Raw genomic sequence first — 55,007 nt, 5'->3', positions numbered from 1 at the left:
TCTGTTAAGTTTTTGGGTCACATCATTTCTCAGGAGGGTGTAGCCACTGACCCTGCTAAAGTTCAAACTATTTTGAACGTGACTGAGAGCGAGATGATGGAAGCTGATGGTGTCACTCTATCAACACTACATTGAGAATTGTTACATGGTTGCTAGGCCATTGTTTCAGCTAACTACAGGTTAGCTGAAACAGGAGGAGGAGGCCTGGAGGAGGAGGAGGCCTGGTCCCTCTCGCAGGCTCACTGCTGCAGACTGGACTGCCGAATGTCAACTCGCTTTTGAAGCTTTGAAATCAGCACTAGTTGACCAGGCACTGCTGGCTCATCCAGATTTTTCTCAGCCATTTTTACTTTCTGTGGATGCATCTACTAGTGGTTTGGGAGCTGTACTATCCCAAGTGCAAGATGGGACGGCAATAGCCAGGCCAATAGCTTTTGCTAGTAAATCTCTTAATCATGCACAATCCAAGTATCCTGCTCACCGGCTGGAATTTCTAGCCATGAAATGGGCCATTCATGATAAATTTAGCCATTGCCTGCGAGGGCATAAGTTTACTGTGTGGACCGACAACAATCCACTCAAATATATTCTTACAAAGCCGAGACTTGATGCATGTGACCAGAGATGGGTCGCAAAGCTGGCACCCTTTGACTTTGATATCCAGTACATACCGGGTCCCAAGAATGTCGTTGCTGATGCTTTGAGCAGAGAGCCATTTGTCCGCTCCACAGTTCTGCACCGACTGACAAGAATTCCATATGATGTCCTGCTGGAGGAAGCCAGAGGTCTTCGAGTGGATGATGTTCAAGACATGTTCCGCCTCTCCTGTGAACAGCCCGAGGCTGGCTGTGGAACGTCTATGGCTCCTGGGAGTGAGTTAAGTAGAGCTGGAGACGATGTCAGTGGGTTGGTTTCCTGTGAAGAGGTGTCTGCTGTCCTCCATGCTCACCGCCGATGGGATGATGGTGCCACGGTGAGGGCCATTTCACATGCGCAGCACCTTGAGAAGTTGATGTCCATGGGTCAGAGCCCTTTACCTGTCTTTACACACAAGGAGCTGTATGATAACCAGTCACTGGATCCTGTCATCAGCAGAGTCATGTTCTTTGTAGATAGAGGCCGGCGCCCATCTAGGAGAGAGCGAGTCCTTGAAGCTAATGAAACAGTTTATACTCTAAGACAGTGGGGAAAACTCACCACGCGGTTAGGGATTCTGTATCGTGTCTCAAAACACCCAGTGAGTAAGAAGAAAATATTCCAGTATGTTGTACCTGTGTCTTTGAGAGGCCTTGTGTTGAAGGGAGTTCATGATGACGCTGGTCATCAGGGTCAGCAGCGCACATTGTGGCTTACGAGACAGCGGTTTTACTGGGACTCTATGGAAAAGGATGTCAAGGAATACGTGGCCCACTGTAAGAGATGCGTGTTGAGTAAAGCACCTGAGCCTGAAGCAAGAGCTCCACTTGTCTCCATTGTGACAACGGCACCTTTGGAACTTGTGTGTATTGATTTCTGGACTGCAGAAGATTCAAACAACAAGTCTATTGATGTGTTAGTAGTGACTGATCACTTTACTAAGCTGGCATGTGTGTATCCGTGTCCAAACCAGTCTGCTAAGACTGTGGCTCGTGTTCTCTGGAATAATTTCTTCTGCGTTTATGGGTTCGCTGATTGTATCCATTCTGACAGGGGTGCTAACTTTGAAAGTTCACTTATTGCAGAATTACTTCAGTTCTCTGGTGTTGGAAAGTCCCACACCACACCTTATCATCCCATGGGGAACGGTCAAGCAGAACGTCTAAATCGCACGCTGGGTGGGATGATTAGAGCTCTGCCAGCTAGGTCCAAGGCTAAATGGCCTCAGATGTTGAACACATTGACATTCTCCTATAACTGCACTGTTCACGAGACTACTGGGTTTCCGCCCTTCTTCTTGATGTTTGGACGCACCCCTAGGTTGCCAGTAGATGTTATGTTTGAAAGTGTGCTGTTGGATGGGGACACGGTCGATGTGGATAAGTATGTCCAGTCTTTGGGTGAGGATCTGAGAGAAGCCATGACATTGGCTCAGCAGCATGCTAGTAAGCAACAAAAGAGACAAGCTGAGGCCTACAACAGACGGTCGAAGGGTCATTCGGTAGAGAAGGGAGACAGAGTTCTACTTGCTAACAAGGGAGAGAGGTGCAAGAAGAAACTGGCTGATCGCTGGGACAGTGCGGTGTACATAGTTGTTGCGAAGAACAGCTCACTGAACACATATCGTATACAGCACCCTACCACTGGACGCATCAAGACGGTGCATAGGAACCTGATTATGCCAGTCAACTTTCTGCCTTTGCCTTCTTGGGAGGAACCTGAGAGTCACGGATATCTATCGGGTGGTGACGTGTTCTCTGGGATGTCTGCAACGTCCAGCAAAATGGATGGGAGTGACGCAAGGACTGTTCACTGGGTAGCCTTCCTGAGTCTTCTGGGAGGATATTCCAAGAGGATGGTGAAGTCCCAGTTGATGGAAGTGAAGTGGAAAGGCCATATGACGTCCCCTTCAGTGAGGTGTGCTCAGTAGAAGTGGACCAGAGAGAGATCCCCAAAGCCTACAAGAGTTCTGATGGCGAAACTCCATTCAGTGGGGATGGTGCTGTGACAGATGTTGTTAACTTAGTTGAAGATGCTTTGTCAGTGTGGTCTGTGGCAATCTACCAGGATTCTGATCAGTCGTCTGACACTACTAGTGTTGAGTCTGTAACTGAAAGTGTGCTAGCTCCGGATAGGCCGAGTTGTAGTATTCCCCAACCTGAGGTTAGACCTCTGAGCACGGTTAGTGCTGTCCGTGACATTCCTGCTAGGTTTTTGGGTGAGGGTGTTCGGACTAGACTAGGTAGATTTATTAAGCCAGTGAATAGGTTAATCCAAACTATGTCTACACAGGAAATGAAACCGTTCTTGGTTTCTCAGTGACGGTAGGATATTGCCTACCTTTTCATTTTTTGGGGTGTATATGGTAATCTAACTGGGTCTTAGAGTGATTTGTGGGTTGGTCTAAAAATTTTGACAATTCATGTAACTTTGTGTGTAGTTCATCAGCATAAAATGTATTTGGCATTTTTTGTATACGGTTGAATAAGGGATTAGCTACCTCTTATTTTTCCTAATCCTTCGCGGGATAGCTTTCCAGCTGATCGACCATTTGTGGGTCTAGATTTAAGGGACTACACTGGGTTACTCCGTCGCTCTGTGGGTGTGAATTTTTTTTTCTTTCTTTGCTTTGTTACCTTCGAGGTAATGTGTTTTGTTTTGTGCCTATAATCTAGTGTAAAACAATGGGGGTGAATGTAGTAGAGTGATGTTGTTCCCCTAGATTATGCACCAAGTTGCACGCAAGGACAGTTCAAGTAGGCCAGGTCAAGAGGGGATGTTAATAAGTTAATAACAATAATAATAATTCAATGTGTTTTCTTTATTTAATTACAGCAGCATAGTTAATGTTATTTTTCCGTGTACAAACATTTTTTGATATCTATATTGTAAATACACCTAATTGTAAAAGTTTGTATATTTTGGTTTGGTCCATCGCGGGTTATCCGTACTTACGTACCCTTTTATCGTTCTCTTTTGCCGGACCTTCAGCTAGCAAGGTGCCCGAGAGCTGTGACTGCACCGAGGGCTAACATATTGTGTGTTGTCTCTTCGTGTGCAGGACCAATAAACATGATTCAACCATCATAATTCCAGTTGTGGCAGTGTCCTGATTAAAAGTACACAACGCAGAACGAACCACGCTACAAACCGGTTTGTAGCGTGGTTCGTTCTGCGCTGTGTACTTTTATGATGGTGAGACAACCATGTCTATGTATTACTCATCTCATATGTATATACTGTATTCTACTGTATCACTCATATGTATATACTGTATTCGATACTATTCTACTGTATTACTCATCTCATATGTATATACTGTATTCTATACTATTCTACTGTATCTGTCTATGTATTACTCATCTCATATGTCTATACTGTATTCTATCCTATTCTACTGTATCTGTCTATGTATTACTCATCTCATATGTCTATACTGTATTCTACTGTATCTTAGTCTATGTATTACTCATCTCATATGTATATACTGTATTCTACTGTATCTTAGTCTATGTATTACTCATCTCATATGTATATACTGTATTCTATACTATTCTACTGTATCTTAGTCTATGTATTACTCATCTCATATGTCTATACTGTATTCTATACTATTCTACTGTATCTTAGTCTATGTATTACTCATCTCATATGTATATACTGTATTCTATACTATCTACTGTATCTGTCTATGCTGCTCTGACATCACTCGTCCATATATTTATATATTCTTATTCCATTACTTACATTTGTGTGTATTAGGTATTTGTTGTGAAGTTGTTAGATATTGCTGCACTGTTGGAGCTAGGAACACAAGCATTTCGCTACACCCGCAATAACATCTGCTGAACACCTGTATGTGACAAATAACATTTGATTTATTATGAAGGTAATTTGTGTAAAATGTACCTTTCCCCACTCATTCACCCCATCTCTTTACATTGATGATGCATATTCAGTGGCCTGACTGTATCCATACTATATCAAAAGCCCATCCTGGTAGATCTGAACCTAATGCAGCTTAGAGTGATCGGAAGACAGAAGTCGCATTTAGGTGCCAGGTGTAACTGAGGCCATAGATGCTCCATATCCATTACTTTGAGTGTTTTATATAATATGACTAAATGTGTTTCTGTGTTGCAGGGACAGTCAATAAATGGAACAGCAAGGCCACAGAACATGACATAAGCAGAGCTGTGGGAGACCACCTCAAGCCCCTGGTAGAGCCGGGGGTGGTGTTTACCGCTCCACCACGCCTTCAGCAGGCTGGAAAAGTGGGATTGATACAGTTTTTCATACTAAGGTGGACCAAGAGTCTGTTGATTGGTCGGTCATAGGGTTCATTAGTTTTGCAATATGTTCAAATCAAATCAAGCTTTATTTATACAGCACATGTCAGACATGGATGCAACACAATGGCTTCACAGGAAAAAACAAATAAAAGACAATGAAAATAAACAAATATTTAGTACACAACAAACAGAAGACGTAACAACTGAAAGACTAATGAGCATTCTAAGGAAATGCCATTGATTAAAATATTCCTTGGATGCAATATCCAACCCAAAATATAAGTGTGTTCTTTAGGAGGGTCTCTGATATGACATGATGCAACACAATGTCTTCACAGGAAAAAACAAATACTTAGTACACAAACATAAGAGGATGAAATGCCATTGATTAAAATATTAATTGGATGCAACATCCAACCCAAAATATAAGCTTGTTTTTTAGGAGGGGCTCTGAAAGACACTATGGGGGTGTCCACTGGAAGTTGACTAGTAACAACAACTGGGACCTAAAAGACACCCACCATGAGACCCACTAAATCTGCCCAAGAAGAGACAAACAAAAGAAAAACCCACACCAAACTTAAAGACAGGAAGTAAACCAAAAAGGTGGAGCAACTAAAGGTGTTGACTCTCCACATGTATCAAGACAACTGGAGCACTGGGCCAGACACTCTTAAATAGAACCTGGACCAGCTCAGGTGAAACACCTTCCCACTAACGAGATGGACAAGCCAGCACAGGTGTAACACATACTGACTAACGAGGTGACACCAATCAGTGCGTCCTACGTGCTAACGAGGTGACACCAATCAGTGCACCCAAGACACATTTCAGTTGTACAATCAATAAATCAAATGTATTTATAAAGCCCTTCTTACATCAGCTGATGTCACAAAGTGCTGTACAGAAACCCAGCCTAAAACCCCAAATAGCAAGCAATGCAATGCAGGTGTTGAAGCATGTCAGTTGGCTTTTCATTCAGAGTATCACTACAACTTCCATTTCACATAATCATCTACAATGCTTCACCTTCACCAATATAAACATGGTGTCTACTGGATGTCAACAATTAAAAACAAGAAAAAACACATATTTCTAAATAATAATTTACAATAGTATTATTTTTTCTCCTTTTTCTTTCCATAGAATCCTAAATCCCACTAGCTTCTAGAACTCTCGTCTTCCTAAATCTCACTAGCTTCTAGAACTCTCCTCTTCCTAAAACTCACTAGCTTCTAGAACTCTTGTCTTCCTAAACCTCACTAGCTTCTAGAACTCTTGTCTTCCTAAAACTCACTAGCTTCTAGAACTCTCCTCTTCCTAAATCCCACTAGCTTCTAGAACTCTCGTCTTCCTAAACCTCACTAGCTTCTAGAACTCTTGTCTTCCTAAAACTCACTAGCTTCTAGAACTCTCGTCTTCCTAAAACTCACTAGCTTCTAGAACTCTCGTCTTCCTAAAACTCACTAGCTTCTAGAACGAGCCCAAACAAAACTCAAATCAAATTGTAATAGTCACATGCGCCGGATACAACACTGGAAAGCTTACTTACGAGCCCCTAACCAACAGCGCACTTTCAATACGGAAAAGAATAAGAGATAAAACTCATCTCCAACACGGAAAAACGTGTCAAAATAAATTGTGATCCATGGCAACTCACTGGTTAAATGGCTAAACGCAAAACACATCTTTTTGACTGCCAACCCTTGAGATAATCAGCAACCAAGTTGTCCTTACCACCGACATGTCTGATTTCAAGAGGAAACTCCTGCAATATCCGTAGTAACTTTCCACCTCACTGCAGAGCTTCTCTCTCTTTTCAGGGTTCACTAGATAGGCATGTTGTTGGATCGGGGCCCAGTCCCCAATGTCATGCTCTAGTACATTTGGTTTGGCACATCTGAGAATGAACCCTGATATTCTAAAAGCAGGGCAACAATTCCAATATAATTGTACCAAAAATTGTCAGTTGGTTGCATGAATAACTATGATTACTAAATGTTACATAATTGTAAATATGAAATATCAAAACCAAATATACACCCCTTTGTTAATATGTATTGGCAATAATTAACTTAATGGTGAGACATGGAATGATAAAAAATGTATATTTTGTCAGGCTGGATGTTTGAAATATGAGGTGATTTGAGTCATTCTTCTTCAGTAGTGGAATAAAGACAATTAGCACTTGAATGTTGTAAATAAATACTGGAGTGATGTAAGATTGTTAATAAAATTGATTATAGGTGTATAGGCTGCAAGTATGTTGAAATTAAGTTGTTTTCAAGTCATTGAAAAAAACGACATCTTTTCAACTACAACCGAACATATATTGGACTTTTAGTCTTATTTTCAACGTCTTTTCAATTCCATTTTGCTAAATGAGAATAGTGCAATGTCAAAACACAGTTGCAACGTGTCCAAATCAATAACCAATATGCAGAAGAAGTTTGGGATATATTGAAAACCTAAACATTTTGAAGTGTTTCATTTTGATTCCAGTGGGTAACCAACATGGTAAGTGTAACACAACCCTTTTTGTGTTAATCACTTTTTGTTAAATCTCATAAATAGTACTCTTCCATTTCAGAGCCTGGATTTTCCCCCTGAGGCTAATATCCATATCATGTTGAAATCAATAGAACAGGGGACAAACGTTTAGTGTTCTACATTGACATCATTAAAATACTCCTACTACAATGTTAAAACATTCTATATTGTGACATTAATTCATTGATATCATGAAACAAATCCTTCATGTATGTATTTTCTGATGTTTGATCAGAGATATTTTACGACAGTATCTCTTCCCACATTGATCACAGCTATAGGGTTTCTCTCCTGTGTGTCTTCTCTGGTGCACTGTCAGATTGCTAGATTGACCAAAACTCTTCCCACATTGACCACAGCTATAAGGTTTCTCTCCTGTGTGTATTCTCTGGTGTAGAGTCAGTTGGCTAGACTGACCAAAACTCTTCCCACATTGGCCACAGCTATAAGGTTTCTCTCCTGTGTGTGTTCTCTGGTGTAATGTCAGCTGGCTAGACTGACCAAAACTCTTCCCACATTGACCACAGCTATAAGGTTTCTCTCCTGTGTGTATTCTCTGGTGTACAGTCAGAAATCTAGATGTAGTAAAACTCTTCCCACATTGATCACAGCTATAAGGTTTCTCTCCTGTGTGTATTCTCTGGTGCACTGTCAGCTCTCCAGATTGAACAAAACTCTTCCCACATTGACCACAGCTATAAGGTTTCTCTCCTGTGTGTGTTCGTTGGTGTATAGTCAGAGAGCCAGATGTAGTAAAACTCTTCCCACATTGATCACAGCTACAGGGTTTCTCTCCTGTGTGTATTCTCTGGTGTACTGTCAGATTGCTCGAGTGACCAAAACTCTTCCCACATTGATCACAGCTATAAGGTTTCTCTCCTGTGTGTATTCTCTGGTGTAAAGTCAGCTGGCTTGATGTAGTACAACTCTTCCCACATTTATCACAGCTATAAGATTTCTCTCCTTTGTGTGTTCTCTGGTGTATTTTAAGTTTTACTGAAGAGTTGAATCTTTTCCCACAGTCAGAGGAGCAGTGAGATTTCTTCCCTGTGGGTCTCTGCTGGTGTTTCTTGAGGAGTTCTGATCTGGAGAGACTCTTCTCTGCCTCGTCAGCATCATGAGGTTGTTGAGGCTCCCCAGAGGATCCACGATAGTCACTTCTCTCTCCTGTGTGAATGACAACGTCAGATGGTTAAATGCCCACAACAAAAATCCACTGTTTATTTGAGGTAAAGGGTGATGCCCAGAGCGTACCCATGAAGTTGTACAACAATTGACGTCTGTTAAATTTGAAAATAAACACAGTCAAGATAGCAACAATAGTCATATTTTGTCTTGTTTTCACATTAGTAGTAACATCGATGATTGTAGGCTATAAATAAGTTATTCATGTTGTTGAAACTCTAAGCAGTGTGCCAGACGACTTTTGGTCTCCAATTTGGGTCCCTTTCTGTGTTTGCGACAATTGCGGCACGAGGGCAAAGCACACACAATTTGGTTGCAGAAACTCCTCCCTGCTAATGAGGAAACCGATAGTTATGGATGTAGTATATCTGGTAATGAGGAAATGTAATGGACTGCTCGCTCCACTCCGGAGCGAGCAGTCGCACTTCGCTTCACAGGTAATACTACACTTCTTTACATTACAACGGTTTGGTTTGTTTGATCTGAGCAATTTTTCTTAGCTATCAAAGATAATTGTGTAGTTTAGAGTAATTATCGAGGTTAGCTAGCCAGCCGCGACGCGACGCCTTGTCCTGACTCCAGACTTAGTCAACACACCTAGTCATCAAACCCACTGCTAGCTAGTGGGTTTGCTAGCTAAACAACCGTTACCGATTAGCAGCGCTGTAGATACTAATACATTACAACGGAACGGTTTGACTAGTGCAGTGTTAGCTAGCTAGCTACATAGTTGTCTTTGTCATAGCTTGATAATTGTGTAGTTTAGTAATTATCGAGGTTAGCTAGCCAGCTATTTCCGTCCCCCGCGACGCCATTGTTCCATACCTAGCCAACTATTACCGACGAGCAGCATTGTAGAAACTAAATACATTACAAAGGAACGTCTTGATTAGTGTTATGTTAGCTAGCTACAAAGTTGCTTTTGTATAATAGCCAACCTCTACCGACTAGCAGCAATGTAGAAACTATCACATTACAACGGAACGACTTGATTAGTGTAGTGTTAGTGTTAGTTAGCTAGCATTTTCGTCATTTTAGTCAATAAGATTTTTGCAACGTAAGCTTAACTTTCTGAACATTCGAGACGTGTAGTCCACTTGTCATTCCAATCTCCTTTGCATTAGCGTAGCCTCTTCTGTAGCTTGTCAACTATGTGTCTGTCTATCCCTGTTCTCTCCCCTCTGCACAGGCCATACAAACGCTTCACACCGCGTGGCCGCTGCCACTCTAACCTGGTGGTCCCAGCGCGCACGACCCACGTGGAGTTCCAGGTCTCCGGCAGCCTCTGGAACTGCCGGTCTGCGGCCAACAAGGCTGAGTTCATCTCAGCCTATGCTACCCTCCAGTCCCTAGACTTCCTGGCGCTGACGGAAACATGGATTACCACAGATAACACTGCGACTCCTACTGCTCTCTCCTCGTCTGCCCACGTGTTCACGCATACCCCTAGAGCATCGAGCCAGCGGGGTGGTGGCACTGGAATCCTCATCTCTCCCAAGTGGACATTCTCTCTTTCTCCCCTGACCCATCTGTCTATCTCCTCATTTGAATTCCATGCTGTCACAGTTACCAGCCCTTTCAAGCTTAACATCCTTATCATTTATCGCCCTCCAGGTTCCCTTGGAGAGTTCATCAATGAGCTTGACGCCTTGATAAGTTCCTTTCCTGAGGATGGTTCACCTCTCACAGTTCTGGGTGACTTTAACCTCCCCACGTCTACCTTTGACTCATTCCTCTCTGCCTCCTTCTTTCCACTCCTCTCCTCTTTTGACCTCACCCTCTCACCTTCCCCCCCTACTCACAAGGCAGGCAATACGCTTGACCTCATCTTTACTAGATGCTGTTCTTCCACTAATCTCATTGCAACTCCCCTCCAAGTCTCCGACCACTACCTTGTATCCTTTTCCCTCTCGCTCTCATCCAACACTTCTCACTCTGCCCCTACTCGGATGGTATTGCGCCGTCCCAACCTTCGCTCTCCCTCTCCCGCTACTCTCTCCTCTTCCATCCTATCATCTCTTCCCTCTGCTCAAACCTTCTCCAACCTATCTCCTGATTCTGCCTCCTCAACCCTCCTCTCCTCCCTTTCTGCATCCTTTGATTTTCTCTGTCCCCTAATCCTCCAGGCCGGCTCGGTCCTCCCCTCCTGCTCCATGGCTCGACGACTCACTGCGAGCTCACAGAACAGGGCTCCGGGCAGCCGAGCGGAAATGGAGGAAAACTCGCCTCCCTGCGGACCTGGCATCCTTTCACTCCCTCCTCTCTACATTTTCCTCTTCTGTCTCTGCTGCTAAAGCCACTTTCTACCACTCTAAATTCCAAGCATCTGCCTCTAACCCTAGGAAGCTCTTTGCTACCTTCTCCTCCCTCCTGAATCCTCCCCCCCCCCCCCCACTCCCTCTCTGCGGATGACTTCGTCAACCATTTTGAAAAGAAGGTTGATGACATCCGATCCTCGTTTGCTAAGTCAAACGACACCGTTGGTCCTGCTCACACTGCCCTACCCTGTGCTTTGACCTCTTTCTCCCCTCTCTCTCCAGATGAAATCTCGCGTCTTGTGACGGCCGGCCGCCCAACAACCTGCCCACTTGACCCTATCCCCTCCTCTCTTCTCCAGACCATTTCCGGAGACCTTCTCCACTACCTCACCTCGCTCATCAACTCATCCTTGACCGCTGGCTACGTCCCTTCCGTCTTCAAGAGAGCGAGAGTTGCACCCCTTCTGAAAAAACCTACACTCGATCCCTCCGATGTCAACAACTACAGACCAGTATCCCTTCTTTCTTTTCTCTCCAAAACTCTTGAACGTGCCGTCCTTGGCCAGCTATCTCTCTCAGAATGACCTTCTTGATCCTAATCAGTCAGGTTTCAAGACTGGGCATTCAACTGAGACTGCTCTTCTCTGTGTCACGGAGGCTCTCCGCTCTGCTAAAGCTAACTCTCTCTCCTCTGCTCTCATCCTTCTAGACCTATCTGCTGCCTTTGATACTGTGAACCATCAGATCCTCCTCTCCACCCTCTCCGAGCTGGGCATCTCCGGCGCGGCCCACGCTTGGATTGCGTCCTACCTGACAGGTCGCTCCTACCAGGTGGCGTGGCGAGAATCTGTCTCCGCACCACGTGCTCTCACCACTGGTGTCCCCCAGGGCTCTGTTCTAGGCCCTCTCCTATTCTCACTATACACCAAGTCACTTGGCTCTGTCATATCCTCACATGGTCTCTCCTATCATTGCTATGCAGACGACACACAATTAATCTTCTCATTTCCCCCTTCTGATAACCAGGTGGCGAATCGCATCTCTGCATGTCTGGCAGACATATCAGTGTGGATGACGGATCACCACCTCAAGCTGAACCTCGGCAAGACGGAGCTGCTCTTCCTCCCGGGGAAGGACTGCCCGTTCCATGATCTCACCATCACGGTTGACAACTCCCTTGTGTCCTCCTCCCAGAGTGCTAAGAACCTTGGCATGACCCTGGACAACACCCTGTCGTTCTCCACTAACATCAAGGCGGTGACCCGATCCTGTAGGTTCATGCTCTACAACATTCGCAGAGTACGACCCTGCCTCACACAGGAAGCGGCACAGGTCCTAGTCCAGGCACTTGTCATCTCCCGTCTGGATTACTGCAACTCGCTGTTGGCTGGGCTCCCTGCCTGTGCCATTAAACCCCTACAACTCATCCAGAACGCCGCAGCCCGTCTGGTATTCAACCTTGCCAAGTTCTCTCACGTCACCCCGCTCCTCCGCTCTCTCCACTGGCTTCCAGTTGAAGCTCGCATCTGCTTGCCTACGGAGCTGTGAGGGGAACGGCACCTCCGTACCTTCAGGCTCTGATCAGGCCCTACACCCAAACAAGGGCACTGCGTTCATCCACCTCTGGCCTGCTCGCCTCCCTACCTCTGAGGAAGCACAGTTCCCGCTCAGCCCAGTCAAAACTGTTCGCTGCTCTGGCACCCCAATGGTGGAACAAGCTCCCTCACGACGCCAGGACAGTGGAGTCAATCACCACCTTCCGGAGACACCTGAAACCCCACCTCTTTAAGGAATACCTAGGATAGGATAAAGTAATCCTTCTAACCCCCCCCCCCTCCCCTAAAAGATTTAGATGCACTATTGTAAAGTGGTTGTTCCACTGGATATCATAAGGTGAATGCACCAATTTGTAAGTCGCTCTGGATAAGAGCGTCTGCTAAATGACTTAAATGTAAAATGTAAAATATGACTAAAAGTTTGACTAAATGATTTCACTCAGAAACCCTATAACCTGTTGAAATGTATTCGAATTAAGGCTATAATAATGGGTTAATACTGTGCAATACTGTGTGTGAGTAAGACACGGGTACCACTTCAAAAAATGAGCAGGGCAGAGTTGATAAGACGACCTTGGGAAGGAACAGGAGAAGAGGCCTCCTTAACCTCTTGGGGCTAGGTGGGACGCTAGCGTGCCACCTGTGGTGCACTCCATCAACAGCAGGTGCATTTCAAGAGCGGCAAATTTGAATCCAAATAAATGTCAAAATTCAAATTTTTCAAAAATACAACTATGTTACACCATTTGAAAGATAAACATCTCCTTAATCTAACCACGTTTTACGATTTCAAAAAGGTTTTACGGCGAAAGCATAAATTTAGAGTATGTTAGGACAGTACATTTACAAGAGTTGTGTGTAATGTTTTGTCAAGTCAAAGACAGGGTCACCAAAACCATAAAACCAGCTAAAATGATACACTAACCTTTTACAATCTCCATCAGATGACACTCCTAGGACATTATGTTAGACAATGCATGCATTTTTAGTTCTATCAAGTTCATATTTATATACAAAAACAGCGTTTTACTATGGCATTGATGTTGAGGAAATCGTTTCCCTCCAATAACCGGCAGTCAAGTCAGCGTCACAAATTAAATAATTAAAATTAGAAAACATTGGTAAAATATTATATTGTCATTTAAAGAATTATAGATTTACATCTTTTGAACGCAATCAACTTGCCAGATTTAAAAATAACCTTACTGGGAAATCACACTTTGCAATAATCTGAGCACTGTGCCCAGAAAAATACGCGTTGCGATACAGACTAGACGTCATGTTGGGGAGATCTAAAATCGAAAATACTATGTAAATAATCCATTACCTTTGATTCTCTTCATCAGATGTCACTTCCAGGTATCACAGGTCCATAACGAATGTAGTTTTGTTCAAAAAAGCTCATCATTTATGTCCAAAAATCTCCGTCTCGTTAGCACATGATGTAAGCCAGCCGGACTTCTCGTCATGAACGAGGGGAAAAAATATATTTCCGTTCGTTCAAACATGTCAAACGTTGTATAGCATAAATCATTAGGGCCTTTTTTAACCAGAACATGAATAATATTCAAGGTGGACGAATGCATAGCCTTTTATAACGTATTGGAACGAGGGTACCCAACATGAAGTAGCGCGCCAGGTGTCTAATGGGACATCACCGTTCCATGGCTCTTGTTCGGTCAGATCTCCCTCCAGAAGACTCAAAACACTTTGTAAAGGCTGGTGACATCTAGTGGAAGCAATAGGAAGTGCCAAAATATTCCTAAACCCCTGTGTTTTTCAATGGGATAGGTTTAAAATCAATACAACACATCAGGTATCCACTTCCTGTCAGAAAATGTCTCAGGGTTTTGCCTGCCAAATGAGTTCTGTTATACTCACAGACACCATTCAAACAGTTTTGGAAACTTTAGAGTGTTTTCTATCCATATATAATAAGTATATGCATATTCTAGTTACTGGGTAGGATTAGTAACCAGATTAAATCGGGTACATTTTTTTTATCCAGACGTGCAAATGCTGCCCCCTAGACCCAACAGGTTAAGTTAGGGAGAGAAACAACGGCCTGGGAACGGATAAGGAGACAGGTGGTCTGGGTACTGCTTGGTGGAGTTCTGTACTGGTGTGTGTGTGTGTGTGTGTGTTAATATAAAAGGCTTAGTACATTGTAAGGATTTTCAGAGCTCTCATAAATTAACGTTTAGACCCTTGTAGGCTGGCTATCCGTCTGCTTCATTCAACCAGAATCTAACACACTCTGGGGGGGGCAGACTGAGTAGTTTAATTGAAGTTCGGATTAAGAACATTGATAACTTAATTCACGTAACAGGAAACCACTAGTTATGGATGTAGTATATCTGGTAATGAGGAAACCACTAGTTATGGATGTAGTATATCTGGTAATGAGGAAACCACTAGTTATGGATGTAGTATATCTGGTAATGAGGAAACCAATAGTTATGGATGTAGTATATCTGGTAATGAGGAAACCACTAGTTATGGATGTAGTATATCTGGTAATGAGGAAACCACTAGTTATGTATGTAGTATATCTGGTAATGAGGAACCCACTAGTTAAGGATGTAGTATATCTGGTAATGAGGAAACCACTAGTTATGGATGTAGTATATCTGGTAATGAGGCAACCACTAGTTATGGATGTAGTATATCTGGTAATGAGGAACCCACTAGTTATGGATGTAGTATATCTGGTAATGAGGAAACCACTAGTTATGGATGTAGTATATCTGGTAATGAGGAACCCACTAGTTATGGATATAGTATATCTGGTAATGAGGAAACCACTAGTTATGGATGTAGTATATCTGGTAATGAGGAAACCACTAGTTATGGATGTAGTATATCTGCTAATGAGGAAACCACTAGTTATGGATGTAGTATATCTGGTAATGAGGAAACCACTAGTTATGGATGTAGTATATCTGGTAATGAGGAAACCACTAGTTATGGATATAGTATATCTGCTAATGAGGAAACCACTAGTTATGGATGTAGTATATCTGCCTGGAGCAAAAATGGTGAGCTAAGATTTTAGTTTTTCACAATGTATTCTGAATATTACAGCGCAAGATCAGGAGTGCTACTCAAGGAAACTCACATTAAGCTCTGTGTCTACTCACTAATTCACCACCGTGGGGGAAACTCAGGGGAGTTCTCATAGGCTGACAGCAAAAATAGCCTCCATTTACAGGTTGATGATGAGTACATTTCACATTACTTTTGGATTATAATTGTAAGGCTCGTTTGAATCTCCTGCTTAATATGTTTGTGTTATTGTCACAAATCAACTGATTTATAGTTAAACACTTCAACCAGTTAAATGCTCTTTGGCTAGCTTTTCCATCAGCCTGACAATAAGGGTTTGTACACTAAGTGTTTAACAAATTGGCCCATAACTTCACCTAACAATAACATAGACCTACTGTAGGACCCATAACTTCACCTAACAATAACATAGACCTACTGTAGGACCCATAACTTTATCTAACAACAACATAGCCGTAGGACTATAAATCATTTAATATTTCAGGTGAAACATGGAAATTAAAATGTCTTTGTCATGACATTTCATAACCTGATCACCAAATAATTTTGTGAATAATCCCACTAGGCTACTCTGTAATGTGTTGTCATTCTAAATGTCCTGAATATAGGAAAATAGCTCTGTGTGTTGAACAATAGCCTATCCATCAAGGAACAGTTCTCTACACATTATGACCAAAGTAGGAATGTTGGATCCAACGTGGACTGTATCTCTGTGCACAAACAGAGTAATGAGACCCTACTGTAAATCAATCAGACAATAACACATTATAAAAATCAATTTGTTAGGGGTGTTGGATCCAATGTGGAGCACGGCATAACTGTCTTTACCAGAGTAATGAATGAAGAAGCACTTTGGTTGTTGTTGCATGTCGTCATGTTTGTCATGTGACTGTCATTCAGAAAATGATTTCCTGGATCAGCTGATGATAGTTGAACATGTGACTGTAACTAAACAGCTAAAGTATTATGTATTATGTGTAATTATTGAAGAACCACATTAATGACAGTATCCATTTGGGAGTTGTCAATAAAGTTAAGGTCACTCTTGGTTAGAACCATTGGATTAGCAAACTCTGAAATGATTTAGGATTTCTGTATCCATGAAAACTGTTTTTCCAGCGTAACATAAGGAGACACTAAATGTTACGTAGGTAGAGAGCATTTCAGAGATCTGAATACAAACAACTTTCCTAACAGGACAATAACCTAAACCACAAGGCCAAATCTACACTGGAGGAGCTTACCAAGATGACATTGAATGTTCCTGATTGGCCTAGTTACAGTTTGGACTTAAATCGTCTTTAAAATCTATAGCAAGACTTGAAAATGGCTTTCTAGCAATGATCAACAACCAACTTGACAGAACATGAAGGATTTTAAAAAGAATAATGAATATTCACATGAAGATCAGTCTCCTATTGGATGACATCACGACTTCCCATCAAGCCAACTCCTTGAAGGCCTTACTATGACATCACTCACTCCTTCTAGTTTGCAGTTGTTAAAAAAAACACTATTTTGCTCAAAACATGTATTTGTTTCCCATTAGTGTGTTTATACTTTACTGCATTTATATCACTTTTCAACAGGAAAAGTGAACAATTCATACAGTACAAAAACATATTTGAGTGTAGAATGCCCTTTTAAAAATCACACATTAGTTCAACATCTGCAGAGTTTGTGTCCCTGTTTTATTAGATAGTACTCACTGTATTTACTGGTGTTAACCAGATCAATGCCCCTGTTTTATTAGATAGTACTCACTGTATTTACTGGTGTTAACCAGATCAATGTCCCTGTTTTATTAGATAGTACTCACTGTATTTACTGGTGTTAATCAGATCAATGTCCCTGTTTTATTAGATAGTACTCACTGTATTTACTGGTGTTAATCAGATCAATGTCCCTGTTTTATTAGATAGTACTCACTGTATTTACTGGTGTTAATCAGATCAATGTCCCTGTTTTATTAGATAGTACTCACTGTATTTACTGGTGTTAATCAGATCAATGTCCCTGTTTTATTAGATAGTACTCACTGTATTTACTGGTGTTAATCAGATCAATGTCCCTGTTTTATTAGATAGTACTCACTGTATTTACTGGTGTTAATCAGATCAAGGTCCCTGTTTTATTAGATAGTACTCACTGTATTTACTGGTGTTAATCAGATCAATGTCCCTGTTTTATAAGATAGTACTCACTGTATTTACTGGTGTTAATCAGATCAATGTCCCTGTTTTATTTGATAGTACTCACTGTATTTACTGGTGTTAATCAGATCAATGTCCCTGTTTTATTAGATAGTACTCACTGTATTTACTGGTAATAATCAGTTCTCCAGTCTTCTCTTCTTCGTCCTCCTCTAATGTGACAGTAATCTCCCCCTCTTCATCCTTCATTCCAAAAACGTCTTCATCTTCTTTCACTTCATCCTCCACTCCAAAAACGGCATCTTCCTCCTCGTCTTTCACTCTGAAAGCGTCTTTCTCTTCTTCTTTCACGGTAACAGCCTCACCTTCTACTTGTCTTTGTAATGTAACATCCTCCTCTTCCTCTTTCACGACAACGTTCTGCCACAGTCCCTCTTTCTCCGTCCAGCAGACCTCTTCTTTAGCAGGAGGAGAGTAGCTTAGTGAGCGCATGGTCGGGGATGTTAGCTAGCTAGGCTAATGCTAACTTAACCAGCCAGATAGTTGACTTACAACGTAAATATGAAATTAAATGGGGTAGCTAGTTGTTTCCACATAAGTATGTTTGAATCATAGTGGCAATTAAACCACGAAATTGTCTAAAGAACTTGAATGTTCCGACTTTGTCGGCTAGCGAGCTACCGAGGTGGCTGCAGTTGTTGAAGAAGCGTTCCGTCCACTAGATTATACGTCACACTAGAAACATCGCCTGAAAGACACATATCGCCATCTGCTGTCTGGAGGGAGGAAACGCAGTTGAGGAGGGGAAACTATTTTTATTCTTTCATTGAATTATAATATTATAAAGCAGTTTAGGGAAACGTTTTTTTCTCTCCATTAAATATGAATATTATATCAACAAGTACAAAGAGCAACAAGTGTTTGATTAGTTCAGATTTTTTATGAGAATTTAAAACAAACTCTACATCTACTCCACATCTGTATTTCTGATTCAGTCAAATAACTAGATATCAAAATAAGCACCTAGTTATTGGTACCCTTGATAATGATGAGCAAAAATTACTGTATGAAATAAATAAATTAACTTTACCCACTACCAGGATATTTTAGCCCAAAACCTGGTTACCTCTCTGCTAGGAGGCTGAAACTTGGCCATAAGAGGATCTTCCAGCAAGACACATCAATATCCACAAAGAAATGGTTAATTGGGCACAAAAATCAACATTTTTAATGGCCATCTCAGTCTTCGGACTTGAACTCCATTGAAAATCTGTGGTTTGAATTGAACAGGGCAGTCCATAAGACAGACTAAATAAATCAAGGACACGGAGAGATTCTGTATGGAGGAATGGTCTAAGATCCCACCCAATGTGTTCTCTAATCTCATTAAACATTTCAGTGTCGTTATCCTCCCAAGGGGAGGGTGCTGGAGTACTGAAAACATGGGTGGCAATAATTCAGACCCCAACCTTTTGAGAATTACATTTTAAACTAAATCTCTTTCTCTGAGCAATTGTATTAGTATAAAATAATATAATTTCCTTTTTTTGTGTTGGTGTAACAATACATCATGTAGATGTATATAATGAACAGACTAGGTCTATACTGCTCCTACATGGTGTAACAATACATCATGTAGATGTATATAATGAACAGACTAGGTCTATACTGCTCCTACATGGTGTAACAATACATCATGTAGATGTATATAATGAACAGACTAGGTCTATACTGCTCCTACATGGTGTAACAATACATCATGTAGATGTATATAATGAACAGACTAGGTCTATACTGCTCCTACATGGTGTAACAATACATAATGTTGAAGTATATAATGAACAGACTAGGTTCTATCCTATTCTACTGTATCTGTATTCTACTGTATTACTCATCTCATATGTATATACTGTATTCTATACTATTCTACTGTATCTGTCTATGTATTACTCATCTCATATGTATATACTGTATTCTATCATATTCTACTGTATCTGTCTATGTATTACTCATCTCATATGTATATACTGTATTCTATACTATTCTACTGTATTTTAGTCTATGCCACTCTGACATTGCTCGTCCAAATATTTATATATTCTTAATTCCATTCCTTTACTTTAGATGTGTGTATTTGTTGTGAAGTTGTTACATATTATTGCACTGTTGTCCTTGAGTGGTCCAGCCAGAGCCCGGACTTGAACCCGATCAAACATCTCTGGAGAGACCTGAAAATAGTTGTGCAGCGATGCTCCCCATCCAACCTGACAGAGCTTGAGAGGATCTGCAGAGAAGAATGGAAGAAACTACCCAAATACAGGTGTGTCAAGCTTCTAGTGTCATACCCAAGAAGACTCAAGGCTGTAATCGCTGTTTCAACAAAGTACTGAGTTAAGGGTCTGAACACTTATGTAAATGTAGGATTGGGCCGTTGTCATCAAACTTCCATGATTAGTAAGAATTAGGGTAGATTTATAGGACTATTGTTTTTATGATTCATACATACTTTCCTAACCCTAAAATGTACCTAAATAATCTACAAGATCAGAGTATTTTTAAATCTACCAGTTGGTGTTGAAACAGAGACGAATGATGACTTTCTTGAATTGATCCCTAGTTTCTGACTCCGTGTATTCTATTGAGTCCGTCAACAAAATTAGAATGAAAAGGTATTTAAAGGCACAACATTCTAATTAAAGGTATTACCGTATTTAAAAGAATGGCTTAAGATGAAATGTACTCTAAACCCTATTGAATGAAAACTCCATGACAAAATCTGTTGGCCAACAACTGTGAGGGTTTTCAGCCAGGTATCAACACATGCAGAGTGTGAGTAAGCAAGACATACATTCCTAAATGGGGATCGGCCCCAGTCTCCTGGTAAAACACCAGAACCCTCCCCCTACAGCATTTATGTTCATTTTGAGAAAGTAGCACTACAGTCTCCGGGTAAAAAACTACTTTTGGGTAAAAAAAGACGCGACACCTGTCTATGAATTTGAGAGGTTACATTGATGCTCCAGATACTCAACTAGTCTAAAGCAGACCAGTTTTATTGCTTCTTTAATCATAACAACAGTTTTCAGCTGTGCTAACGTAATTGCAAAAGGGTTTTCTAATGATCAATTAGCCTTTTAAAATGATAAACTTGGATTAACTAACACAACGTGCCATAGGAACACAGGAGTGATGGTTGCTGATAATGGGCCTCTGTACGCCTATGTAGATATTCCATTAATAATCATCTGTTTCCAGCTACAATAGTCATTTACAACATTAACAATGTCTACACTGTATTTCAGATCAATTTGATGTTATTTTAATGGACAAAAAATGGCTTTCTTTTAAAAACAAGGTTATTTCTAAGTGACCCCAAACTGTTGAACGGTAGTGTACATCTACATCCTCCCATGTTGCTGAACCACTGATCAATAACTCCCTATTACAGGAAAAAACACTATTTCCATTGGTTGTTAGTACTGTACTGACCTCTCGTCCTCTGTCTCTCTCGTACTCTGCCTTGTGTATTTATCTTCAAAATATTCTTATAGTCCCAACATAGAACCAAATAGACTTCCCAAAAATAATATGGCATTTACTTTATTTCACATTTATTTAATCAGATATGTCAATTGAGAACCAATACGCATTTACAATGACAATCTGAATGAAGAAATACTAATATCAATCTATTTAATAATTAACATGTTTGAAATATCCCAATGATATAGTGAACAACATTTAGGGGTTTACACTTGCATTCAATCAATCTTAAGTTCATAATCAAAACATTTTTTTTTACTCTTTTAATCCGATTTTTTCGACATGATCATGTCTTGAGCTGGGAAAAACATGTAGACCTATTTTTCAGTATGATTTCATTCATACAATATTATTTAATGTAGCATGAACAAAAACACAATTTCTCAATCAAAAACATAAGTCAGAACACAGCCTCTCTATTCTCTCATGTGATTTCAGGTCCTCTGACTGGGAAAATGTCTTTCCACAATGAGAGCAGTGGTATGTCTTCTCCTCCTGTGTATTAGTATGTTGGAAAGGCTTTTCTCCTGTGTGTGTTCTCTCATGCTTTTTCAAGCTCCCTAACCGGGTAAAACTCTTTTCACATCGGGAACATTTGTAAGGCTTTTCTCCTGAGTGTATTCTCTCATGCGCTTTCAGACTCCCTCGATGGGTAAAACTATTTTCACAATTGGAACAGTGGTAAGGCTTTTCTCCTGTGTGTATTCTCTCATGCTCCTTCAGGCTCGCATACCACCTAAAATTCCTTCCACAGTGGGAACAGTGATAAGGCTTCTCTCCATTGTGTCCCCTCTCATGTGGTTTCAGGCTCCCTAACTGAGTAAAACTCTTTACACAGTGGGAACAGTGGTACGGCTTCTCTCCAGAGTGTCTTCTCATATGTATTTTCAGGTTCCCTAACCCAGTAAATATCTTTCCACACTGAGAGCAGTGGTAGGTCTTCCTATCTTCTGTGTGTATTTCTTCATGTTGTTTCAGGTACCGTAACTGGGTAAACCTCTTTCCACACTGGGAACATTGGAAACTCTTTTCTCTTGTGTGTGTCCTCTCATGCTCTTTTAGGTTCCCTAACTTGGTAAAACTCTTTCCACAGTGGGAGCATTCGTAAGGGTTTTCTCCTGTATGCGTTCTCTCATGTACTTTCAGGTTCCTTAACCACTTAAAACTCTTTCCACACTGGGAACAGTGGTGTTGTCTCGCTGGTTTGGGCGTCTCTGGGTCTGGTTCCCCTAAAGGAGTCTCCCTGCTGTCAGAGTGAGAGTCTGGTCCCTCTCCTACCAAAGACAAACAGAGTTTTTAGTTAAATATTAAACAGAGAACTGAATTAAACCTCCATAAAATAAAACTGTCTTCCTGTGAGGCTAGATTCCTCAAAAACCTGAAGTCAGTTTTCAGAACATTACATAATTTAATAAAAACTTGGTGGCTGCCCTAATAATAATAATAATGTAGAACATAAAATCTAATCTTTCTCACATGTTTATAGGCTGAGCAGAGCTCTACAATAGGGAAAGGGGGATACCTAGTCAACTGAATGGATTCAACTGAAATGTGTGTCCCGTATTTAACCCAACCCCTCTGAATCAGAGAGGTGTGCGGGGCTGCCTTAATAGACATCCACGTCATCGGCAGCCAGGGAACAGTGGGTTAACTTCCTTGCTCAGGGGCAGAATGACAGCGTTTTTACCTTGTCAGCTCGGGGATTTGATCCAGCAACCTTTCGGTTACTGGCTCCTACCTGCCAGGCTACATAATGTCGTATTTTAGGCTGAGCAGAGCTCTATAATAATAGATAATGTCATGTTTATAGGCTGAGCAGAGCTGTATAATAATAGATCATGTTTATAGGCTGAGCAGAGCTGTATAATAATAGATAATGTCATGTCTATAGGCTGAGCAGAGCTCTATAATAATAGATAATGTCATGTTTATAGGCTGAACAGAGCTCTATAATAATAAATAATGTCATGTTTACAGGCTGAGCACAGCTCTATAATAATAGATAATGTCATGTTTACAGGCTGAGCAGAGCTCTATAATAATAGATAATGTCATGTTTATAGGCTGAGCAGAGCTCTATAATAATAGATCATGTTTATAGGCTGAGCAGAGCTCTATAATAATAGATCATGTTTATAGGCTGAGCACAGCGCTATAATAATAGATAATGTCATGTTTATAGGCTGAACAGAGCTCTATAATAATAGATAATGTCATGTTTATAGGCTGAGCAGAGCTCTATAATAATAGATAATGTCATGTTTATAGGCTGAACAGAGCTCTATAATAATAGATAATGTCATGTTTATAGGCTGATCAGAGCTCTATAATAATAGATAATGTCATGTTTCCAGGCTGATCAGAGCTCTATAATAATAGATAATGTCATGTTTACAGGCTGATCAGAGCTCTATAATAATAGATAATGTCATGTTTACAGGCTGAGCAGAGCTCTATAATAATAGATAATGTCATGTTTATAGGCTGAACAGAGCTCTATAATAATAGATAATGTCATGTTTATAGGCTGAACAGAGCTCTATAATAATAGATCATGTCATGTTTATAGGCTGAACAGAGCTCTATAATAATAGATAATGTCATGTTTATAGGCTGATTAGAGCTCTATAATAATAGATCATGTTTATAGGCTGAGCAGAACTCTATAATAATAGATAATGTCATGTGTATAGGCTGATCAGAGCTCTATAATAATAGATAATGTCATGTTTATAGGCTGAACAGAGCTCTATAATAATAGATAATGTCATGTTTATAGGCTGATCAGAGCTCTATAATAATAGATAATGTCATGTTTATAGGCTGATCAGAGCTCTATAATAATACATAATGTCATGTTATAGGCTGATCAGAGCTCTATAATAATAGATAATGTCATGTTTATAGGCTGAACAGAGCTCTATAATAATAGATAATGTCATGTTTATAGGCTGATCAGAGCTCTATAATAATAGATCATGTTTATAGGCTGATCAGAGCTCTATAATAATAGATAATGTCATGTTTATAGGCTGAGCAGAGCTCTATAATAATAGATAATGTCATGTTTATAGGCTGAACAGAGCTCTATAATAATACATAATGTCATGTTATAGGCTGATCAGAGCTCTATAATAATAGATAATGTCATGTTTATAGGCTGAACAGAGCTCTATAATAATAGATAATGTCATGTTTATAGGCTGATCAGAGCTCTATAATAATAGATCATGTTTATAGGCTGATCAGAGCTCTATAATAATAGATAATGTCATGTTTATAGGCTGAGCAGAGCTCTATAATAATAGATAATGTCATGTTTATAGGCTGAACAGAGCTCTATAATAATAGATCATGTTTATAGGCTGAACAGAGCTCTTTAATAATAGATAATGTCATGTTATAGGCTGAACAGAGCTCTATAATAATAGATAATGTCATGTTATAGGCTGATCAGAGCTCTATAATAATAGATAATGTCATGTTTATAGGCTGAACAGAGCTCTATAATAATAGATAATGTCATGTTTATAGGCTGATCAGAGCTCTATAATAATAGATAATGTCATGTTATAGGCTGATCAGAGCTCTATAATAATAGATAATGTCATGTTTACAGGCTGAGCAGAGCTCTATAATAATAGATAATGTCATGTTATAGGCTGATCAGAGCTCTATAATAATAGATAATGTCATGTTATAGGCTGATCAGAGCTCTATAATAATAGATAATGTCATGTTATAGGCTGATCAGAGCTCTATAATAATAGATAATGTCATGTTTATAGGCTGATCAGAGCTCTATAATAATAGATCATGTTTATAGGCTGATCAGAGCTCTTTAATAATAGATAATGTCATGTTTATAGGCTGATCAGAGCTCTATAATAATAGATAATGTCATGTTTATAGGCTGATCTGAGCTCTATAATAATAGATAATGTCATGTTATAGGCTGATCAGAGCTCTATAATAATAGATAATGTCATGTTTATAGGCTGATCAGAGCTCTATAATAATAGATAATGTCATGTTTATAGGCTGATCAGAGCTCTATAATAATAGATCATGTTTATAGGCTGATCAGAGCTCTTTAATAATAGATAATGTCATGTTTATAGGCTGATCAGAGCTCTATAATAATAGATAATGTCATGTTTATAGGCTGATCTGAGCTCTATAATAATAGATAATGTCATGTTATAGGCTGATCAGAGCTCTATAATAATAGATAATGTCATGTTTATAGGCTGATCAGAGCTCTATAATAATAGATAATGTCATGTTTATAGGCTGATCAGAGCTCTATAATAATAGATAATGTCATGTTATAGGCTGATCAGAGCTCTATAATAATAGATCATGTTTATAGGCTGAGCAGAGCTCTATAATAATAGATAATGTCATGTTATAGGCTGAACAGAGCTCTATAATAATAGATAATGTCATGTTATAGGCTGATCAGAGCTCTATAATAATAGATAATGTCATGTTTATAGGCTGAGCAGAGCTCTATAATAATAGATAATGTCATGTTATAGGCTGAACAGAGCTCTATAATAATAGATAATGTCATGTTATAGGCTGATCAGAGCTCTATAATAATAGATAATGTCATGTTATAGGCTGATCAGAGCTCTATAATAATAGATAATGTCATGTTTATAGGCTGATCAGAGCTCTATAATAATAGATAATGTCATGTTATAGGCTGATCAGAGCTCTATAATAATAGATCATGTTATAGGCTGATCAGAGCTCTATAATAATAGATAATGTCATGTTTATAGGCTGATCAGAGCTCTATAATAATAGATAATGTCATGTTATAGGCTGATCAGAGCTCTATAATAATAGATAATGTCATGTTTATAGGCTGATCAGAGCTCTATAATAATAGATAATGTCATGTTATAGGCTGATCAGAGCTCTATAATAATAGATAATGTCATGTTTATAGGCTGATCAGAGCTCTATAATAATAGATCATGTTTATAGGCTGATCAGAGCTCTATAATAATAGATAATGTCATGTTATAGGCTGATCAGAGCTCTATAATAATAGATAATGTCATGTTATAGGCTGATCAGAGCTCTATAATAATAGATAATGTCATGTTTATAGGCTGATCAGAGCTCTATAATAATAGATAATGTCATGTTATAGGCTGATCAGAGCTCTATAATAATAGATCATGTTTATAGGCTGATCAGAGCTCTATAATAATAGATAATGTCATGTTTATAGGCTGATCAGAGCTCTATAATAATAGATAATGTCATGTTTATAGGCTGATCAGAGCTCTATAATAATAGATAATGTCATGTTATAGCCTGATCAGAGCTCTATAATAATAGATAATGTCATGTTATAGGCTGATCAGAGCTCTATAATAATAGATAATGTCATGTTATAGGCTGATCAGAGCTCTATAATAATAGATAATGTCATGTTATAGGCTGATCAGAGCTCTATAATAATAGATAATGTCATGTTATAGGCTGATCAGAGCTCTATAATAATAGATAATGTCATGTTATAGGCTGATCAGAGCTCTATAATAATAGATAATGTCATGTTATAGGCTGTATTTGATCCAATGTAAATAACAATTTGTTGGTGTCCCACTTCATCTCTAAAGTAATAATTACCATACTTTCTAAATGATAATTCTTTAGTTCAGCCTTTCCTTGAAATGGCTATTTTATTTTATGTTTTTTTGTAGACTTACAAACGTTTGCTAATATGTTCAGTCTCCCCAAAACGCTTGTCCTTTTGCTAATATGTTCAGTCTCCCCATAACACATGTCCATTTCATGTCAATAATGCATCTTATTTTATGTATTTCTCCAACATTATTTAGAAATCTGCTTTTTGTTGGTATACACACTCTACGCAAGGCCTACAATAGACACACGTCAAAAGTTTCATTTATAACTTGTTTGCCATTCTGTGAGACAATTAAGTTGTGATTTTGTGGTGGGAGGGACTCTGATGGTATACACATGTTACAGTTAAGCAATAAGACCAGAGGAAGTGTGGTATATGGCCAATATAGCACGGTTAAAGACTGTCCTTATGTACAACATAACACAGAGTACCTGGATACAGCCCTTAGCCGTGGTATATTGGCCATCTATCACTGAGGTGTCTTATTGCTATTATAAACTGGTTACCAACGTAATCAGAACAGTAAAAATACATGTTGTCATACCCATGGTATACGGCCTGATATACCACGGCTGTCAGCCAATCAGCATTCAGGGATTTAATCACCCATTTTAAAATGTAGCTTCAACATTATATTATAACATAAATTCCTATAGTACAGAACAACATTTTCAAGTATAGAATTTCAGTAGCATGCTGCTTTAAAACAACACATTCGTTCAAAACCTTTGCAGTTAGAGCTCGTTTTTAAGACAGTACTTACTGGTGGTAATCAGATCTCCTGACTCCTCTGTCAATATGACAGTTCTCTCTCCCTGTTTCCCCTCCTTCACTTCAAAAACTACATCCTCCTCTTTCACCTCTTCCTCTTCTTTCACAGTAACATCCTCCTCCTCTTTCACTCTGAACGCATCTTCTTCTTTCACTGAAACGTCTTTCTCTTCTTCTTTCACTGTAACAGCCTCACCCTCTACTTCTTGTTTTACTGTAACATCCTCCTCTTCCTCTTCCTCCTCCTCTTTCACCTCTTCCTCTTCTTTCACGGTAACAGCCTCACCCTCTACTTCTTGTTTTACTGTAACATCCTCCTCTTCCTTCTCCTCTTTCACGACAATGTTCAGCCCCAGAGCTTCTTTCTCTGTCCAGCAGACCTCCTCTTCTTTAACAGGAGGGGAGTAGTTTAGGGAGCTCATGTTCGGGGATGTTAGCTAGCTAGCTAGTTAGCATGAGCGACTAGTTTAGTGCTAGGCTAATTTATCAAGCCAGCTAGTTGACTAACAATGTACCTATAACATTTAAATGGGGGAAATTAACTAGATGTCAGAAGTATATTTAAAAAACAGAGGCAAATATGCACAGAAACAGTCTAAATGTTTCGGCTGTTGGCTACCGAGGTGGCTGACTAGATGTTGTTGAAGAAGTGTTCCGTCCACTAGATTATACGTCACGCTGCAGCATCGCCTGAAAGACGCACATCGCCGTCTGCTGACTGGAGGGAAACGCAGTTGTTGTTGCACACAAATGTATTTTTCATTCCTTTCATTAAATAATAATATTATATTGAGACGTTCAAAAAGAGCAGTGCATATTTTGAGTGAGAATTTAAAACATACTGTCCTTCACATCTGTATTTAAGGCAGTTTCATATTCATTCATTTAAAGAAACCCACTGGTCACACTGGTTGAATTATCTGTCAAACTAGGAACTCTGCAGCCTAGTTGAACAGTGATCTATGTTCTATGAACACTGCTGGGAGCAAACTGGAGAGTAGCTAGAGGAAAACAAACCTAACTGCATGTCCAGGCCCTGGTATATCACCAGACTGTACAAACCTAACTGCATCCTCAGTCCCTGGTATATCACCAGACTGTACAAACCTAACTACATCCCCAGTCCCTGGTATATCACCAGACTGTACAAACCTAACTACATCCCCAGTCCCTGGTATATCACCAGACTGCATACAAACCTAACTGCATCCCCAGTCCCTGGTATATCACCAGACTGTACAAACCTAACTGCATCCCCAGTCCCTGGTATATCACCAGACTGTACAAACCTAACTACATCCCCAGTCCCTGGTATATCACCAGACTGTACAAACCTAACTACATCCCCAGTCCCTGGTATATCACCAGACTGTATACAAACCTAACTGCATCCCCAGTCCCTGGTATATCACCAGACTGTACAAACCTAACTACATCCCCAGTCCCTGGTATATCACCAGACTGCATACAAACCTAACTGCATCCCCAGTCCCTGGTATAGCACCAGACTGTACAAACCTAACTGCATCCCCAGTCCCTGGTATATCACCAGACTGTACAAACCTAACTACATCCCCAGTCCCTGGTATATCACCAGACTGCATACAAACCTAACTGCATCCCCAGGCCCTGGTATATCACCAGACTGTACAAACCTAACTACATCCCCAGTCCCTGGTATATCATCAGACTGTACAAACCTAACTACATCCCCAGTCCCTGGTATATCACCAGACTGTACAAACCTAACTGCATCCCCAGTCCCTGGTATATCATCAGACTGTACAAACCTAACTGCATCCCCAGGCCCTGGTATATCATCAGACTGTACAAACCTAACTGCATCCCCAGTCCCTGGTATATCACCAGACTGTACAAAACCTAACTGCATCCCCAGTCCCTGGTATATCACCAGACTGCATACAAACCTAACTGCATCCCCAGTCCCTGGTATATCACCAGACTGTACAAACCTAACTACATCCCCAGTCCCTGGTATATCACCAGACTGTACAAACCTAACTACATCCCCAGTCCCTGGTATATCACCAGACTGCATACAAACCTAACTGCATCCCCAGTCCCTGGTATATCATCAGACTGTATACAAACCTAACTACATCCCCAGTCCCTGGTATATCACCAGACTGTACAAACCTAACTACATCCCCAGTCCCTGGTATATCATCAGACTGTACAAACCTAACTACATCCCCAGTCCCTGGTATATCACCAGACTGTACAAACCTAACTGCATCCCCAGTCCCTGGTATATCATCAGACTGTACAAACCTAACTGCATCCCCAGTCCCTGGTATATCATCAGACTGTATACAAACCTAACTACATCCCCAGTCCCTGGTATATCACCAGACTGTACAAACCTAACTACATCCCCAGTCCCTGGTATATCATCAGACTGTACAAACCTAACTACATCCCCAGTCCCTGGTATATCACCAGACTGTACAAACCTAACTGCATCCCCAGTCCCTGGTATATCATCAGACTGTACAAACCTAACTGCATCCCCAGTCCCTGGTATATCATCAGACTGCATACAAACCTAACTACATCCCCAGTCCCTGGTATATCACCAGACTGCATACAAACCTAACTGCATCCCCAGTCCCTGGTATATCATCAGACTGTACAAACCTAACTGCATCCCCAGTCCCTGGTATATCATCAGACTGTACAAACCTAACTACATCCCCAGTCCCTGGTATATCACCAGACTGCATACAAACCTAACTGCATCCCCAGGCCCTGGTATATCACCAGACTGCATACAAACCTAATTGCATCCCCAGGCCCTGGTATATCACCAGACTGCATACAAACCTAACTACATCCCCAGTCCCTGGTATATCACCAGACTGCATACAAACCTAACTGCATCCCCAGTCCCTGGTATATCATCAGACTGTACAAACCTAACTGCATCCCCAGTCCCTGGTATATCACCAGACTGTACAAACCTAACTGCATCCCCAGTCCCTGGTATATCATCAGACTGTACAAACCTAACTGCATCCCCAGTCCCTGGTATATCACCAGACTGTACAAACCTAACTACATCCCCAGTCCCTGGTATATCACCAGACTGTACAAACCTAACTACATCCCCAGTCCCTGGTATATCACCAGACTGCATACAAACCTAACTGCATCCCCAGTCCCTGGTATATCATCAGACTGTACAAACCTAACTGCATCCCCAGTCCCTGGTATATCACCAGACTGTACAAACCTAACTACATCCCCAGTCCCTGGTATATCACCAGACTGCATACAAACCTAACTGCATCCCCAGTCCCTGGTATATCATCAGACTGTACAAACCTAACTGCATCCCCAGTCCCTGGTATATCATCAGACTGTATACAAACCTAACTACATCCCCAGTCCCTGGTATATCACCAGACTGTATACAAACCTAACTACATCCCCAGTCCCTGGTATATCACCAGACTGCATACAAACCTAACTGCATCCCCAGTCCCTGGTATATCATCAGACTGTACAAACCTAACTGCATCCCCAGTCCCTGGTATATCACCAGACTATACAAACCTAACTGCATCCCCAGTCCCTGGTATATCATCAGACTGTATACAAACCTAACTACATCCCCAGTCCCTGGTATATCACCAGACTGTATACAAACCTAACTACATCCCCAGTCCCTGGTATATCACCAGACTGTACAAACCTAACTGCATCCCCAGTCCCTGGTATATCACCAGACTGTATACAAACCTAACTACATCCCCAGTCCCTGGTATATCATCAGACTGTATACAAACCTAACTACATCCCCAGTCCCTGGTATATCATCAGACTGTATACAAACCTAACTACATCCCCAGTCCCTGGTATATCATCAGACTGTATACAAACCTAACTACATCCCCAGTCCCTGGTATATCATCAGACTGTATACAAACCTAACTACATCCCCAGTCCCTGGTATATCATCAGACTGTACAAACCTAACTACATCCCCAGTCCCTGGTATATCACCAGATTGTACAAACCTAACTGCATCCCCAGTCCCTGGTATATCACCAGACTGTACAAACCTAACTACATCCCCAGTCCCTGGTATATCATCAGACTGCATACAAACCTAACTGCATCCCCAGTCCCTGGTATATCACCAGACTGTACAAACCTTACTGCATCCCCAGTCCCTGGTATATCATCAGACTGTATACAAACCTAACTACATCCCCAGTCCCTGGTATATCACCAGACTGTACAAACCTAACTGCATCCCCAGTCCCTGGTATATCATCAGACTGTACAAACCTAACTACATCCCCAGTCCCTGGTATATCATCAGACTGTACAAACCTAACTGCATCCCCAGTCCCTGGTATATCATCAGACTGTACAAACCTAACTGCATCCCCAGTCCCTGGTATATCACCAGACTGCATACAAACCTAACTACATCCCCAGTCCCTGGTATATCATCAGACTGTATACAAACCTAACTGCATCCCCAGTCCCTGGTATATCACCAGACTATACAAACCTAACTGCATCCCCAGTCCCTGGTATATCACCAGACTGTACAAACCTAACTACATCCCCAGTCCCTGGTATATCACCAGATTGTACAAACCTAACTGCATCCCCAGTCCCTGGTATATCACCAGACTGCATACAAACCTAACTGCATCCCCAGTCCCTGGTATATCACCAGACTATACAAACCTAACTGCATCCCCAGTCCCTGGTATATCACCAGACTGTACAAACCTAACTACATCCCCAGTCCCTGGTATATCACCAGATTGTACAAACCTAACTGCATCCCCAGTCCCTGGTATATCACCAGACTGCATACAAACCTAACTGCATCCCCAGTCCCTGGTATATCACCAGACTATACAAACCTAACTGCATCCCCAGTCCCTGGTATATCACCAGACTGCATACAAACCTAACTGCATCCCCAGGCCCTGGTATATCACCAGACTGTACAAACCTAACTACATCCCCAGTCCCTGGTATATCATCAGACTGTACAAACCTAACTACATCCCCAGTCCCTGGTATATCACCAGACTGTACAAACCTAACTGCATCCCCAGTCCCTGGTATATCATCAGACTGTACAAACCTAACTGCATCCCCAGGCCCTGGTATATCATCAGACTGTACAAACCTAACTGCATCCCCAGTCCCTGGTATATCACCAGACTGTACAAAACCTAACTGCATCCCCAGTCCCTGGTATATCACCAGACTGCATACAAACCTAACTGCATCCCCAGTCCCTGGTATATCACCAGACTGTACAAACCTAACTACATCCCCAGTCCCTGGTATATCACCAGACTGTACAAACCTAACTACATCCCCAGTCCCTGGTATATCACCAGACTGCATACAAACCTAACTGCATCCCCAGTCCCTGGTATATCATCAGACTGTATACAAACCTAACTACATCCCCAGTCCCTGGTATATCACCAGACTGTACAAACCTAACTACATCCCCAGTCCCTGGTATATCATCAGACTGTACAAACCTAACTACATCCCCAGTCCCTGGTATATCACCAGACTGTACAAACCTAACTGCATCCCCAGTCCCTGGTATATCATCAGACTGTACAAACCTAACTGCATCCCCAGTCCCTGGTATATCATCAGACTGTATACAAACCTAACTACATCCCCAGTCCCTGGTATATCACCAGACTGTACAAACCTAACTACATCCCCAGTCCCTGGTATATCATCAGACTGTACAAACCTAACTACATCCCCAGTCCCTGGTATATCACCAGACTGTACAAACCTAACTGCATCCCCAGTCCCTGGTATATCATCAGACTGTACAAACCTAACTGCATCCCCAGTCCCTGGTATATCATCAGACTGCATACAAACCTAACTACATCCCCAGTCCCTGGTATATCACCAGACTGCATACAAACCTAACTGCATCCCCAGTCCCTGGTATATCATCAGACTGTACAAACCTAACTGCATCCCCAGTCCCTGGTATATCACCAGATTGTACAAACCTAACTGCATCCCCAGTCCCTGGTATATCACCATACTGTACAAACCTAACTACATCCCCAGTCCCTGGTATATCACCATACTGCTGTGACCCTCCCACTCTGTCTGCTGAATTCTTTCTATTTGCTCTTGTTTTCCTTAATAGGATGTCGGTGGGCGGAGCCGGGCTGGGTGTGTCCCAGGATAAACACACCTCTTCCCCGTTCATTGAGGAGACTCTCTCCATGCAGACACAGACAGATTTTGGTTGTTTGCGTTGGCACCTTTCAACACCCCTCATTATCACATGTGACCACTCACTTACACTACTGACTAAACACACACCATTGTTCATTGTATTTACTTTACTTCAGTTAATAAATATATTTAGTTATTCTTTATCTCCACGTTGTCTCACTTTTTGTTACGGTCTTCGAGCCGGTTCGTGACACTATGGTCAGCGAGCTGGAGCTATTAGCCTAACCAGCGCAGCCAATCAGCACGGCTATGGTCAGCGAGCTGGAGCTATTAGCCTAACCAGCGCAGCCAATCAGCACGGCTATGGTCAGCGAGCTGGAGCTATTAGCCTAACCAGCGCAGCCAATCAGCACGGCTATGGTCAGCGAGCTGGAGCTATTAGCCTAACCAGCGCAGCCAATCAGCACGGCTATGGTCAGCGAGCGGGAGCTATTAGCCTAACCAGCGCAGCCAATCAGCACGGCTATGGTCAGCGAGCTGGAGCCCAACTAATGGAGACCAGTTAGAACCCAACTAACAAAACCCAACTAAAACGTGACTGCAGATCAGAAGAGACATACAGAATGATGGCTGGGAAAATCACAGCATTTAGAACAGACACATTTTATACGTAGCAGCATAGCCTTTATGTCATTATTATAGATGACATCCCACACCGTAGCAGCATAGCCTTTATGTCATTATTATAGATGACATCCCACACCGTAGCAGCATAGCCTTTATGTCATTATTATAGATGACATCCCACACCGTAGCAGCATAGCCTTTATGTCATTATTATAGATGGTATCCCACACCGTAGCAGCACAGCCTTTATGTCATTATTATAGATGACATCCCACACCGTAGCAGCATAGCCTTTATGTCATTATTATAGATGGTATCCCACACCGTAGCAGCATAGCCTTTATGTCATTATTATAGATGACATCCCACACCGTAGCAGCATAGCCTTTATGTCATTATTATAGATGACATCCCACACCGTAGCAGCATAGCCTTTATGTCATTATTATAGATGGTATCCCACACCGTAGCAGCATAGCCTTTATGTCATTATTATAGATGGTATCCCACACCGTAGCAGCATAGCCTTTATGTCATTATTATAGATGGTATCCCACACCGTAGCAGCATAGCCTTTATGTCATTATTATAGATGGTATCCCACACCGTAGCAGCATAGCCTTTATGTCATTATTATAGATGGTATCCCACACCGTAGCAGCATAGCCTTTATGTCATTATTATAGATGACATCCCACACCGTAGCAGCATAGCCTTTATGTCATTATTATAGATGGTATCCCACACCGTAGCAGCATAGCCTTTATGTCATTATTATAGATGGTATCCCACACCGTAGCAGCACAGCCTTTATGTCATTATTATAGATGGTATCCCACACCGTAGCAGCATAGCCTTTATGTCATTATTATAGATGGTATCCCACACCGTAGCAGCATAGCCTTTATGTCATTATTATAGATGGTATCCCACACCGTAGCAGCATAGCCTTTATGTCATTATTATAGATGGTATCCCACACCGTAGCAGCATAGCCTTTATGTCATTATTATAGATGACATCCCACACCGTAGCAGCATAGCCTTTATGTCATTATTATAGATGACATCCCACACCGTAGCAGCATAGCCTTTATGTCATTATTATAGATGGTATCCCACACCGTAGCAGCACAGCCTTTATGTCATTATTATAGATGACATCCCACACCGTAGCAGCATAGCCTTTATGTCATTATTATAGATGGTATCCCACACCGTAGCAGCATAGCCTTTATGTCATTATTATAGATGGTATCCCACACCGTAGCAGCATAGCCTTTATGTCATTATTATAGATGGTATCCCACACCGTAGCAGCATAGCCTTTATGTCATTATTATAGATGGTATCCCACACCGTAGCAGCACAGCCTTTATGTCATTATTATAGATGGTATCCCACACCGTAGCAGCATAGCCTTTATGTCATTATTATAGATGGTATCCAACACCGTAGCAGCATAGCCTTTATGTCATTATTATAGATGACATCCCACACCGTAGCAGCATAGCCTTTATGTCATTATTATAGATGACATCCCACACCGTAGCAGCATAGCCTTTATGTCATTATTATAGATGGTATCCCACACCGTAGCAGCATAGCCTTTATGTCATTATTATAGATGGTATCCCACACCGTAGCAGCATAGCCTTTATGTCATTATTATAGATGACATCCCACACCGTAGCAGCATAGCCTTTATGTCATTATTATAGATGGTATCCCACACCGTAGCAGCATAGCCTTTATGTCATTATTATAGATGGTATCCCACACCGTAGCAGCATAGCCTTTATGTCATTATTATAGATGACATCCCACACCGTAGCAGCATAGCCTTTATGTCATTATTATAGATGGTATCCCACACCGTAGCAGCATAGCCTTTATGTCATTATTATAGATGACGTCCCACACCGTAGCAGCACAGCCTTTATGTCATTATTATAGATGGTATCCCACACCGTAGCAGCATAGCCTTTATGTCATTATTATAGATGACATCCCACACCGTAGCAGCATAGCCTTTATGTCATTATTATAGATGACACACCGTAGCAGCATAGCCTTTATGTCATTATTATAGATGACGTCCCACACCGTAGCAGCATAGCCTTTATGTCATTATTATAGATGGTATCCCACACCGTAGCAGCATAGCCTTTATGTCATTATTATAGATGGTATCCCACACCGTAGCAGCACAGCCTTTATGTCATTATTATAGATGGTATCCCACACCGTAGCAGCATAGCCTTTATGTCATTATTATAGATGGTATCCCACACCGTAGCAGCATAGCCTTTATGTCATTATTATAGATGGTATCCCACACCGTAGCAGCATAGCCTTTATGTCATTATTATAGATGACATCCCACACCGTAGCAGCATAGCCTTTATGTCATTATTATAGATGATGTCCCACACCGTAGCAGCATAGCCTTTATGTCATTATTATAGATGGTATCCCACACCGTAGCAGCATAGCCTTTATGTCATTATTATAGATGGTATCCCACACCGTAGCAGCACAGCCTTTATGTCATTATTATAGATGACATCCCACACCGTAGCAGCATAGCCTTTATGTCATTATTATAGATGGTATCCCACACCGTAGCAGCACAGCCTTTATGTCATTATTATAGATGGTATCCCACACCGTAGCAGCACAGCCTTTATGTCATTATTATAGATGATATACCACACCGTAGCAGCATAGCCTTTATGTCATTATTATAGATGGTATCCCACACCGTAGCAGCATAGCCTTTATGTCATTATTATAGATGGTATCCCACACCGTAGCAGCATAGCCTTTATGTCATTATTATAGATGACATCCCACACCGTAGCAGCATAGCCTTTATGTCATTATTATAGATGGTATCCCACACCGTAGCAGCATAGCCTTTATGTCATTATTATAGATGGTATCCCACACCGTAGCAGCATAGCCTTTATGTCATTATTATAGATGACATCCCACACCGTAGCAGCATAGCCTTTATGTCATTATTATAGATGGTATCCCACACCGTAGCAGCATAGCCTTTATGTCATTATTATAGATGACATCCCACACCGTAGCAGCATAGCCTTTATGTCATTATTATAGATGGTATCCCACACCGTAGCAGCATAGCCTTTATGTCATTATTATAGATGGTATCCCACACCGTAGCAGCATAGCCTTTATGTCATTATTATAGATGGTATCCCACACCGTAGCAGCATAGCCTTTATGTCATTATTATAGATGACATCCCACACCGTAGCAGCATAGCCTTTATGTCATTATTATAGATGACATCCCACACCGTAGCAGCATAGCCTTTATGTCATTATTATAGATGGTATCCCACACCGTAGCAGCATAGCCTTTATGTCATTATTATAGATGACATCCCACACCGTAGCAGCATAGCCTTTATGTCATTATTATAGATGGTATCCCACACCGTAGCAGCATAGCCTTTATGTCATTATTATAGATGACATCCCACACCGTAGCAGCACAGCCTTTATGTCATTATTATAGATGACATCCCACACCGTAGCAGCATAGCCTTTATGTCATTATTATAGATGGTATCCCACACCGTAGCAGCATAGCCTTTATGTCATTATTATAGATGACACACCGTAGCAGCATAGCCTTTATGTCATTATTATAGATGGTATCCCACACCGTAGCAGCATAGCCTTTATGTCATTATTATAGATGGTATCCCACACCGTAGCAGCACAGCCTTTATGTCATTATTATAGATGACATCCCACACCGTAGCAGCATAGCCTTTATGTCATTATTATAGATGACATCCCACACCGTAGCAGCATAGCCTTTATGTCATTATTATAGATGGTATCCCACACCGTAGCAGCATAGCCTTTATGTCATTATTATAGATGACACACCGTAGCAGCATAGCCTTTATGTCATTATTATAGATGGTATCCCACACCGTAGCAGCATAGCCTTTATGTCATTATTATAGATGGTATCCCACACCGTAGCAGCACAGCCTTTATGTCATTATTATAGATGACATCCCACACCGTAGCAGCATAGCCTTTATGTCATTATTATAGATGACATCCCACACCGTAGCAGCATAGCCTTTATGTCATTATTATAGATGACATCCCACACCGTAGCAGCATAGCCTTTATGTCATTATTATAGATGGTATCCCACACCGTAGCAGCATAGCCTTTATGTCATTATTATAGATGGTATCCCACACCGTAGCAGCATAGCCTTTATGTCATTATTATAGATGGTATCCCACACCGTAGCAGCATAGCCTTTATGTCATTATTATAGATGACATCCCACACCGTAGCAGCATAGCCTTTATGTCATTATTATAGATGGTATCCCACACCGTAGCAGCATAGCCTTTATGTCATTATTATAGATGACGTCCCACACCGTAGCAGCATAGCCTTTATGTCATTATTATAGATGGTATCCCACACCGTAGCAGCATAGCCTTTATGTCATTATTATAGATGGTATCCCACACCGTAGCAGCACAGCCTTTATGTCATTATTATAGATGACGTCCCACATTGTAGCAGCATAGCCTTTATGTCATTATTATAGATGGTATCCCACACCGTAGCAGCATAGCCTTTATGTCATTATTATAGATGGTATCCCACACCGTAGCAGCATAGCCTTTATGTCATTATTATAGATGGTATCCCACACCGTAGCAGCATAGCCTTTATGTCATTATTATAGATGGTATCCCACACCGTAGCAGCATAGCCTTTATGTCATTATTATAGATGGTATCCCACACCGTAGCAGCATAGCCTTTATGTCATTATTATAGATGACATCCCACACCGTAGCAGCATAGCCTTTATGTCATTATTATAGATGACATCCCACACCGTAGCAGCATAACCTTTATGTCATTATTATAGATGGTATCCCACACCGTAGCAGCATAACCTTTATGTCATTATTATAGATGACATCCCACACCGTAGCAGCATAGCCTTTATGTCATTATTATAGATGACATCCCACACCGTAGCAGCATAGCCTTTATGTCATTATTATAGATGACATCCCACACCGTAGCAGCATAGCCTTTATGTCATTATTATAGATGACATCCCACACCGTAGCAGCATAGCCTTTATGTCATTATTATAGATGATGTCCCACACCGTAGCCTTTATGTCATCTACTAAACCACTGGCCGTGTTCGAGAGCATGAAATCCATGCTGAATTGTGGGTAAATGGACTGGCTGACTGATTTATAAATAATAATGAGTAGTTATTTATGATGTATAGTGATTTGTAGATCAGTCAGTCTGCAGTCGCCTGCAATGTCGAACAAGCCCAATACCAAACCAATCAGGTGGTTGCTTGATCAAATGAAGCTTCAGACGTCATTGATGACGTGCTGCTGATAAAGTGATACAGGCATCGGTACACTGCTTTGAAGTTTACTGCTTAGCGATTTGGACGCAGGCCTCGTAGCTCCGGTATCAAACATAACATCCCTACTGAAAAGTTGTCAAAACAAAAAGTAGCAAGCAGGTTGATTTCCTCTGTCGATTTGAGCCCACAGCAAGAAGGCACCAGAGCCTACCGTGCTAACGGGTTCCCTCTAGATAACCCAATCACACAGTACATGGAAAGGTGTGGTTAACGTTTGTAAGCTTGAGCAATATATCAACCTAGTGTGACCTTCCTGTTCCCGTCCCTCAAGTCAGTGAGTCAACACAGGAAGGAGCAATGGATGGATAGTTCATTTATTTCCAAAGCTGCAATGATGGGACACACACAGTATGGATGAATGATCAGTAGTGACGGGATATAAATAGCACTCCCACAGCAATTCTCCATAAATCTGCCCTATAATATACTAACAAAAAACTATCAAGATGTCTGTCAAAGTTATTATGATCATATAGTGGATTTAACAGTTCCTAATAATTCCTAATTTACTATAATAAAATAAATACATAGTTTCCATGTGTAATCTCATATTCACAACAGAATAAACTGTCATCCATTTTAGTATCAAAATATATCAAATTAACCTGAAATATTACTCAATGTCCCCCTCTGGTGGTGAAGAAGTATAATCCACCTAAACTAACAGAACCGGGCAGATAAACTGGCTGGTGTTCATGAGTTTATAAAACACATACTTTATACATGTCATAAATTACCTGCATTGATGAGACACACAGTGTGGATGAATGATCAGTAGTCGACAGGATATAAATAGCACTCCTATAGAAGATGCAGTGTGGATGAATGATCAGTAGTGACAGGATATAAATAGCACTCCTAAAGAAGATGCAGTGTGGATGAATGATCAGGATATAAATAGCACTCCTATAGAAGATGCAGTGTGGATGAATGATCAGGATATAAATAGCACTCCTAAAGAAGATGCAGTGAGGATGAATGATCAGGATATAAATAGCACTCCTAAAGAAGATGCAGTGAGGATGAATGAACAGTAATGACAGGTTATAAATAGCACTCCTAAAGAAGATGCAGTGTGGATGAATGATCAGGATATAAATAGCACTCCTATAGAAGATGCAGTGTGGATGAATGATCAGGATATAAATAGCACTCCTATAGAAGATGCAGTGTGGATGAATGATCAGTAGCGACAGGATATAAATAGCACTCCTAAAGAAGATGCAGTGTGGATGAATGATCAGGATATAAATAGCACTCCTAAAGAAGATGCAGTGTGGATGAATGATCAGGATATAAATAGCACTCCTATAGAAGATGTAGTGTGGATGAATGATCAGGATATAAATAGCACTCCTAAAGAAGATGCAGTGTGGATGAATGATCAGGATATAAATAGCACTCCTAAAGAAGATGCAGTGTGGATGAATGATCAGGATATAAATAGCACTCCTAAAGAAGATGCAGTGTGGATGAATGATCAGGATATAAATAGCACTCCTAAAGAAGATGCAGTGTGGATGAATGATCAGGATATAAATAGCACTCCTAAAGAAGATGCAGTGTGGATGAATGATCAGTAGTGACAGGATATAAATAGCATTCTGAATATGATGCATTTTCCAGTTTGCTACCAACTTGAAAGAGGGAACTTTAGCATAAAACCCACATGGAAAACTGAGATTCGGCAAATTACATATAAAGAGAGGCCAAACCAACAACAGAAGTTACTAAAACATAAATTGCTAATTTATGATGTAATAGGTGGATTTTATGATGTAATGTCAACTTTATACATTTCTATCCCAGGACCACTCAATTTCCAATTTCTCCAAAAATCTCCTGTGGGTTACCCAGAATCACATTGGGTTACCCAGAATCACATCCTTTATCACTGACTGTAATGTAAACACACGAACAGCGATTTTAGGTACTGCATCTCAGTGCTAGAGGTGTCACTACAGACCCTGGTTCAAAACTAGGCTATATCATAACAGGCCGGATTGGGAGTCCCATAGGGCAACGCACAGTAGCCCAGCATCGTCTGGGTTAGGGTTTGGCAGGGGTTTGGCCGTCATTGTAAATAAGAATTTGTCCTTAGCTGGTTTGCCTGTTTAAATAAAGGTTAAATACATTTTTTAAAATGTAACTTCATTACACCGTTATACTGGCATACAAACTCGGTAGCATAGAGTTCATAATACATATGACGTTGGGAAATAGTGCATTGTGGGTAGTTTAGAAGATTTCCCGAAATAAGTTAATACATTTGTAATAATGCAAAAACATAACTGTTTGTACTTATAGGTAACCATATCGTGACTACAACTAGCTTACTAGGTCTTTAACCACACTGTGTTGTTACGCTGGTGAGTAAAAACTCATGCTTCCTACACTTTAACTTTTTGTCTGACAATAAAATAATCATTTTACTCAACTGCGTTACCCACTCCAGTCAGCAGATGGCGGTGTGGGAATTTAAGGTAATGCTGTTGGTGTGACGTATAATTTAGTGGACGGAACTCTTCTTTCAACAGCAAACAGTTACTCAGCCACCTCGGTAGCTTGTTAGACAAAATAGCCGAACAATAAAGCTCTTTAGATGCTTTAGTGTATATTAGGCACTGTGTTTTAAACCCACTTCTGTCGTCTAGTTAGTTATCCGTTTTAATTTCATATTTACGGTGTTTTTGTTATTATTCAGCTAGCGGGCTGGTTAAGTTAGCATTAGCCTAGCTAGCTAACATTCCCAACCATGCGGTCACTGAGCTACTCTCCTCCTGTTAAAGAAGAGGAGGTCTGCTGGACGGAGAAAGAAGCTCTCGTCAAAGAGGAGGAGGAAGAGGAGGCTGTTTCAATACAACAAGAAGTAGAGGGTGAGGCTGTTACCGTGAAAGAAGAAGAGAAAGACGTTTCAGTGAAAGAAGAGGAAGACGCGTTCAGAGTGAAAGAGGAGGAGGATGTTACAGTAAAAGAAGAGGAGGAAGAGGAAGAGGAGGATGTTACAGTAAAACAAGAAGTAGAGGGTGAGGATGTTACAGTGAAAGAAGAAGAGAAAGACGTTTCAGTTAAACAAGAGGAAGAAGAGGATGATGCTGTTTTTGGAGTGAAGAAGGAAGGAGAGATTACTGTCACATTGAAAGATGAAGAGGAGGAGAAAGGAGATCTGATTAACACCAGTAAGTACCGCCTTCAATTAGTTTTTAACTTTGGATATTCGGAGTTGGCTCGTCAATACCTCTTCAACGGAGGGTCCTGGGATGATGACTGATATGTCTAGAATCAGACGACGTAGAGACAAGCTACCCCTTGTTTTCTCCGTTCCGTTTCCAAAAAGTGACTTAACATATATATTTGAGGAGGGTCTATCTGCTGACCGCAGACTGGGGGCCACGGCATGTAGTGATTTTAATGTAGTGATGTTTTACTACACACCGTTCCCCCCATTAGAGCCATGTGAGAGTTGGGTTGGCTACACCAAAGATTATGGATATACTGACAAGATGTCTCTCCGTCCTAACAAGGGGAGTCGTTGTCCACAAAGCTGCACTGTGGGTTGTCTGTCTCCCACCTATCCTGTCTTTGGATTGGTGGATACATCTTATTATTGTAATCTATTGTTTATATTCTGAGGGTTGTTGTCGTCAACCGCCTGTATTCAATGGAGAGAGATGCTAAGCTACTAGCATGAATATGCATAGCGATCTGGAGACAACTCCAATAGTGTTTTTATCAAAGTTGTCGATATGTCACGTGTCCACGTAACAACTTAATCATTACGAAACTTCTGTTAGATCAAGTAAACCTCACGTAGAAAATACGCCATTCATTTTGTTATTGACCAAATTCAACACTTTCCACATTGGGTTGATAATTGTTTCCACTTGGATACAACCTACTGTAACCTACTGGCATGACCTAGAGAGATACAACCTACTGTAACCTACTGGCATGACCTAGAGAGTTACAACCTACTGTAACCTACTGGCATGACCTAGAGAGATACAACCTACTGTAACCTACTGGCATGACCTAGAGAGTTACAACCTACTGTAGCCTACTGGCATGACCTAGAGTTACAACCTACTGTAACCTACTGGCATGACCTAGAGAGTTACAACCTACTGTAGCCTACTGGCATGACCTAGAGAGATACAACCTACTGTAGCCTACTGGCATGACCTAGAGAGATACAACCTACTGGCATGACCTAGAGAGTTACAACCTACTGTAACCTACTGGCATGACCTAGAGAGTTACAACCTACTGTAGTCTACTGGCATGACCTAGAGAGTTACAACCTACTGTAACCTACTGGCATGACCTAGAGTTACAACCTACTGTAATGACCTAGAGAGATACAACCTACTGTAACCTACTGGCATGACCTAGAGATACAACCTACTGGCATGACCTAGAGAGATACAACCTACTGTAACATACTGGCATGACCTAGAGAGTTACAACCTACTGTAACCTACTGGCATGACCTAGAGACACAACCTACTGTAACCTACTGGCATGACCTAGAGACACAACCTACTGGCATGATCTAGAGAGATACAACCTACTGTAGCCTACTGGCATGACCTAGAGAGATACAACCTACTGTAACCTACTGGCATGACCTAGAGAGTTACAACCTACTGTAGCCTACTGGCATGACCTAGAGAGATACAACCTACTGTAACCTACTGGCATGACCTAGAGTTACAACCTACTGTAACCTACTGGCATGACCTAGAGAGTTACAACCTACTGTAACCTACTGGCATGACCTAGAGAGTTACAACCTACTTTAACCTACTGGCATGACCTAGAGAGTTACAACCTGCTGTAACCTACTGGCATGACCTAGAGAGTTACAACCTACTGTAACCTACTGGCATGACCTAGAGAGTTAGAACCTTCTGTAACCTACTGGCATGACCTAGAGAGATACAACCTACTGTAACCTACTGGCATGACCTAGAGAGATACAACCTACTGTAACCTACTGGCATGACCTAGAGAGTTACAACCTACTGTAACCTACTGGCATGACCTAGAGAGTTACAACCTACTGTAGCCTACTGGCATGACCTAGAGAGATACAACCTACTGGCATGACCTAGAGAGTTACAACCTACTGTAGCCTACTGGCATGACCTAGAGAGATACAACCTACTGGCATGACCTAGAGAGTTACAACCTACTGTAACCTACTGGCATGACCTAGAGAGTTACAACCTACTGTAGTCTACTGGCATGACCTAGAGAGATACAACCTACTGTAACCTACTGGCATGACCTAGAGATACAACCTACTGGCATGACCTAGAGAGATACAACCTACTGTAACCTACTGGCATGACCTAGAGAGTTACAACCTACTGTAACCTACTGGCATGACCTAGAGACACAACCTACTGTAGCCTACTGGTATGATCTAGAGAGATACAACCTACTGTAGTCTACTGGCATGACCTAGAGAGATACAACCTACTGTAACTTACTGGCATGACCTAGAGAGTTACAACCTACTTTAACCTACTGGCATGACCTAGAGTTACAACCTGCTGTAACCTACTGGCATGACCTAGAGAGTTACAACCTACTGTAACCTACTGGCATGACCTAGAGAGATACAACCTACTGTAACCTACTGGCATGACCTAGAGAGATACAACCTACTGTAACCTACTGGCATGACCTAGAGAGTTACAACCTACTGTAACCTACTGGCATGACCTAGAGAGATACAACCTACTGTAACCTACTGGCATGACCTAGAGAGTTACAACCTACTGTAACCTACTGGCATGACCTAGAGAGTTACAACCTACTGTAACCTACTGGCATGACCTAGAGAGATACAACCTACTGTAACCTACTGGCATGACCTAGAGAGTTACAACCTACTGTAGCCTACTGGCTTGACCTAGAGTTACAACCTGCTGTAACCTACCTGCATGACCTAGAGAGTTCCAACCTACTGTAACCTACTGGCATGACCTAGGGAGATACAACCTTCTGTAACCTACTGGCATGACCTAGATATATATATCTAGGTCATCTAAGCATTTCTAAACTTTTTTTCTAACTTTTATGGGGTATTGTGATGTCTTTATGAGGTATTGTCTGAAAATTGATAATTGAAAAAAATATATATATAATAACCAAATATGTAAAAAGGGAAGGGGTCTGAATGCATGTATGTTGTATGTTCTAGGGCAGATTTAAAAAAAATAGTATTTTCTTTCTACCAATTGATTGGTTGAAATGTTATGACGTGTATTTGTTCATATAGACACACCCCGTGTGTTTAATAAAATCAACTGTATGTGCAGAACTTGAATTGAACTGATGCTTCAAGCGTTTGATTAAATAATTAACACACACAAATGACTTGAGGAAGCCAGAGGTCAATATAACCAGAAGAAAATAACCAATTCCCCACCTGCTGCTGGCCTTCGTTAATTCTGACATTATGCTCCTGAAGTTTCCGGTAAAATAGGCAAACTTTTTCCATTTCCGTTTGAAGTGCCAATTTATCTTACCATTTCTACCGATCTGCATGCCAGTTATGAACGAGTTACAACACCTGTTTGGCTCCTCCACTTCCTGGGTCGGTGAAGTGAGGTATTACATTTAAGGATTAAATCATTTAAGGAATATATCCAAGTCTCACGCTCATCACCTGTGGAATGCGGGGCTTCCAGCGAGGTGTGGATTTAACCTGTTAGGGCTAGGGGGCAGTATTTACACGGCCGGATAAAAAAACGTACCCGATTTAATCTGGTTACTAATCCTATCCAGTAACTAGAATATGCATATACTTATTATATATGGATAGAAAACACCCTAAAGTTTCTAAAACTGTTTGAATGGTGTCTGTGAGTATAACAGAACTCATATGGCAGGCAAAAACCTGAGAGATTCCTTTACAGGAAGTGGCCTGTCTGACCATTTATTGGCTTTCTTTGACATCTCTTCCCAAAACAAAGGATCTCTGCGGTAACGTGACACTTCCCACGGCTCCAATGGGCTCTCAGAGCCCGGGAAAAACCTGAATGACGTAATTCAAAGCCCTGGCTGAAACACACGAGCGCTTTTGCTAAGTGGTCTATCAGAGGACAAAGGGCTTAGGCTCGTGCACTGGCCTCCCCCGTCTTTCTGTTTTTCCCTCTATTTACCGAAACGTAGATTCCCGGTCGGAATATTATCGCTTTTTTACGAGATAAATTGCATAAAAATTGATTTTAAACAGCGGTTGACATGCTTCGAAGTACGGTAATGAAATATTTCGAATTTTTTTGTCACGAAATGCGCCATGCGCGCGACCCTTATTTACCATTTCGGATAGTGTCTAGAACGCACGAACAAAACGCCGCTGTTTGGATATAACGATGGATTATTTGGGACCAAACCTACATTTGTTATTGAAGTAGAAGTCCTGGGAGTGCATTCTGACGAAGAACAGGAAAGGTAATAACATTTTTCTTATAGTAAATCTGATTTTGGTGAAGGCTAAACTTGCCGGGTGTCTAAATAGCTAGCCCGTGATGGCTGGGCTATGTACTTAGAATATTGCAAAATGTGCTTTCACCAAAAAGCTATTTTAAAATCGGACATATCGAGTGCATAGAGGAGTTCTGTATCTATAATTCTTAAAATAATTGTTATGCTTTTTGTGAACGTTTATCGTGAGTAATTTAGTAAATTGTTAGTAAATTCCCCGGAAGTTTGCGGGGGGTATGCTAGTTCTGAACGTCACATGCTAATGTAAAAAGCTGTTTTTTGATATAAATATGAACTTGATTGAACAAAACATGCATGTATTGTATAACATAATGTCCTAGGTGTGTCATCTGATGAAGATCATCAAAGGTTAGTGCTGCATTTAGCTGTCTTCTGGGTTTTTGTGACATTATATGCTAGCTTGAAAAATGGGTGTCTGATTATTTCTGGCTGGGTACTCTGCTGACATAATCTAATGTTTTGCTTTCGTTGTAAAGACTTTTTGAAATCGGACAGTGTGGTTAGATTAACGAGAGTCTTGTCTTTAAAATGCTGTAAAATAGTCATATGTTTGAGAAATTGAAGTAATAGCATTTCTAAGGTATTTGAAAATCGCGCCACAGGATTCAACTGGCTGTTACGTAGGTGGGACGATTTGGTGCCACCTAGCCCAGAGAGGTTAATAGTATGTTGTACCTAGTTTCCCTCCTTCAGGGAACAGTAGTTATAGTCATAACGTGTGGATTTAATAGTATGTTGTACCTAGTTTCCCTCCTTCAGGGAACAGTAGTTATAGTCATAACGTTAAGCTTGTCATATGATGAACTTTAACTTAAATACTGGATCTTGCTGTCGGACAGTTTTTTTGTATTCAGATCGCTGAAATGCTCTCTACCTACGTAACATTTAGTGTCTCCTTATGTTACGCTGGGAAAACAGTTTTCATGGGCACAGAAATCCTAAATCATTTCAGTTTACTAAATCCAATGGTTCTAACCGAGAGTCACCTTAACTTTATTGACAACTCCCAAATGGATACTGTCATTAATGCGGTTCTTAAATAATTATGCATAATACTGTAGCTGTTTAGTTACAGTCACATGTTCAACTATCATCAGCTGATCCAGGAAATCATTTTCTGCATGCCAGTCAAATGTAGTTCTTCATTCATTACACCGGTAAAGACAGTTATGCCGTGCTCCACGTTGGATCCAACATCCCAAACAAATCGATATTTATAATGTGTTGTCTACTTGATTTACAGTAGGGTCTCGTTAGTCCGTTTGGAAACGGAGATACTTAGCTGATAATGTGTAGAGATCTGTTCCTTGATGGATAGGCTATTGTACAACACACAGAGCTATTTTCCTTTATTCAGGACATTTAGAATGACAACACATTACAGAGTAGCCTAGTGGGATTATTCACAAAATTATCTGGTGATCAGGTTATGAATTGTCATGACAAAGACATTTTAGTCTCCTTGTTTCACCTGAAATATTAAATATATAGTCCTAGGTGTATGTTATTGTTAGGTGAACTTATGGGTCCTACAGTAGGTCTATGTTGTTGTTAGGTGAACTTATGGGTCCTACAGTAGGTCTATGTTGTTGTTAGGTGAAGTTATGGGTCCTACAGTAGGTCTATGTTATTGTTAGGTGATGTTATGGGCAAATTTGGCAAATACTTAGTGTACAACCCTCTGTCAGGCTGATGGCAAAGCTAGCCAAAGAGCATTTTACAGGTTTAAGTGTTTATGTATAAAGCAGTTGATTTGCTACAACAACACAAACAGGACATTCAAACAAGCGTTACAATTATAATCCAAAAGTAATGTGAAATGCACTCATAAACAACCTGTAAATGGAGGCTATTTTTGCAGTCAGCCTATGAGAACTCCCCCGAGTTTTCCCCCACGGTGGTGAGTTAGTGAATAGACACAGAACTTAATGTGAGTTTCCTTCAGTAGCACACCTGATAGTGCGCTGTAATATTCAGAATGCCTTGTGAAAAACTAAAATCGTCGCTCACCATTTTTTCTCCAGGCAGAGAGAAAAAACTACATCCATAACTAGTGGTTTCCTCATTACCAGATATACTACATCCATAACTAGTGGTTTCCTCATTACCAGATATACTACATCCATAACTAGTGGATTCCTCATCACCAGATATACTACATCCATAACTAGTGGTTTCCTCATTACCAGATATACTACATCCATAACTAGTGGTTTCCTCATTACCAGATATACTACATCCATAACTAGTGGTTTCCTCATTACCAGATATACTACATCCATAACTAGTGGTTTCCTCATTACCAGATATACTACATCCATAACTAGTGGTTTCCTCATTACCAGATATACTACATCCATAACTAGTGGTTTCCTCATTAGCAGATATACTACATCCATAACTAGTGGTTTCCTCATTACCAGATACACTACATCCATAACTAGTGGTTTCCTCATTACCAGATACACTACATCCATAACTAGTGGTTTCCTCATTACCAGATATACTACATCCATAACTAGTGGTTTCCTCATTACCAGATATACTACATCCATAACTAGTGGTTTCCTCATTACCAGATATACTACATCCATAACTATCGGTTTCCTCATTAGCAGGGAGGTGTTTCTGCAATCAAATTGTGTGCATCGCCCTCGTGCCGCAATTTTAGCAAACACAGAAAGGGGCCAAAATTTGACACCAAAAGTCGTCTGGCACACTGCTTAGGATTTCAACAACTTTAATAACTTATTTCTAGCCTACAAACATCATGTTACTACTAATGTGAAAACAAGACAAAAAAATATGACTATTCTTGCTCATTTTAGGACAATTGTCAAATAATTGTAACATTCATTACTGACTTAAATTGTTTACAACATCATGGCTACGCTGTTGGCATCACCTTTTACAGTGGATTTCCGCTTTTGTGGGCCTTTAACCATCTGTCTGACTTTGTTGTTCACACAGGAGAGAGACAGGACTATCATGGATCCTCTGGGGAGCCTCAACAACCTCATGATGCTGAAGAGGCAGAGAAGAGTCTCTCCACATCAGAACACCTCAAGAAACACCTGCAGAGACGAAGATCTCTCACATGGAAATCTTACTGCAAATCTTCATCGGAACTTAAAATACACCAGCGAGTACACACAGGAGAGAAATCTCACCACTGTTTTGATTGTGGGAAGAGTTACTTAAGATCAAAATCGGCCAAACCCTCCCCTAACCCGGACAACGGTGGGCCAATTGTGTGTCGCCCCATGGGCCTCCCGGTTTCGGCCGGCTGCAACAGAGCTTGGACTCGAACCCAGAATCTCTAATGGCACAGCTTAGGCCACTTGCTCACCATTTTTGCTCCAGGCAGATATACTACATCCATAACTAGCGGTTTCTGCATTAGCAGGGAGGTGTTTCTGCAATCAAATTGTGTGTGCATCGCCCTTGTCGCAATTTTAGCAAACACAGAAAAAGGTGCTTATATTTGAGAACAAAAGTGGCCTGGCACACTGCTTAGGAGTTCAACACCTTTTACTTATTTCTAGTTACTACTAATGTGAAAACAAGACTAAATATGACTATTGTTGCTCACTTGACTGTCTTAAGACAATTGTCAAGTAATTTTAACATTCATTACAGACGTCAATTGTTGTACAGTATCATGGCTACGCTGTTGGCATCACCTTTTTCAGTGGATTTCTGCTGTTGTGAGCCTTTAACTATCTGTCTGACTTGTTCACACAGGAGAGAGACGTGACTATCATGGATCCTCTGGGGAGTCTCAACATCATGATGCTAACAAGTCAGAGAAGAGTCTGTCCAGATTCTATCACCTCAAGAAACACCAGCAGAGACCCACAGGGAAGAAATCTATCTGCTGCTCTGATTGTGGAAAACATTGCAAATCTTCATCAGAACTTAAAATACACCAGCGAACACACACAGGAGAGAAATCTCACCACTGTTTTGATTGTGGGAAGAGTTACTTAAGATTAAAAGCACTAAAAGTACACCTGAGAATTCACACTGGAGAGAAACCTTACAGCTGTGATCAATGTGGGAAGAGTTTTACTACATTTAGCTATCTGACTATACACCAGAGAACACATACAGGAGAGAAATCGTACAGCTGTACTGAATGTGGGAAGAGTTTTACTCAGTCAAGCAACCTGTTATCACACCAGAGGATACACACAGGAGAGAAATCTTTTAGTTGTAATCAATGTGTGAAAAGTTTTATTTCATCTAGTTATCTGACTGTACACCAGAGAACACACACAGGAGAGAAACCTTATAGCTGTGATCAATGTGGGAAGACTTATATTTCATCTTGCCATCTGACTAGACACCAGCGAATACACACAGGAGAGAAACCTTATAGCTGTAATCAATGTGGGAAGAGTTTTACTCGGTCAGACAACCTGATATTACACCAGAGAACACACACAGGAGAGAAACCTTATAGCTGTGATCAATGTGGGAAGAGTTTTACTACATCTGGCTCTCTGACTCTACACCAGAGAACACACACAGGAGAGAAATCATAGCTGTGATCAGTGTGACAAGAGATTCTCCGATAAGACATCTGATCAAACATCAGAAAATACATGAAGGAGTTGTTTCATGATATCAATGAAATCTCACAATGTAGAATGTTTAACATTGTAGAAGGAGTATTTTAATAATGTCACAATGTAGAACCCTAAACGTTTGTCCCCTGTTCTATTGATTTCAACATGATATGGATATTAGCCTCAGGGGGGAAATCCAGGCTCTGAAATGGAAGAGTTACTATTTATGAGATTTAATAAAAAGTGACTAACAAAAAAAGAGTTGTGTTACACTTACCATGTTGGTGACCCACTGGAATCAAAATGTATCTGGCTGTTTTCTACAAATTGTCCTCTAACCAGTGATGTACACATTATTCCCAGATTCTGTGTGGTTTTTGAGCTGTTCGTTTTAACAGGACATGCAACCTCATCTCCCTCCTGTCGTACAATTGATTTCAACATGATATCGATGAGTTATGACAAATAAGTGTTGTGTTCCTTTGTTTACCGACCCCTAAATTTAACTGCATCACTTCAAAATGTAGCTGACTGTCTTCTGCAGGTTGTCCTCTAACCAGTGAGGTGAAAGATATCTCCATTTCCAAGTGTTTTTTTTTTTTGTGTTAGTTTCAGGAGCAGATTCAACCTGATTTCCCCCCAAATGGATATTAGATTTGTGTTTAGCTAGTGCGTTGCTATGGATCTTTATTTATTTTGACTGCACGTTTTTCCGTATTGGAGATACATTTTGTTTGGGCTCGTTCCAAGGGGACAAGAGTTCTAGAAGCTAGTGAGTTTTAGGAAGACGAGAGTTCTAGAAGCTAGTGAGTTTTAGGAAGACGAGAGTTCTAGAAGCTAGTGAGTTTTAGGAAGAGGAGAGTTCTAGAAGCTAGTGAGTTTTAGGAAGATGAGTGTTCTAGAAGCTAGTGAGTTTTAGGATTCTATAGAAAGAAAAAGGAGAAACAAATAATCCTATTGTATATTATTATTTAGAAATACGTGTTTTTTTCTTGTTTTTAATTGTTGACAGCCAGTAGACACCATGTTTATATTGTAGAAGGTGAAGCATTGTAGTTGATTATAATGTGAAATGGAAGTTGTTTTCTGTTGGTGGTGAGCAAACTTTTCCAACAAAAATATAGGATATATTTGTTGTCTTAAAGGGGAAGGTGTTACAGGCTTTGGTTTTTCCATTTATGTTTTGAGGTTGGACTTTAGCACGTCTAGCTCGTTAGCACGTCTAGCTCGTTAGCACGTCTAGCTCGTTAGCCCGTCTCGCTCGTTAGCACGTCTAGCTCGTTAGCACGTCTCGCTCGTTAGCCCGTCTAGCTCGTCAGCCCGTCTAGCTCCGTCAGCACGTCTAGCTCCGTCAGCACGTCTAGCCCGTTAGCACGTCTAGCTCGTTAGCCCGTCTAGCTCGTTAGCACGTAGGACGCACTGATTGGTGTCACCTCGTTAGTCAGTATGTGTTACACCTGTGCTGGCTTGTCCATCTCGTTAGTGGGAAGGTGTTTCACCTGAGCTGGTCCAGGTTCTATTTAAGAGTGTCTGGCCCAGTGCTCCAGTTGTCTTGATACATGTGGAGAGTCAACACCTTTAGTTGCTCCACCTTTTTGGTTTGCTTCCTGTCTTTAAGTTTGGTGTGGGTTTTTCTTTTGTTTTCCTCTTCTTGGGCAGATTTAGTGGGTCTCATGGTGGGTGTCTTTTAGGTCCCAGTTGTTGTTACTAGTCAACTTCCAGTGGACACCCCCATAGTGTCTTTCAGAGCCCCTCCTAAAAAGAAGTTATATTTTGGGTTGGATGTTGCATCATATTGTTGATATTTTAATCAATGGCATTTCCTTACAATGCTCATTAGTCTTTCAGTTGTTATTATTGTTTTTTATCCTCATATTTGTGTACTAAATATTTCTGATTATTTTCATAGTTTTTTCCTGTGAAGCCATTGTGTTGCATCCATGTCTGACGTGCTATATAAATAAAGCTTGATTTGATTTGAACATATTGTAAAACAAATTAACCCAATGACTGACCAATCAACAAACTCTTGGTCCACCTTAGTATGAAAAACTGTATCAATCCCACGTTTCCAGCCTGCTGAAGGCGTGGTGGAGTGGTAAACACCACCCCCGGCTCTACGAGGGGCTTGAGGTGGTCTCCCACAGCTCTGCTTATGTCATGTTCTGTGGCCTTGCTGTTCCATTTATTGACTGTCCCTGCAACACAGAAACACATTTAGTCATATTATATAAAACACTCAATGTAATGGATATGGAGCATCTATGGCCTCAGTTACACCTGGCACCTAAATGTGACTTCTGTCATCCGATCACTCCAAGCTGCAAATATCCTTATTCATGTCACTGTTTGAGGGGAATGTAGAACGTTTACATTCTGTCAGAATGTGTTATTGTTAGACGTCAGGGATCCTATGGAAGGAGAAGGGCCACAGTCTGGAACAAGTCAACAGGACAGCCGTGAGGTGGGGAGGAGAAGGACCACAGTCTGGAACAAGTCAACAGGACAGCCGTGAGGTGGGGAGGAGAAGGGCCACAGTCTGGAACAAGTCAACAGGACAGCCGTGAGGTGGGGAGGAGAAGGACCACAGTCTGGAACAAGTCAACAGGACAGCCGTGAGGTGGGGAGGAGAAGGGCCACAGTCTGGAACAAGTCAACAGGACAGCCGTGAGGTGGGGAGGAGAAGGACCACAGTCTGGAACAAGTCAACAGGACAGCCGTGAGGTGGGGAGGAGAAGGACCACAGTCTGGAACAAGTCAACAGGACAGCCGTGAGGTGGGGAGGAGAAGGACCACAGTCTGGAACAAGTCAACAGGACAGCCGTGAGGTGGGGAGGAGAAGGACCACAGTCTGGAACAAGTCAACAGGACAGCCGTGAGGTGGGGAGGAGAAGGACCACAGTCTGGAAC

General features: G+C 41.0%; 2 protein-coding genes across 2 annotated transcripts; both read right to left on the bottom strand.

Annotated features, from left to right (window-relative positions):
* Positions 1-4,995: 4,995 nt before the first annotated feature.
* On the bottom strand, positions 4,996-18,391 carry LOC145866041 (uncharacterized). The gene is made up of 2 exons (XM_082970917.1): positions 17,858-18,391; positions 4,996-8,645 (listed from the first exon to the last, which is right to left on the bottom strand). The coding sequence occupies exons 1-2, from the start codon at positions 18,186-18,188 to the stop codon at positions 7,684-7,686; spliced, it is 1,293 nt and encodes a 430-aa protein (XP_082827043.1). The 5' UTR covers positions 18,189-18,391; the 3' UTR covers positions 4,996-7,683.
* Positions 18,392-21,280: 2,889 nt separating this feature from the next.
* LOC123733130 (uncharacterized) lies at positions 21,281-28,708 on the bottom strand. The gene is made up of 3 exons (XM_082970889.1): positions 28,699-28,708; positions 27,674-27,946; positions 21,281-22,513 (listed from the first exon to the last, which is right to left on the bottom strand). Exons 1-3 carry the CDS (start codon positions 28,706-28,708, stop codon positions 21,627-21,629), a joined length of 1,170 nt encoding a protein of 389 aa, XP_082827015.1. The 3' UTR covers positions 21,281-21,626.
* Between the last annotated feature and the right edge of the window lie 26,299 nt (positions 28,709-55,007).

The sequence above is a fragment of the Salmo salar genome, unplaced genomic scaffold (assembly GCF_965601325.2).
Source record: "Salmo salar unplaced genomic scaffold, fSalSal1 ptg000117l, whole genome shotgun sequence".
NCBI lineage: Eukaryota > Metazoa > Chordata > Actinopteri > Salmoniformes > Salmonidae > Salmo > Salmo salar.
This window is presented reverse-complemented; position numbering and strand designations above follow the sequence as displayed.

Bases quoted from the DNA above. Each gene is read 5' to 3' on its own strand.
- LOC123733130 (XM_082970889.1), bottom strand. The intron at 22,514-27,673 runs GTAAGTACTGTC...TGTCTTTGGTAG, and splicing joins AGGAGATCTGATTACCACCA to GAGAGGGACCAGACTCTCAC.
- LOC145866041 (XM_082970917.1), bottom strand. From the start codon at position 18,188: ATGCGCTCACTAAGCTACTCTCCTCCTGCTAAAGAAGAGGTCTGCTGG. The intron at 8,646-17,857 runs GTGAGTACTATC...TCATTCACACAG, and splicing joins GATTATTACCAGTAAATACA to GAGAGAGAAGTGACTATCGT.